The sequence below is a fragment of the Phragmites australis genome, chromosome 1 (genome assembly GCF_958298935.1).
Source record: "Phragmites australis chromosome 1, lpPhrAust1.1, whole genome shotgun sequence".
NCBI lineage: Eukaryota > Viridiplantae > Streptophyta > Magnoliopsida > Poales > Poaceae > Phragmites > Phragmites australis.
The window spans coordinates 298,809-359,756 of NC_084921.1; the positions used below are offsets into that span (position 1 = coordinate 298,809).

A 60,948-nucleotide genomic window follows, 5' to 3' on the forward strand; every position below is an offset into this window, starting at 1 on the left:
CGTAGACGGGCCCGCCGGAGACGGCGCGGGAGGCGGCGTGGAAGGAGGCGCAGGGGTGCGTGGACTGGAACATGTCCCAGTCCGGGTGGATGAAGTGTCCCATCCAGAGCGAGTTGTAGGCGCAGTGAACCATGTGGCAGCCCTGCAACCAGAAGGTGCCGTTGGGGTCGCCGGAGGGGTCCGTGCACCAGAAGTCGTCACCGACGCGGCCCAGCGCCACCGCCTCCGTGCCCAGCAGCATGAAGTCGTTGCAGTGCTCCATGCTCGCGATCACGCCGTTGCCGCCGAAGTGGCGGCGCACCGACGCCGTCAGACCGCTGAAATAGGCCTTGGCCAGCTCCACGCGCCCACCGTACTCCTCGCACAGCATCTCCAGCAACTGCACGAAGCACATAAGTGATCCACCGGTCACTCTTTTAATTACTGCACGTCATTACCGTAAAAAACATGTTTTTACTGCCCTTAAACTCGGTTAACATGGACCATTAGCGTTTCCCTGGTTCTAGTTGAGACTGACAAGCCGTCGAATGTCACAGAAGGCTGTACAGTTCAGAGGATTCCATGCAAACAAGGATACCGGCAGTCATACCGCGAATGGCCTCCAGAGTTTGTCAACTATCAACTGGATTGGCGTGAGCATCTCGTGTACAGTTAGACTATGGTTGTCAGATCTCAGCTCCCAAATCCATTTAAGATTTAGAGCTTAAAAGAATAAAATAAAGTACATAAATATCTATTTTCAACCTAAAATAAAAATAAAATATCTAAACCAAAGTTCCTTAATCTGCCTGTAGTTTTAGCTTCAAAACTTTCTAAAGATATAATGATTAGCTTCAAAACAAATTTAAAGTTAGAGCCCTGTTAAACAAAATCTTAATTGCAAGATTGAATGAAAACAAAATAAGCAAACCTTTTGCTATCCCATCCGTCCACAAATTGAAGACCTCGATGCGGCAGCTCAGCCACCATGAGCCACATAAAAACATGTTTTCTTTCATTGAGGTATGAGAAAAACATCTCCGAAATATTTAACGGTTAAGAAACTACCAACTTGACATCGGCGTATTCTGGCATACGTGGCGTCACCAAACTGATAGAATTTAGAAGGAAATAAAAAGAAGACTACTTTATGAGTGAAACTATTTCAACAATACTTTAGGACCATAAATTTTCCATCCCATGCTCCATGTGGCGTAGTACTCAGGAAGAGACATCTTATGATGTAATTATACATGTGATGTTGCTGCTGACAAGCAACGAAACCGATCCCGTACACCAGGCTCACTGATTACTATGATTATTCAAAATAATAAAGCAAACATTTTTTTTTCGTCTTCTACCTTATGGTGAGTTCCCAGCCTTCCGGGCGCATCCGGAAACCACGGGAACCCTTTCCCCCTTCACATGCACCGCCAGAGTTCCTCAACCAATTAACCAATGAAGACGAGCATTCTAGTACTAATGATTTACCACTAATCACCTAAGCATGTTATGGTAATCTAGATTACTGCAAATAACACGCTGTTAACATTTGACAAAAAGATTTAAATTTTCATAAGAGGAGATGGAGAAAAGCGAAGACTTACGTGAATGACGTCAACCTTGACGCCGTCGATGCCGGAGGCCTTGAGGTGGGAGTGCAGTCCCTCGTAGAGCTCGTGGGCGCTCTGGGGGTCGACGAGCCCGACGCCGTTGTTGACGATCTTGTCGACGGCGAGGTCCTCCATGGTGCGCTGCAGCCCGGGGGAGAGCTTGGGCGCCACGACCTTGACCTTGGCCGGCGGCAGGATGGAAGAGTTAGCGTTCGGGTAACGCCGAATCTCGAACAAAACCCGAGATACAATTTCCTCTTAGAGCGCTTGGCTCCAAAGCCGCGTCAAACACAAGACAATGGTACTATCCCTGTTTCAATAGGGTCTGCCATGCACCAGCAAAGGGTTGAGCCACTTCAACCCTCCCAAATCCTCGCTACCAAAGAAAATGAAAAGCCAGTAACGGAGGACAAACCTGCAATTGTCCCCGAGGAAACGACACCGCCATCTACTATTAAAGGGTCCAACCATCCTGTAGAACCAAGCTCAGATGCTTCGACAAACTATGATACTACGTCCGAGAGCTCTAAAAAGTCCAATGACGGAGACGTCATGATGTGCGGCACCATCGGGGTCTTGAACCCCGAAGAATCAGACTCCGACTGGGAACCCCTTCCTATCACACACGAGCTAGCATACTCCTCCGAGGAGGAAATTTTGCCAAACCCAAAGGCTTGCTTCGGCAGGTCCTCACAAACTGCTGCAAGACTACAGAAGGAGGCCATAGTCGCCCCTTGTTTCCCCGTGTCCGGGAAGTACAAATCATTTGAAGGAGGGTCTTCTTTGTATGACCACCCTGATACCTACAGAAGTATTTCTTCGCGTTTACCGCGAGATCAAGATCAGTTACACACGGTGGCTACGCGTCCTGGCCCCGACACACGCTTGAAGATGACTGCTAGACATCGAATAGAAAGTAGCCCCGTCACATCCGAGGATGAGGGACAATACAGTCCCGGAGCTCATACATCAGACTCGCTTGAAGCACGCTCTCAGTCGCCACATTACTCCCGGCTGGCACCTTCGGCATTGTCCGGAGACGAAAAAGATCCAGAAGGCCTAAACATTGCGCCTGTAAATATGGCCAACGAAAATGAAGGCATTCGCGAAGAACCACCCCCAGACGCGGGTACAATACCATCTACAGTACCCCGAGGGGGTACAGGCAGTCAACATCAGCAAGTACCTCTACCACATCCGGGCACTCAAAATGAGCATAATAGCGCTCTTGGAAGACAAGTAAGCGAGTTGTCCGCGAGAGTGGACCAGCTCTGCTCCATGATGCTACACTTTACATCAGGAGGTGCACCGCCACCACCACCTAACGTACTACAGATCCCTCAAGTTGATCCGCAGTTTACTGAGTTCGAAGCTGCGTCTCAGTTGCACAATCCTCCTCCGATAGGGGCAGGGGGCACGCATACTCATCAAATGGGCGCCACTCTTCCACATGTCATGGCCGTGCCGACAAATTCAGCCACACATGTTGCGCCGGCCGTGACGCTAAGAGACTACCACAGCATCGCAGAAGACGTAGTCAACAGAAGAATGCGTCAATTGGCGGCCGAGCAGGCTCCAAGACCATTAGAGAGTGAGCTCGACAAGCCATATGAAGCGTGGCACGATCGAGTCGCATTCCCTGCAGGTTGGCATCCGCCGAAGTTCCGTTTGTTTGACAGGACCGGTGATGCCACTGAATATCTTGTTTACTTTGAGTCAGTGTGTGGAGACACTGCAAATAACCCATCACTACTACTGCGCCAATTATCAGCTTCCTTGACGGGAGCTGCCTTCCACTGGTATAGCCGTCTGCCTGCGGGTTCGGTGCCCAGTTGGGTTGCTATGAAAGAGCTATTCAAGTCACATTTCATCACTATGAGAAAGGACATCTCGATTCTAGAGTTGTCCCAAATTAAACAAAGACGGGATGAGAGGATTGAAGATTACATCATCCGTTTTAGAAACAACTACGTTCGTCTAGCAAGAGAGATGCATCCAGAAGATGCCGTGCAAATGTGCATCCACGGCATGCTACAACACTGGTTGGTTGGAGTTTCACGACGTGATCCCAAGACATTCAGTTCACTTGGAGATGCCGTTGCGGCTACCAAGCTTGAGTTCGAGAAGGTACCACACATCATGGAGATGTACAAGAACGCAGGCTCCACCGACAACACTAGACGGTTCGGGTCTTCGAGTAAGCCGACCGGAAATGGCAACAAGGCGAAGGCATCCATTGAGGCAAACGCTACAAGTGCCGTTCCAGTCTTCGGCCCGAAGAATGAACGGCCAAGACCAACTGTGCGTCCTAATGTCCGGGAGATACTGAATAAGCAATATGTCTTCCGACGAGACCTCATCAAAAGTCTCTTCGAACAGATGAATGAGCAAAAGCTTGTGAATTTACCTACTCCGGCAAGACCTGAGCAGGTTGCCATGATTGAAAATCCTTTGTATTGCCCGTACCATCGGTACGTAGGGCATGTCATTGAAGATTGCATCGCTTTCAAAGAGTGGTTGCAAAGAGCGGTCAACGAGAAGAGGTTGGCCCTAAAGCCTGAAGCCATGAACCCAGATTACCATACCGCTAATGTGGTAACAGTGAGACATAATGGCCCATCACCTATTCATATAAATGAAGAAGAGGAGTATTGGGTGCCATTCGCCCAAGTAGAAGAGCAGTTCGAGAGGCTTCGGCTCACGCCCGTCACTCATTGTGTGAAGGAGCAACAGTGGCAGCAGGTACCGCAAAGGCATCCTCCAAGAGCTCGACAATCAAGCTATCAAGTTAATCCTCCTTCAGCGCTGGTGCAAATTGTACGGCGTGATCCAAGTCAACGACGTATGCCTCCCCGATTCATTCCTGAGTCAGAGGGAGATCAGGCTTTCCCGCGGAGAATCACCATGTTGCCTACACTAGGTCAATTCTTCCCTAGGACATGGGGGCAGCCAACGACGTCAAGAGATGAACATGTTCTTGACACTACTCTGTCCTCTGAGGTGGCGCGATGTAATGCCATCGCTGCAAGTGAAGATGAAGATGACTCAAATTCAGAAGTCGCTATTACTCCCGAGGAACGTAAAGCCCTCGAGGCAGAAGCTACATCCGCTGAGGAGGGAGAGATTGAAGAAGTAAATATGAATCTAAGAAATGGTAGAGAACTTCCCGAGCCAGTGAAGCCTCGACAGCCTCGCGCTGACAAAACCGATGGGTTACAACGCTCAAAGCTCCCCATTCAGGAATCCAAGCCATCATCGTCAAAGATGCAGGCTAAAGAAGACGACATAGAATATAACATCATTGCTCATTTAAAGCGCATTCCAGCGCTATTAAGCGTCTATGATGCATTGACGCTAATGCCAGACTTGCGAGAGGCCTTAATCAAGGCTCTACAGACTCCTCACATATACGAGACGGCTATGGCCAAACACCGGCTCCTTAGCACTCTTGCTGAAGCCAACGAAATTTCATTCTCCGAGGAAGACAAGATGGTTGAGACAAGTAATCATAATCGACCACTATACATTGAAGGCAACATTGGGTGCGCACATCTTCGTCGTGTGCTCATAGACCCTGGCTCGGCAGTCAACCTTCTACCTATTCGTAGTTTGACACGAGCCGGGTATACGATGGATGATCTCGAGCCAACCAGTGTGGTCATATGTGGCTATGACAGTAATGGGAGTAAGGCGTTGGGCTCCATCACTGTGAGGTTACAAATGTCCACCTTCAGCTTTAAGGTGAAGTTCTTTGTCATCGAGTTTGTGACATCATACTCGGCGCTATTGGGTAGACCTTGGATACACAAATACCAGGTTGTTCCCTCTACGTTGCACCAATGCTTCAAGTTCGTGGATAATAAAGGAGAACAACATCGAATCATCGGTAATTTGTCCCCATACACGGTGCAAGAAGTGCACCATGCAGATGCTAAGTACTTCTTCTCTAGCGCCGGTGGAGAAGAGCATTTAGGTCGCTCGACCCCAGCAGTAGATGTCATGATCACACCCGACCCAACATCCTCCAGTTCCGAGATGGAGTTCCTAATCACACCATGCTCAAGACAACGAGGCTCTTTCCCCCGCGTTCGTGGCAGTAGGGACCGAGGAAAGCCTCGATCGTGTGCTCCCGTGTCTCGACGACAACAAGGACCGGGGGCAATCAAAGAGGACAATTCAGGCACGTTCTGGAGTTGGAACTCCGCATCACCCACCTCCACGACGCCCTTAATTTTGGGGAACTTGGAGGCCTCTTCGTCAGCATCATCAATGACTACTACCTTGACAAGGTCAGAAGCAATGCCCTGGATAGAGGTGCCTTTCGTTAAAGTTGAAGGGAATACACCTTCCCCGATACTTTTCGAGTATAATGCTAATATAGAAAAACCTCTTATGACAGCGCATGAGGGCTCAATAGATGCCCCTCCAACCGCTGCGCAAACACTTCAGGTGACTAATAAAGCAGCCACCTCTACATCCCCTGAGCATAAAGAGGGGAGAGTGAAGAAGATAGTCGCTAAAATAGAGAAGGTGGCCTCGAGCTCCCCTCTTCTTCCGCTTCCATCACTTTACACTTCAGTTGCTACACCATTAGAAGTCTGGGCTGTTCCTGATCCTCAGGGATACACAAGCCCGACCCTTTTCTATAAGGTTCCACATACTCGGTGCTGTAACCTTGTGTTGAATTTTCCAGATACTGAATCGGATAAGGAGGAGATCATCGGGACTTTGACGGTGGAACCAAGCATGGTCCCCTTACTCGAGAGGTCCGGAATAAAGCTCCGAAGGAATCAGCGATTACCATCTCCGCCAAACGTGTGTGAAGAATGGTGGAGCCAGTCAGAACGACTCGTGAAAAAGGGTCGTCTCCCTCGTACTAGGTACGGACTCGGCTACCGTCCCTTCACCTCGTGTGAGAGCGACGAAGAGTATGAAGATGTTTCCGAATTTGTTATGTGTAATACTACTTGTGCAGGTGAAGACTGGGGGCATGAGGATGATGAAGAAATACCATCCGATGAAGAGGACTTGATCGAGATATATGAAGTTCCTCATCAGCCTCGATCATTCTGCGCTGCTGCGAATGCGCGACATGGCTTGAGAGATGAGCAATACCTCTTGGCCAAGATACATGAAGCGACGCCAATTCATCATGGAGAAATCCTTAATGCTGCCCCGGCTCCTTACCAGTTGGAGGACGGCGGGCAGCAAACTGTAGATGAGATTGTAGAGATTAATCTCGGGAGTGAGGATGATCCTCGCCCCACTTTTGTAAGTGCTACGCTCTCACCCAAAGAGCGTGAAGATTATAAGCAGTTTTTAATGAAATATCGAGACTGTTTCGCATGGTCGTATAAAGAAATGCCGGGTCTTGACCCGTGTGTTGCTACTCATAAACTAGCGATAGATCCGCAATTTCGTCCCATTAAACAGCATCCGCGGCGTTTCCGCCCGGAATTACAAGATGACATCATTGCCGAAGTCGATAAGTTGATTAAAGCAGGATTCATCAAAGAGGTGCAATATCCTCGATGGCTCGCTAATATCGTTCCGGTAATGAAGAAGAACGGGCAAGTCCGGGTTTGTGTAGACTTCCGTGACCTAAATCGCACTTGCCCGAAAGACGACTTCCCTATTCCGATCACCGAGTTAGTGATCGATTCTACTACAGGTTTTGGAGCCCTCTCTTTTATGGACGGGTTCTCTGGCTATAACCAAATCAAGATGGATCCACACGACGCCATCGACACAGCATTCAGGACCCCGAAGGGAAATTTTTACTATACAGTAATGCCCTTTGGTTTGAAAAATGCAGGTGCTACATACCAGCGCGCTATGACAGCCATCTTTGATGAACTCATCCACCAGTCCGTAGAATGCTACATCGATGACTTGGTGGTCAAGACCCGAGAGCGTGAGCGTCATCAAGAAGATTTGCGCGTCGTATTCGAGCGAATGCGTAAGTACCAACTCAAGATGAACCCGCTCAAATGTACCTTCGCCGTACAATCCGGCGTTTTCCTAGGCTTCATCGTCCGCTACCGAGGCATTGAAATCGAGCCTAAGAAGATAACGGCGATCCTCAAGATGCCTCCGCCAAAAAATTTAAAAGAACTCAAGTCCTTGCAAGGAAAACTAGCGTACATAAGACGCTTTATCTCTAATTTGTCCGGGCGAATTCAGCCCTTTTCCAAACTCATGAAGAAAGGTGCGCCGTTCATTTGGGACGAGCAATGCCAAAACGCCTTCGACAGCATTAAGCAATATTTGCTTCATCCACCGGTGCTGATGGCCCCCATCAAAGGGCGGCCTCTCATTTTATACATCGCAGCACAACATGCTTCCGTCGGTGCCCTTCTTGGGCAGATTAACGACGAAGGAAAAGAAGTTGCATGCTACTACTTGAGTAGAACCATGGTGGGAGCTGAATGTAATTACTCCTCCATTGAAAAACTTTGCTTAGCACTAATCTTTGCACTCAAGAAGCTACGGCATTACCTGCTAGCGCATGAGGTCCAGCTTATTGCGAGAGCGGACCCTGTGAGGTACATCCTCAGTCAACCCGCCTTTATAGGCAGGGTCAGAAAATGGGCATTATTGATGATGGAGTACGACATCACGTACGTTCCTCAGAAAGCCGTTAAAGGACAAGCTTTGGCTGACTTCCTAGCGGCGCATCCCGTTCCGGATGATTCGCCCTTAGTCACAGAATTGCCCGACGAGGAAGTATTCACAATTGACATGGAGGCTCCATGGGAACTCTACTTCGACGGCGCTTCACGCACGGAGTACGACCCCGACGGGACTCCTCGTAGGAGAGCCGGTGCAGGAATAGTGTTCAAAAGCCCCAAAGGAGAAACTTTATACCATTCTTTTTCCTTGCTTAAGGAGGAATGTTCCAATAATGAAGCCGAGTACGAGGCCCTCATCTTTGGGCTTCTTCTCGCATTATCCATGGAGATACATATTCTTCACGCGTACGGAGATTCTCAGCTCATTGTGAGACAGGTTAATGGAGTCTATGAAGTGCGCAAACCCGAGTTGGTCCCATATTGGGAAGCCACTCACAAACTCATGGAGAAATTTGAACTCATACAAATTAGACACGTCCCTCGAAGCAAGAACGCCTCAACGGACGCTCTTGCAAAGCTAGCCGCAGCCCTCGTATTACCTGATGGGCAAGCAAAAGTGAAAATTGAAGAAAGATGGCTTCTACCAGCCGTACTCGAACTCATTCCCGAAGACCACGAAGTGAACACCGTGGTAACTACCGAAGTTGATAAACAAGATTGGCGCAAGCCTTTCTTAGATTATTTTAAGCACGGCAGTCTGCCAAGTGACCCCGTCGCAAGACGTCAATTGCAAAGGCGACTCCCCTCATACATATACAAAGCGGGAGTCCTGTATCGACGCTCTTATTGGGCATGAGATGCCTCTTCGATGCCTGTCCCGAAGCGAGGCAGATAAAGCCCTGAAAGAGGTACACGCAGGTGTTTGTGGTGGACATCAAAGCGGGCCAAAGATGTACCATAGCCTAAAGCTTTCAGGAGGCTATTGGCCCGGTATGATGACCGATTGCATTCAAGTGGCACGATCTTGCTATGATTGCCAGATACACGGGGACTTCAAGCATCGTCCCCCAGTTCCGTTACACCCGACTATACCCTCTTGGCCTTTTGACGCTTGGGGTATCGACATAATTGGAAAAATTGAGCCGCCCTCTTCTAAAGGGCAGCAATTCATTCTTGCTGCCACTGATTACTTCTCCAGGTGGGCGGAAGCAGTTCCTTTGAGGGAGGTGAAATCCGACAACGTCATCAACTTTCTCGAGCGTAACATCATATACCGTTTCGGAGTTCCTCATCGCATCACCTCTGACAATGGACTGTCTTTCAAGTCAAGTAAGATCTATAAGTTTGCTGAAAAATACAAGATTCAATGGAACTATTCCACAGGGTATTACCCTCAGGCCAATGGCTTGGCTGAAGCTTTTAATATGACCCTCGTGGGCATTCTGAAAAAGACAGTCACAAAACACAAGAGGGATTGGCATGACCGTCTCTTCGAAGCATTATGGGCGTATCGGGTCACCGTTCGTACCCCCACACAATCGACGCCCTACTCACTTGTCTTTGGTACGGAGGCTGTTTTACCCCTAGAGCTGGAGCTTCCCGCGCTCTGGATTGCCATACACAATGAAATCACACAAGATGAAAGAATTCACCTTCGACTCCAAGAACTGGATGCCCTTGAAGAAGAGCGCCTCAACGCTCTCCAAAATTTACAATTCTATCGACAAAATATGATTCGAGCGTATGACAAGCTTGTCAGACCTCGCGTATTCAGGAAGGGAGAGCTAGTACTCGTTTTGAGGCGCCCGATTATACTCACCGGCAAAAGCAAAGGCAAATTTGAGCCAAAATGGGAAGGGCCTTATGTCGTAGAACAAGTCTACGACGGAGGTGCCTACCAACTCATCGACCAGGAGGGCGTTCGTCCAATGCCCCCTATTAATGGTCGCTTTCTTAAAAAGTATTTCGCTTAAAACCGTCCTCCATTCCCCTTGGATCAACATTGAAAAGGGAGAACTGCGAGGCTTGGTACAAGTCTTTCAAAATGAAGGGTGTTGATCCACCCAACAATAATCATTGCCTTTCTACCTGTCGCCGAGTTGCGATTTCAGGGTATGGCTACTTGCATGACTCGCCTCCAGAGATGTACGAAGTGTCATGGCAGTTTTAAGCTGAGATCATAAACACACACTGCACAAAAGACACATGTTCCTCTGCCTATGCTTGGGCGTCAAGGCTGACTCATTCTACCTCTGAAGCGACTAACCGTTGTTAATCCTGTACTCTTACACCCCAGCATAAGTTCACCCGGGGATGACTATAGGAAAAGAGCAAGAGAGGGCTACCTTCCCGACACAAGTCGTGGGTATGTGTGCAGCTTCTTGCCACCCCGGTGTGATCAAAACAAGGGGCCTTGTTACACCAAAAGTTGCCCGCGAGGTTTAGTACCACAGAGCGTGGATGGTGGAATCTCAAAGGCATTCGCATTCCCAAGATCAAGCTCAAGTTCAAGCAAATACAAAGACCCAATGAAGGTCAACCAATGATCAAAAGATCCAATCGCATGTATCATCCAGTCAAAGTCCTCCCAAATTTAAGGGAGAAGAAACATCAAAGTGCAAGAAAGTCACCATCAATGGGTGGCATGAAGACCGCGAATGCCGGCGAGTGACCATCATTCACCACCCTCGCAGAAAATGGAGGCAACAATGCCACATCTTGCTTTCTGCCCATCTTTGATCCATGCCATGCACAAATTCAGCCTCCAAGGAGTACAGGATCGTCAACTTGCTTTAGCCAACGAGGCAGTTTTGGGGAACCCCCATCATTTTCAGAAGCACTTTCAGACATGTGTGCTTCACACGTACACTGATGTGTCGTACAATTAAATGCAACTGTCACGACTCTTCGTCGTTTCTTGAGGAAGGAGTCTCTTGTGGCTGTATCTTGGGGTCACATCATAGCTCGGTGACACAAGAAAAGCTCATATTTCAAAACATCAAATGCATTAAACGGGACTGTTAGTATGCATTTTCTTTTTTTTTAATTATTATGATTTAGCCATGTTTTCATAGCTATTACAGCTTGATGAAGCAGAGAAGTACGCTAGTTTTGCATTTACGGATCTGCGAAGTCTTTATCTTCACTGGCTAGCACCTCCCACGGTCGCAGTGGAGTCTTTAATTATTTTATATCTTTACTGGCTGGCACCTCCCAAGGTCGCAGTGAAATTTTCAATCATGTTCTACAGTTTCACTGGCTGGCACCTCCCAAGGTCACAGTGGAATACACCTTCACTGGCTGGCACCTCCCAAGGTCGCAGTGGAGTCTTTATCTATTCTTCGACAACACTGGCTGGCACCTCCCAGGGTCGCAGTGGAATCGAGGATCCCCTCAGGAGTGGCGCTGAGTTCGCCGCAACTAAGGATTATCGTGAGCAATGAAGCGTGCCAGTGCGGTTCACGCGGAACTGTGAAACCCTTCAATCCTATTGGCTGACACCGTGGCTGCTACTTGGTCGCAATAGAGTTGATAAAATTTCCCTTGACAGGTTCTTCACTAGCTGGCACCTCCCAAGATCGCAGTGGAGTCTTTCGTCCTTCATGACAACGCTAGCTGGCACCTCCCAAGGTCGCAGCGGAGTCAAACTCTTGTCAACGATACTGGCTGGCGCCTCCCAAGGCCGCAGTAAAGTTGATGTAGTCTCTTTTGAGGAGTGGTGCGTCTGCCCGCCACAAGTCAACATGTTTATCACTGGCTGGCTCCGCAAACTGGACGCAGCGAAAGGCTTCGAGGTGATACTCGGCAGCCGTTCTCGCCTTCAAGTTTACAAGCACCAAGTCGAGCCTACGCTCCTTGCCCTCGCGCAAGCTCAACTTGGTGGGGGGCATTTGTATGATGCCATTTTGACGTACACTTGCACCCTCATACGAATATACATACTCATATACATAAAAAAAAGAAAAAAAGGAAAAAGAAAAAAAAGGGGAGAAAGCCTCGCCGGCCCCTTTTGTTTCGACCGGCCCGGCCTTTTTCTTCTCCTCCGGCCCGTCTTCTCCTCCCCTGCCCCTCTCCTTATCCACTCGGGCGAGCCAAGAGAGGGAGCCGCTCCCTTGCATCCGCCGCCACCCTCCTCGCACGCGCCGCCGCCTCCTCTTGCGCCGCGCTCCCGAGCAGCGCCGCCACACATGCGCCCGGCCACGCCGGCCCAGCCGCAACCTGCCCCCCTCTCCTTATCCTCTCCCGCACCGAGCTGTTGTGCCGCACCGCTTTGCCCCCTGGTCCACGGGCCGCGCCGCTGCTCTCTTCCTCGGCCATGCCCCTGGGCTCGAGCCCGCCCGAGCTGCGCTGCCCCTAAGCCAAGCCTCACCCTCTGATCCTCAACGGATTGAGGCGAGTTCGGTTGGACTCTATCTCTATCTCTTCCCCCGATTTCAAATCGGTTTGGGGATTGCTTCGGATGAGCTCGGCCGCCGCGATTTCTGCGAGTTTGGGCCAGCTACATGCTCTTATCTCCTCCCGTGGGAACCCCGGGCCACCTCTATAAAAGGCAGGGAGGGGGTGCCCGGGAAGGAGGATCAATTTTTGGAGTTCAGCGGAAGCCCTGCCGCGCCAAGGTTTTGCCGTCATTGGTGTTCGCCGAACCACCGTGCGAACTCATCGCCAGGGGTCGCCGTCGCCGGATTCGTGTTGCCGTCGCACTGGCCCATCGCTGCCACCGTCGAGTTCGGCATCATCGGCCTTCATCCTGCTCTCCATCAACCATGTCGACTGGCCGGAGGCCTGTGGCCGATGCCTCCCTCTCTGGTGAGCCTTAACCTCAATCCTCTCTTCAGTCCGTTTGCTTTGTGGTGCGCCGACTGGCCATCGTGCCGTCCTGATGAGCTTTCAGTTTATGCCGGATCCGTGTGCTTGTGCCATGCGCCGGACCGCGTTGCAGTCGTGCTTGCGCTTGTCCCCGGCCATCGTGCTGTGGTGCTACCGCCCGTCGCCGGCCGATTGCTGCACCATGCTTAGCCTGACCCCTTGTTTGCCCCTTGGGCAGTAAAGCAAAGTCGGGGAGCCTCTGACAGTGCTGCCATCGTGCCGCTATGATCATGATTTAGATTTGGACGCCGTTGTGCTCGTCCTGAAGCCCGGCCGCTGTGATTCTTTTCTCTGTTTTGGCCGTCGTGCCCCTCGCCGTGGTGTCCTGCTTATGCCCGGCCGGTTGACTCTCTGTGTGCTCAGCCTTCGTGCTGGTGCCTCACTTGTGCTCGCCGTATGTCTATGATTGTCGTTGGCCGATGAGGACAAGTCCGAGGCCCGAAGAGTGAGTTAGTGAGTCAAGCACAACGTCAGAGCTCCTGATTGTGGCCTCGCTGCTGCTTTCGGTCGAAGCTACGCGTCGTGCCGTGCTCCTAGCCCACCTCTTCATAAAAACACAATTCTGATGCCTATGTGGCCGATGATGACCCGGGATATATAAAACGGTCCAAAAAGCTCATGCTAGACTGTGATCCCGTTATTTACTGCTTTTGATTTCTAACGCTTACTTTGCTTGGTCTTTGTTGCGTGTGACTACAGCCTTGCAGACTCGGAGACGACCTCAGTATGATGACCGCCAGCGCACTTAATCGGAGGTAGCCCGAAGACGGGCGTAATTAACTGGAGAGCTTCACGAAGCCCCGGGAACCAAGACAAAGCAATCGCTAGATCGTGAAGATAGTCAGATAGCGTGTGCGTTGTGGAGTAAAAATGTATATGAGAAACTGTTCTTTATGATTTCGACATGAATGAATAAAGTTACATGTTTTCGATTATTACATTCTCCTGCCTTTTGTATACTCTGTATACTGGCACGCCCGCAATATTACATACACAGTTTCAAATACAAATTCAAACGCGAGACGTTTCGAATCCGCGAAACAACCGTCATTGGTATCGGCAAAAAGCCGAGCAAGGCTTTCGCCCAAAGCCCCCAACCCATCCACCAAGAAAGCGGCCGGCATCCCCACCAGCAAGCAAGCTGTCACCGCGTTGTCGAGCTCCCCACAGGCCGAATATAGGGGAAAGGAGACAGATTCGGTAAGAGGAGGAGCACAAGCAACGGTGAGAGGACCAGAGGCGAACACCGCGCGAAGGGGAGGACCGATAGCTGCAATCTCATGGACGCACCGGAGAGGAGCAGCAATAGGAGTGCAAGCCACACAACAATGTTAGCACGCAGAACACGGGTGGATGTGCGCAAGAGCAACCGTTGGACGTCGCGCAGACGTGAGCAACCGACAAACAGAGACGACCAGAGGGCGTCGCCTACGCAAAGTACCGGCCACCAGGCGCCGCTAGCGAAGAGGCCACGGGACATCGTTGGCCAATAGGTCCAGCCGGAGCGAAGAAGCGGCTACCATAACTGCCAAGCGCCACCACCACATAGAATTTAGAGCCACCGGGCACCGTCACTGGCTGCCATCCACCAACGCGCAGCCGGCCGCCAACGCAAAGACTCATCCTCAGGGCACCCCCAGCAAGAAGAGCTGGCCGCCGAGGGCCACTGCACATGGATCTAGCTATCGGACGCCACTGATGCACGTATCTAGCTGTTGGACATCGCTAGCAAGAGGATCGACCTATGGGCGTCACCCACGCAGACCGTCCATCGGGCATTGCCAGTGCGCAGATCCGACCATGTGCCGCCATCCACGCAATTGGATCTACGTGTCGCTGAAGAGGGAGACGACAGGAACATGCCATCCATATGAAGCCCGTCTACCGCACCAACTAGAGCCATGGCATGATGATGTGCACAGCTCTCTCCCTATGCAAGATCTGCAGCCGCGAGGTCCACACGCCTCAGCCATGAGCTCAGGAGCATCCAATGGAGCGACGCATGTGGCAAGGAACACAAGTCTGGGCAAGAGCAGATTCAGGTGCTCACACACCGCCAACCACCATTGCACCGTAGTTTTGAAAAGGGTTGACACGAAGCACCTATGAGCAGGGAAGAGGAGGGGGGCAGGAGGAAGCCACGACGGCCGCCGCTCGACGCTGCCATCGCCACCGACGGCGACCGTGCCAAGAGCCCTTTCGGTGGTGGAGGACCGGGGTGTCGAGGTCACCCCGAGTCGCCACAGAGGTGATGCGAGGGTCTGTTACTCGTGTCTCTCCAAACGCGTTTTGTTGGACTCAGAAATGTGTTGTAGCTTTGGGCTGCTTAGAGATCATCAACAATCTGAAGAAGGTGAACGGATGTGTCTGCTGTGTATTCTGAAGGAGATATGTTGCCGAGCAGGTTCGATCCCTGAGATGACTTCAAACACCAAAGGCAGGGGTTCTAATGAAGAAGCTTATCTTATAGCTAAGAATGCTTGTACTTTGGCTCTCGGGCTGTACTTGTGGCCTGTATGGCTCTTGGAGTCAGTCCATGCACCTCTAAGCATGATGAATGAATAAACACATGCCTTTGTCTTGGAGTGATCACCTTATCCTTGATGCTATGATCTATTATGGGATCATCATATGAATTTTAGTGTGGTGACACTATTACTCAACTTTATACTAATCGTGTGCTGGTGAGTAATGAGGTGGCAATGGATCAACCCATTTAGTTTCTCAAACTAAACAATAGAATTAGATTTGAAACTAGTATCCAATGATTCATCACCAACTCATTCCTCAAACTAAACACGCTGTTAACGTGCCCGAGGGCATATGGTGCCAACGATTTGATCAGTTGCGCTGCTCTGCCTGTACCTGTACGTAGGAACCAGTCAGGGTGGTCAGCTACTGAGATCATTGTTCCCAAAAGTCTGCTTCTGCACTTGCCGACGCGGATCTCTTTGGTTCATTCGGACATTCAGGGAAATTTTTCACTCTCTCGTGATGAATTCAAGAAATGGTGCTTGACGAATTCTCATCGAATTGCGAGCACACAGAACGATCCGCATAAACGACCAAGAATGCAGAACGAATCAGAAATTCAGAAGAAAGCACTCCATTAATTCACATTATAAATTCCTTACAAAAAAGGAAAACAAATTGGCATCATTAGAGCTGTATAACTTGCTAATTAAACTCTTCACACTTGATTATTGCAGCCTAAGCAAATAGTGCCGAGGCAGGAGCCGTCCGTGTCCGACTCAGTAGACATACTCGACGCGACACAAATTAGAGGATGACCCCGACCACGGCACGTCGACGATGACCATGCCATCCTTGTACGCGAACTCGACCTCCTCACCGTTCACCATGCAGGACTTGGGGCTCGCCGACGAGTACGCCACCATCTCCCCCGCGCCCTTCACGGCCACCTCTACCGTCACGGCGCCGGCCGCCCCTTTCTCGGTCTCGAAGGCCTGCACGGCACCGCCTGTGTTGAGCATGTTGGCGAGCCCGATGGGCGCGAACTTGATTGCCCGCTCGGGCGAGATGACGCGCACGGGGGCGACGACGAGGAGCTCGTGGGTGAAGGGTTCGAGCGTGAGCTCCACGCCCTCGTCGGGGCGCAGGAGCTGCAGCTTCTTGGCCTCGACCTTGTACACGGCGAACTGGGAGACGCCCTTCACGTTGACGCCCGGGCTCGTCCCGCTTTTCCACTCGACGTCCGCCGGCGAGGCGCGCGCCGTGACGGGCACGGAGGACTCCGAGGCGCACTTGTTCCGCCGCGCCTCGGGGCTCCACCCGCCGCCCTGGCAGTTGAACACGCCGACGACGCCGGCGAACCTGTTGACGTTCCAGATCTTGAGCATGGTCCGGCCATCGTGGAGCGGGTCCCTGAAGAGGCAGTCGCGTGTGGGCAGCGCGTAGCCCTCGCACCGGAGGATGGTGCCGTCGGGGAGCGCCAGGCGGCGGAGCAGCGCGAAGTTGTGCTGGCCCACGGCGTCGCTGACGTAGACGGGCCCGCCGGAGACGGCGCGGGAGGCGGCGTGGAAGGAGGCGCAGGGGTGCGTGGACTGGAACATGTCCCAGTCCGGGTGGATGAAGTGTCCCATCCAGAGCGAGTTGTAGGCGCAGTGAACCATGTGGCAGCCCTGCAACCAGAAGGTGCCGTTGGGGTCGCCGGAGGGGTCCGTGCACCAGAAGTCGTCACCGACGCGGCCCAGCGCCACCGCCTCCGTGCCCAGCAGCATGAAGTCGTTGCAGTGCTCCATGCTCGCGATCACGCCGTTGCCGCCGAAGTGGCGGCGCACCGACGCCGTCAGACCGCTGAAATAGGCCTTGGCCAGCTCCACGCGCCCACCGTACTCCTCGCACAGCATCTCCAGCAACTGCACGAAGCACATAAGTGATCCACCGGTCACTCTTTTAATTACTGCACGTCATTACCGTAAAAAACATGTTTTTACTGCCCTTAAACTCGGTTAACATGGACCATTAGCGTTTCCCTGGTTCTAGTTGAGACTGACAAGCCGTCGAATGTCACAGAAGGCTGTACAGTTCAGAGGATTCCATGCAAACAAGGATACCGGCAGTCATACCGCGAATGGCCTCCAGAGTTTGTCAACTATCAACTGGATTGGCGTGAGCATCTCGTGTACAGTTAGACTATGGTTGTCAGATCTCAGCTCCCAAATCCATTTAAGATTTAGAGCTTAAAAGAATAAAATAAAGTACATAAATATCTATTTTCAACCTAAAATAAAAATAAAATATCTAAACCAAAGTTCCTTAATCTGCCTGTAGTTTTAGCTTCAAAACTTTCTAAAGATATAATGATTAGCTTCAAAACAAATTTAAAGTTAGAGCCCTGTTAAACAAAATCTTAATTGCAAGATTGAATGAAAACAAAATAAGCAAACCTTTTGCTATCCCATCCGTCCACAAATTGAAGACCTCGATGCGGCAGCTCAGCCACCATGAGCCACATAAAAACATGTTTTCTTTCATTGAGGTATGAGAAAAACATCTCCGAAATATTTAACGGTTAAGAAACTACCAACTTGACATCGGCGTATTCTGGCATACGTGGCGTCACCAAACTGATAGAATTTAGAAGGAAATAAAAAGAAGACTACTTTATGAGTGAAACTATTTCAACAATACTTTAGGACCATAAATTTTCCATCCCATGCTCCATGTGGCGTAGTACTCAGGAAGAGACATCTTATGATGTAATTATACATGTGATGTTGCTGCTGACAAGCAACGAAACCGATCCCGTACACCAGGCTCACTGATTACTATGATTATTCAAAATAATAAAGCAAACATTTTTTTTTCGTCTTCTACCTTATGGTGAGTTCCCAGCCTTCCGGGCGCATCCGGAAACCACGGGAACCCTTTCCCCCTTCACATGCACCGCCAGAGTTCCTCAACCAATTAACCAATGAAGACGAGCATTCTAGTACTAATGATTTACCACTAATCACCTAAGCATGTTATGGTAATCTAGATTACTGCAAATAACACGCTGTTAACATTTGACAAAAAGATTTAAATTTTCATAAGAGGAGATGGAGAAAAGCGAAGACTTACGTGAATGACGTCAACCTTGACGCCGTCGATGCCGGAGGCCTTGAGGTGGGAGTGCAGTCCCTCGTAGAGCTCGTGGGCGCTCTGGGGGTCGACGAGCCCGACGCCGTTGTTGACGATCTTGTCGACGGCGAGGTCCTCCATGGTGCGCTGCAGCCCGGGGGAGAGCTTGGGCGCCACGACCTTGGCCGGCGGCAGGCCCGGCGCGCCGGGACGGAGGCCGCCCCAGTACCCGCACAGCGCGTGCCACACGTACACCTGCTCCACTGTCGGGAACGTGGCCTTCATCTCCCGCACGAACTCTCCCATGCCGCCCTGCTTGTAGCCCCTGAACTTGTGGTTCTCCTGGAACTTTATCAGCCGGCACGGCATCTGCTCGCCGGCCGACGTGCGGTTCATGCCCTCTGCGCCGCTGTTCGGGTCGTCCTCGTCGTGGCAGATGGACTGCCACCCGTCGTCGATGAGCACTAGTCCCGGCGGGCACCCGCCCTCAGCCAGGCGCCGCACGCCCTCCCACACGCCCTCCGGGTGCACCTTCAGGTAGAAGGCGTCCCACGTGCACCATCCGAACTTGTCCACGATTGGCGGAGGCGTCTTCTCCTCCATCATCCGGAACGTCCCCAGGTGGGCGCGTACCACCTTCACGGCCTCCTTCACCAGCTCGAACGGGTCGTCGCCGGCGTGCAGGTACAGGGCGCTCCGGAACACGGAGCCCGTCACCATGGACGACCCGCTCTCCACGCACAAGTCCACGTAGTCCTCCACCTTCCCGGACTCGAGGCAGGCCCGGAAGGAGCCCTCGATGATGGGGAGGAGGAGCACGTATGGTCGGCCGGCCGACTCCGAGCGGTCGAGCACCATCATCTGCGTCTCGTTCTCGACGTCCCTGCCGTTGTCGCCCACCCAGTGGGTCGTCCACCACACCTTGAAACGGAAAATGCTCATGAACCGTATGTCGCGGAGCTTACCGACGGGCACCACGTGCCGGCTCTTGGCCGCAGGCACGTCGAAGCCTAGGAAGCTGCCTCCGCCCGCGGCGTCGGCGGCGGACACGAGGGCTGACGCCGGGGTGAGGTGGATGTTGGCGGGCGCGTCGAGCAGGAAAGGGTGTCCGTCCACGGCGAGGTTCTTGCCCTTGAGGGTGAAGCGCGACGGCTTGACGCCCTCGACGGCGACCGCGTCTGCGAGGTGGCCGTGGTCGGCCGTGGCCTTGCTGAGGTTGGGAGCCATGGCGACGATGGTGGCTGGCTTTCTTGGCTCGGTTGAAGTTGAACTGGAGGCTTCGAGAGAAGAGTCGAGTTTTCTTGGCTCGGTTTGGACCCGAGGCTTTGCTTGCCTGATGCTACGCTTGCTGCTTTGTGGTGTGGAAGAAAATGCCGGCCAGTAGGCACTCAGTTTATAGAGGCTTCGTGTGTGGTCCACAAGGAAGGTTTACTCGAGGGATTTCAATATCGTTTTATAAAACAAAAATCATTGGTGAAAAAACTGAAATTTTGATTATTTTTTGTCATCTGCTCTAAGGGTTCTAGGTGCTAGTGAAAGAAAATTGTGAAATTCGAGATTTTATTCCATCCGAAATTTTAATCTCTGGATTTTTTTTGGCAATTTTGTTTTGCTTCTTGTGATGTCTACATGGAAACGGTAACTTTCACCAATCCAATTGCGCATGACGAAGCTTCGCGGGTTAATCAATTCGCCCCTTTTCATGGGCTATTTTTGGTGGGGCCATCGCGCTGCCGATTTGTGACCCTAATTAGCTCGATATTGTTCTATCCTTACTGCTATTTGTTCGTAATTAGCTCGATATTGTTTTATCCTTACTGCTATTTGTTCGGGTGCTGATGCGCTAATTATTCGCTTAAGATCTTATATGCAATCGACAGCCGATAGCGTTGCCTCGTAATTACTGAGATTTTTGTAACCAGGAACGGTACTTCCTCCTGTAATTTTTTTACTAAATCGTTTTAAGCTATGATCACAAGAATTCAGGAGGTGGGTGGAACGACCATATTACTACTATCAGTTATTCTCGTGTAACAATTAATGTTGTAAATGAGCACTGACCGGAGAACTTCTTCTGAGATTTTATTAAAAGAATACCGAGTCTTGAATCTGAGCCGACTCAATAAAACTGTATTCGACTAACTATTAGCATCGTAAAAGACTTAGCTGCAATTAATATTATGAAAACACTTTTCTCTTTTTTTTCTTCTATGCACCACACCAGTAGGGAAATAGTATTAATAGATGACTGTGAGGTTATCATGAAAATAGCTTAGTCAACTATGAAAGTAATGAGAGGTAAAATTAGAACACACGAAGAAAATTTACTTTAAAATTATAAAACGACATAAATTTAGTAAATATTTAAGAGAAAATGATGTATATTTATGATCGGAGAGAATATCTGCCATGATAAATTGGTAGTTACCCGATTTTTGTCATGTGAATACGACATGGAATCCCATGCCTTCATATTACCATTTTTTTAATTCAAGCTCGCTTGTATTTATTGAACATTTGAACCTAAGGTTGAGCCAGATCGCAAACCACCAAAACGTTCAGAGTCAGGTAGGGACTCCAATTTGAACAAGAGCGACCTAGTGTGAGCGCAAAGTTTCCATTTTCCTCCAGGTGCATGGATTAAACTATCAATTGGTACAAAGATTAGGTTTATTTATCTTTGATTCCCTGAACAAGACAGCAGCAGGCAGGTACAAGGTCGAAGATCGGGACGTGTAATCCAAAGGCTTGTATCGCCTTCATTACAAGGTGTTAGTCATGTCAACGTGGCATCCGCTGGTCTCGGTAAATCCCCCAAGATCGCACCACCAAACCCCGGTTCGATGCATTTCCAGAAGATAGGCAAATTTCTATTTTCTCCTCTTTTTCTTCCTTTTCCCCTCCCTGTCAGGATGGTTTCTGCTTTTTTTTTTAGTTGCCAGCTAGGTGGTGGCACTGTAGATGAGCACTTCACCTGCTCATAAAATATGTTACCGATGTATTGCACAAATTTCAGGATCACATTCACGAAATTAATGGATAAAATAATACTGAATGTTATGGGTAACCACACTTTTAGGAAAGGTGAACCACCAGTACCAGCATGAGAAGTAAGCATGGGCTTGGATGATTAATGAAGTTTATTGTACCTTAGCCTATTAAGAATCAAACTATATATTTGCTCCTTGTGTCTCAAAAAAATAAATTTTATTTTAATAGTAGATGATATATATGTCGACAGTGAGATATATGTAATGACTTTGTCAATCTTTAAATTTTGTATCTTTGATCTTCAGTACATGATGTGTAAATACGTATGTGCAATAATGTGAGTATGCGTATATATCTATGAGTTGTATTGATATTTTTAAAAAGACACCGGTAACAACAAAGGAGCATTGGTATTTTGCATTCTTGACTGAGTAATGGCTAGATATCTAGCGTGCTTACACATTGAGAATCTAGATTTGGCCGGCCATGCGGGCGAGAGAAGCCTCGTGGACGAACAGAGAGGGTGACATGCATGCGGTGCATCCCGCGAGCGAAGCTGGTAGTTGGCCGTTGACAACTGCCACTGCAGAGCAGGCACGCACGGGAACTTTTCGACGAACGGCAACGTGGCAGGGATCCGGCCATCGGCTCGGCGGATCAACGTGCAGGCAGCCTGCCCCCGAGGCAACGTAAACACGCAACGGACTCACCGAACCCATGCGGGCCCATCGCATCACGACACTTGACTTGAGCTGCAGGACTGGTTCCGATCGTGGTCGGTGCAACTCACACTAGACGACGAGATCGTAAAGTAAAACCGTGCACGTTTCAGCGGGTGGTCGGTGGATGGGTTACCGGAAAAGGGGAAACGACCCGAGCTTAGACTGTCGCGTTGACTATTTCGGGTCCCGAAGCCCTGGTCCGTGGCCGGTGCACCGGTTTCATGGGGGCGTGGGGGGGCGAAGCTTCGGTTCTCGCTCGGGTTCGGGGCCGGTGGTGACGCGACGTGGCATACATGCGATGCGCGCGGCGCCGCGTAGGACATCTGGGCGTTTGCGGAGTCGCCACGTCGCGTCGGTCCAAGTGTCTAGCTACAGCTGCTGCTTGGGCGGTGGCACCAACGTCAGCTACAGCTGCTGCTCGGCTGGGTTCACCGGAGAGGAGTCTTCCAGGTGTTCATGTCACCATTCTATTCTACTCGTCCCTATCGATCGGGAGAGGATAGAGTTAGGGGGAGATTGGTTGCTCACGGAGTTGATCTTAATGGACTGGATAGCAGGTTAAGAAAAAATAATTTAAGTATAATCATATTTATTAGAAAGATATAAATTTGATTAGTTATATCTGTCTAAGATAGACCTATCAATCAAATCTGAGGTTATATGAATAGATAAAAAAAATTATGATCGTAATTGATTACCTACGATTACCCACATAAAAACGATTTCGTATTCGTAACACTGATAAGTATGTCTAACTATATGAGCGAATGTAGAAGTCTGTATTCGTTAAGTCAGGCTGTAGAGTGAAGCTTGATTCGAGCATTCCATCTAAGTCATATTACCCATATATATTTATATCTGTCGAGTTAGACTATAACATTACATATAAAAAATTTAAATATATATTTTTTCTAAAATTATAGGCATACACCGAACCAAAATTCTCTCATACAGACTCGTCAGTATTTCTGGACCCTGCGCGCAGGGTTGGCCTACTTATTTCGCGTGGGTCTCTGAGTTGGGCTGGGCCAAGATAAAGTTCAATTGGATCGACATACGAATCTTTTTGCTTTCGTTAAACTCTCTGTGTACTGAACCCTGGTTTCTAATAATACATATCGGAGGGAGAAACCCCTGCTGTGTCTTAAAAAAACCAGCACATTAATCTCTTGCCAACAAAAGAATTCCGAGTAGCAAGTTGGATTAGATGTGTTACTGTATTTGTCACCACTATGTGAATCAACCTTGGTGCTGCTGTTTTACGGTACTTCCTCCGATAAAAAATACATATTATTTAAGGGTTTGTTTATTTCAGTTTCGGATCGTAGCTTTCAGTTTTTACAATCTAAAGCTGAAACAAATAGACAGTTTTTTTATAGCTTTTTAAAATTTGCTGATTGGATTGTAGGAATATGAGAAACTGAATTTTCTCAGCTTTTGATAGATTGTGAAAGTCTATTTTACTAAATTATCCATCAAATTTTTTTAATCTACAATCTAAAAGTTTTTCACAATCCAGCTTTTTACAATCCAGCTTCTACAAACTATTTTTCAGAATCTACAGCTGAAACAAACAGACACTAAGACATTGATATAGTCTACAGTTGACATTATAACTAGTAATTTTAAAAAGTAATTATACATTATGAGAGTACTTTTCGTTGAATCTAGTAGCACAAATCTTACAGTGTAAAACTATATAACTTTTTTACATATTGATGATCAAAATTAAAAAGTTTGACCAATAGAAATAAAAAAATAACATACATTTCTGATCGAAGAATTTCTGACCGGCAGAAAGCCAAGATGCATGCACCTACCGGCGGCGGCGAGCCATCGTAAAATCACATTCTGCTCTACGTGATCAAATCGACACCCTCTTCGGAAGGCACCTTGATGTAAGAAACGGGTCGACTTGTAAACTTTGACTTTTGCATTTCATATGAGGGCATTTCGTGGTCGCAGGTGTTTGAGTTTCTCAGTGGGAATTACGGCAGCTCTTTGAGTCTGCCTGAACATTTTATTGCGTAGATACAAAGTTTACATATGAATAGATTACAAAGAGAGGGAGAAGAGAGATGAAGAGTAAAACAACTGAGCTAAATGGAGAACCTAGCACCCCACACAAGCATGAGGGAGCGATCTACTGGACTGTTGCATCAGTGTTATCAAAGCACAAGTTCCTCGTGACAGCGCTGAAGGACAACCGAGTTAGTTTCATTGTCATGCCGAAAGACTGGCATTCCTACACTTCTAAATATTCCCAAGAACAGAAATAATAGCAGAGCTACATATCTTTGCTTTAGTAGGCTGGAGTTCTTGCAATCCGTCCCATAATTGTTCTATGTGTACAGCATCAAAGCAGAGAAAGGAAAACCGAGTCTCTGCCAAATACTAATCGCCCTAGGGCATTGTAGAAGCAGATGCTTGATATCTTCGCACGCCGAGCAGAAAGGACATTGATTAGGACTACCCATTTTATGTCTGAACAAACGATCTTTGGTACTCAGTCTCTGCCGGTGGGTAAGTCAAACGAAGGATTTACATTTGGAAGGAGTCACTAAGTCAAAATAGTTTTTTTTTTAAAGTGACGGGTGATAATCCTTACGAGTAATGGGTAGAATTCTCGGTATTCCGAACACGTCACTAATATGAATATATTAGTGTATATCAGTGACAGATCTATATCTAAACTCGTCACCAATGACATATATTAGATACATTTCTATATTTAAACCCGTCACTAATGACCCTATATCAGTGATGAATCTGGATCCCGATCCATCAATAATGACCTTATATCACTGATGGATCTAGATCCCAACTCATCACTAATGATTACACAACAGTGACAGGTTGGATCTAATGGCTACACAATAGTGATCTGTCACTAATAAGTATACAACAGTGACACATCACTAGTGAAGTTTTTCTAAATATTGCAAGTGAAAATATCAGTTGGTTCTTGTTGGAAGGTGAGATAGTACCGGAAAAAGATAACTCCACAAAAGGGTGTGGCCAAACAGGCTATTTCTAACATCTTCCACCTAATACTTATCTCTCCATTAATTTTCTCACATATTCTTTTAATACAGATCTCAATATAAATAGAAGATACTAATAAGTCATGTGTCCGTATAGCTGAGTGAAAATTTTCCTTCGGATAGTACAGCTGTGAGGAGATCAGGATCATACGATTTGTACGCAGGGCACGTTCATTATGGATTTCAGAATGAAGTTCAACTGATTGCATAAGGGCCTGTAATTCTTGTAGTTCAGTTTCAGCAACATGCGTTAGACAGGGTTGAAGCGCAAGTTCAAGAGAGAAACATTGGGCCATGGATCAACCCAAAACGCAGCCATGAATCCGTTCCCAATGAAGACTTTTGTAGCTTGATGGAACACAGGTAAAGTGGCATAGATATCTTTCCGAGCTGGGGTTGCATCCAGGAGATCATCACCAAAAACATGATCGCTGTTCGACCCAGAATTAGTTCGGACCCAAGCTAGCCAAGGGGTGTTCTCAGAGCTGTGAAATCGAACAAGAAACTTTTGGATGAGGCATTTATTTTGGCGAGCAAGATCTTTAACCCCCAATCCACCATTCTCTTATCAGCAGCTTCCATGTACTGGTGGTCCACATCGGATTTTCTTTTACATGGTTTCCCATGCATCCAGATTATAATTCTAGCATTCCTTTGGTTTGGGAATCTGATCGGTCGAGTTCCATATATTCAGTGGAATGTAAAAGCACGGTGGATTGGTGGTTGAACAAAATGTTTTACCCTCACGACTAAATTAAACATCGTTCCTGCTAACTTTTCTGGGATAAGTGTGCCAAATTAACATAATCCTGAACCTTCAAACTGCACATCCACCTTGCATAAAAAAACACGATCAACTTAAGAGGAACTAAGTGATGTTACATTTAGAAATACAAACACCTAATTTTGAGTCGAAGAGGACTCGAGCCTGAGCATTACGGGTATACACATCCCACCATAAATAGAGAATTAACCTCAATAATCTCAGCAACGTTAGCACATGTGCTTCATAAGATTGAGTTACTCATTCTTCTGATCATCTTACCGATTGCCAGTTTACCAAACTCTAGTCTTCTTTAATGGAGTAATAAATAAATAAATCTCTATTATATAAAATACGAGTTGTTTCTCACATCACCTCTTTCCCTACTTCTCTTCTATATAATAAAAACTCTTAAAATTCAAATAATTTACCTATTTTTACCATTCATCCTATTTCTCTAGCCTTCCCGCCTCCTACCGGCTACAAATATGAGACATAATTTATTAATAAAATAAATATAGAATTAGGAGAGAAATTAGCGGATAATCTCTTCCTGGTTTTCGGATCCCATCTGAAATCAAACTACGGCATCGCTCCCGATATATTCGTTTGGCGGCGCTCACATGTCACATCTACATTTTCATACATTGAAGAGAGCCAGTCTGTGACCCACTCAGTCCTTAGCCGTGGTGAGGCTCTAGAGGCAGGGACATCTAGAGCCCAACGGCGGTTGCCGGAGGTGAAACCGATGGCTAGGCCGAGTGAGGCAATCTGCGACCCCTTCGGTCCTTAGTCGTGGCGAGGCTCTGGAGACAGTGCCATCTAGAGCCCAACGGCTTTCATCGGAGGTAAAACCGATGGCTAGGCCGAGGGAGGCAGTCCGTAACCTTTTTGGTACTCGCCCAGCACCTTCGAGTTGCCAGAGGGTTCCGTGCATTTATGACATTGTTGTTACGCCTTCAACTTTGCCAGAGGGTTTTCCATACCTCTGCGACATCGGAGGCTTACGCTTTTGACCTGCTGGAGGGTTTCTTTGTATCTCTACCACATCGGGGCTTACACATACGATCTATCGGAGGGTTTCTTTGTACCTCTGCAATATCGGGGCTTACGCATATGACCTGTCAGAGGGTTTTAAGTACCTCTACGGCATTAGAGCTTTTGCCTACGACCTGCCAGCGGGTTTCTTTGCACCTCTATGATATCGGGGCTTACGTCTATGACTTGTCGGAGGGTTTCAAGATTTTTAAGGTATCTTCGCTACCGAGGCCATGCCATTGATGGGGGACTTTTTAAGATGTCCCCATCGCCAAGGTTAAGCCATCAGTGTGGAGGGTTTCCTTTTAACTTCGTCACCGAGGCTTGGCCATTGGTGGAAAGGTTTTTAAAGATGTCTCTGCCACCAAGGCTAAGCTATCAGTGGGGAGGTCTTTTAATCTCTATGCCTTATTTTAGAAAAGGTATAACTTAAGTTTTGATTGTAGATATAACTTAGTTTTTACTGTTTCTTGTTTGAACAGTGATATAACTTAAGTCTTACGGTATCCTGTTGCTACCTAGTAGCTATTTGTCATGGAGACTTTCAATCAGATAAGCTAGCTACTTTTAGAGTACGCTAACTTTGTTGTATAAATACTAACTAGCTAGGTAAGGTATTGCTAGGTGGCCATAAGCAAGTGCACCTTTGCCGAAATGAGGCCTCCATAGTAAGGTCGAAGGTCAGGAAGAACTCCGCAGCCTTAAGGTGGTGGAAGGGTCAGCTTCTCCGGCCTGAGCTGCTTACCGAAGGGTCTGGGCTGCGTAGGCATCCGAAGGACTCGGAGCCCTCTTGCCGAAGCTCTGCACCTCTTCGCCATGGCCAATCTCACCAGTGTAAAACCCGACGGGGAAGGCACGTCATGGGCCCTAATCGCTCTAGAAGCTTAGGCATGGCCCCTTATGTTGGAGGCTTGCTGGACACTATTTATGCTAGGGTCTTTTCGTGACTCAGTCCTCATAATGGGTCGAGGGAGGCTTGGTAAGGACTAGTCACCCACCCGGTGACCCGCTGCAGGCTTGGGATCCCTAGGTCGCTTGTCGTCGGCTTTTTTTCCCTTACCGGGTGTCCCGTCTATCTCTTGAGGTAATCCTTCTAGAAAGCTACGAGGGTTCCATAACCGTCTGTGTTGTGGCCACGTCCGGGTCCATGCAGGATACACCAGTACCCTTCTGGTGGTTACAGGGCTTGTGGTCACCCGGAGCCTGTTTCCTCGCGAGGAAGCCATTGGGGCTGCTGAGTGACCAGGCTCTCAGAGGACACTGGCTCAACGAAGGTACCGGTGTCATTACAGGAGGCATCTAGGGGACGAGCCCATGCATGAGTGCCCCTGGGCTCAAGCGCCTAGAACCATTGGAGGTAGCCTGTCTGGCTGCGGCCTCGGTCGTAACCTCCTAGGGTGCGATGGGGTTCTCACTGTGTCACTGTTGGAACGTCCCTGCACTGGCTTGGGCCTCCATGCCAGCCCAAGCTGTTGGGTCGACGATGGCCGAATGGTCACCGTTTCGCCTAGCTTTAGGGCTGGTGGGTGCACATGGTGTGCTCGGTCGTGGCTGCCATGCATACGTTTGCATGGGTACGGCGATGGAATCAACTGCTTAGGGTAGCGTCTTGGTGGTCTTTGGTGGTGTTTCTATCTCCTCTTGTACTTCTATGTTCAGCTCCCTACAAACAGTCGAATCGCACAACATAGGTCTAGATAGGATGCGTATTACCCATAATCAGAAGATATTATCTACTATGGTAATATAGTGGTGCAATTGGTCCTAAGGGCGTGGTACTCAACTGGTTGCCTATTGCGGCGTTGCACTATCCAAGGTATCAATCCGGCTCCCACTTGCGCTGGAATGTCAGAGTGGCCACCACTTGCACCGGTATTAACTGTCGGTCACTTCGTGTCAAGCCAGTTGCCTTTGGTGTTCTCCTTTTGCTGATATTCCTTCTGGAGGTCAACTTCTTCCCCTGTCTCAAGAGGTGTGGCCAAAGGGGTTCACGGCCTCCGGAAGCCTTAGCTTCTGCAGGGAGTCCGAAGCCCAAGAGCTCTGAAGAAGATCTTGACAATATCCCCTTAGTATTATCTGTGGGCTGAGATATTTCCTCCAACAGACATTCAACACACTAGAGCACTAGACACTAGACACACAAACAAAATCATCATTCATTCAGGAGCTATTGCTTGTTATAAGAATAAGATCACTAGATCAGACAGGAGCTATTGCATATACAAATAAGAGCAGGCATGAGCTATTGCATATACAAATAAGACGAAGGAGGAGAGGAACTCAACAGATCTAGGCAAGTGGAGCCGTGGAGGGCATCGTCGGTTCACCACCGGCATGTGGTGGAGTCCTGGAGGGTGAAGCCGTGCAGGCAAGGAGAGGCGACTGGTGGAGTCCTGCTGTCTGCGGAGGCGCAAGCGAGGCGTGCCGTGTGTGGGCCAGGCGACGGCTGAGAGGGCGTCGCCGTCGCCGCCACCGATAGATAGTGGAGGGCGTCGGTGTCGCCGCCACCGGTAGGTGGTGGAGGCGTCACTGCTAGCGTGGTGGCGACCGGCGAGAAGGAGCAGGGAGGCGTGTGGGCGGCGGATGTGGTGTTGTGTCAAGACAGAGGTAGAGGGAAGCGGTGTGGTGCTGTGTTTAGGTTAGCTATTGAGCCGGGCTGTATCCCTTAGGTATCCAATAAGTATCCACAAGATATCCGTATTTTAGTGATTTTATTAGATACTCACCGGATACTTATCTAAGGTGTATCGGTATCGGATACGGATACACTGTCATATTGGAGTATCGGTGTTTCATAGTTGACCATGATACCTTTTTTTTTTTTGAGAAAATCACATTCTTTGCTTGTATATTGTTATCATAACTCATTACATAGACCATAAGCATCATGAGTCATGACTGTGTCTTAAAATCAACATAGAACAGTAGTTGTGCTTCATAAAAATGCTGCCCTTGCCCCAGCATTAAGTTTCACTAAGATTAGTCATTCTGCACTTCTTGCAGCGAGTCTCTTTCAGCGCAATAGAAGTATAATGAAAAGTAAAGCTGTCTTTCTCGGGAGTGATTAACAATAAAAAAAAGAGGGGAAGCATGATGGAACTGCTGACTGTGAGCAAGTAAGGTATATATACTGCTGCATATGATAAAAGGTGATGCCAAAGAAAGGGAGGGAAGAGAGTGGTTAGGAGTATTATTATATTAATACTTTTGGCCTAATTGCTTTTAGGCCGGAAAGGAATCAAAGGGCTCAATTCCACCACCCTCAAAACCCGGTAACTGCTCCCAAATCCCGATTTGCTTCTGTAGATAACAATATCTTGATCTACTAGTAACCACTGAATATGAATTTGGGTTCAGCTGCACAACATTGACCCTCCGCCAACTTTATATTCCGTATTGAATTCATAATAGTGGCCTTTTGCACTTGCAGGCGCCAGCGTAAATTGGAAAGCCATAGGAGCCAGGTATGTTCCCTCCAGAATTAACTTACCATCGTCAGCTCTCTGACCGTCGTTTACCTCCAGAATTGACGGCAATGAGCGTAAATTAGGCTGTTTTTTTTTTCCCAAGACTCAAGTTACATGTATAGTTCCTTTCACTGCTTTTTCAAGTTTTCTGTCATGCTGGGACCTAATTGACGGCAATGAGCATCCTTCCTTTCATCTTGTAGGCCACTGGATGGTGCTGTGGATTGATTGAAGCCAAAGACTTACCTGCCATTCCAAGACTCAAGATTGATTGTACCTCATGTTACTCGGTATAGAACAACCTTTTCTTATAGGCAAAATTTTCTTTCGCCATTGTTTCAATCCTGATCCTTCCTCTGCCATCCAAAGTTTTACTTCGTTCTTTTGCCATCCACGATCCGATCAATGCTTGTTAACTGTCAAATTTGCCTCGAAAGTACCATTGTGCCCCCATAAACTTTGAAAAATACTTTAAAAGAAAATATCAGAAAATCTGAAGAATTGCTTGAACAAGAGCTTTAAATTTCGCTAACATTTTATAATGGGGAAACTTTTCGGATGTTACATAAAAGATGAGGAAGATTGCAAAGTACATGTTCAGAATGTGGTTTTGTGTTACTTGTAAAAGATTTACCTGGTGCATAGAAGCACCTGTGTGAAGAAGGCTATTCAGTGCACTTTTAAACATTAGGTGTGGAACTGGAGTAACAAGCAGCACTATTAGATGTCCTGAGGCTGAGTTTGACTCTCTCCAGGTCCCACACGCATGCATGAAATCCTGGAATCTGACCGGAGCGTACACTGCAACACGGCCCAGATTAACCCTGTTGGTTCCATGGGGAACTTGCCATCCAGTCGTGTCAAATCACCGGCACTGTTTCGTCAGGGAAAGATGCGTCACGGTTTGATCTTCTGAACAATCTCGGTCGTGAAACGACGACAGCTTGTTCGTGTCCTTGCAGAAAAGAAAGCCTTCCGATCTCTCAGGTCGAGGAGGCGCAAGTACCAATCCAACACAAGTAATTGGCGTCGAGTTGTTGTGCCCTGCAAGGGAGAAAACCAGTAAAGAGCTTGTGATCTAGGGCCCTAAAACCCCATCTTGGTGCAAGCCATTCGCCAGTGCTGCTCTGTTGCTTTGAGCCTTTTGGAGAATTGGAGTTGAAGTTCTTCTATTCTTTTCATGTGTGTGGTTTTTTTTTTGTCTGCATAGATGCCTTGGCTTCACCATCAGCTGTGAGCAAACAGTAGTTGCACAGCAGGTAGTAGCCGCCCCACTCTAAGCTCCTTTTGTTGCTTGCTCATAATTGATCAGAGCACTGATGATGCTTGCTTATGGCTAATCCGCTAATGCATGCTCACCCTGGCTCTTAATTGCCTGGGGCTAAAACAAATGAACACCCAGTAGTGCTAGTGATAGTATTAGCAGCACCATCTCCCTGTCACATGGTCCCTTTCTCTGTCCTTGTGAAACTTGTATTCTTCTGGTCTTTAGCCCCATCCATGTGCCCCTACCACCCCCACCCCCTCATGCCCTAGATTCTCTCCTTGCCCCTATCTCTCTCACTGCTTCAGTCTCTTACCGACACCAATCTAACAATGCAATCTTTGCTCCTATAATTGGGAATCGGATCCACTAACTTCACCGGTGGGTGAAGTCAGGTGACTTCGAACATCTGTAGACCGTTGGATCACAGATGGATGGATCAGATGCACTGCTACAGTATAACGAGACAGTAAAATATGTACAGTAATTTAATGGAACTGTTGCTACAGTATTTATGCTACAGTAAATCGACGTCTCTACTCACGAATTACTGTTCACACGTGACTTCATTCCGCTGAAGTCAGGGGATCCGGATCCCTATAATTGTTGCTTGCTAGTTTCCTCCAACATTGCCATTATTTTAAATTCCTTTACTCCTTTTGTAGCTTGTATATCTGCCGTCAGTCTGACATATTGGCTCCTAAATTGCACCTTATGTCTGTGAAATGCTTGCTAATCACTGTTTGTTAGAGTTTTGTAAATGAATTTGCTCAGACTAGGAGGACTACTAACCATCGCCTGTAAACTATTTTTTTCTATGTAAAGAAAACACCTTTTCTTTTCAAATCATGTAGATACCTTTGGAGAATTAGTGCCACAATTTCCTGGGATTATCTTCATTTGTTCTTGGTGCTGCATCGTATAATTAATGCATGTTTATCTGAACTCCAGATTTTGTAGGACTGCATGCAATTGTCTAATTTAAGGCCAAGTACACGTCAACCCATATCTTCAGTTTTTTCTGCTCCAGTTGTACTTAAAAAGGTTCCAAGCATCATACGTACCAACTCCACAAGTTTTTACAAACAAATGGATTGGCTATAATGGAATGGAAAACTGTTGTGTTGATGTTGTCACGCGGGAAGCAACTCAAGAGTCCACTGCCGGACCCAGGGCGCCTGCTTGGGCTCCTGTACAATAGCGGCAAGAGGCTAGCCGATGCGGTGATGCTTGCCGGAGATAGATAAACCGAATAGCCTATAACTTTATCTAAGCTCTGTCGAATCGCCACTGGCCTCACGTGATGATCCATTGATCACTTTTGCTCTCCCTTGTTATCCATTTTTCTAAGAAGAAATATCGTATTACGATTCCTTTCATCAAAGATGATATCAGAGTCTGCAGACTAACTTGTTTTAAAATTACCGCTCTTAATTACAACTGCTAGTTGCATGCCAAGCTTCAAATCTGGGCATTTGGTCAAAAGTATGCATGTTCTATATGCTATGCAGAAAAAGTAGAAGTAGATTAACTGATGGTATGCAGAACCTGATAGTCTAGTAGATCTAGAGCATGATGCAGTGAAAACTTTGACAGCTACTGTGCATGGGTAAATCATTAGTCCCTTAACTTGTTGTGATAGCACATAGCCATACTACTCTACCGCTATCTTGCTTTCTTTCTCTGTTCCCTTTCATCATCCATGTAAAAACTGACCAGCTTTTCACACCAGATGCCAGCTTTGAGCCTCCCTGCATGCTGATGTATCATTGCTCAACACATTTGCTCTACCAACATACTTGTGAATTAAGCTTACTCATGGAAGTATATTTTGTGCAGCAGAAGTTTTTACAGCTTCGCCAGTAAAGTTATCTGAACCTTGCACCACCCCCCCCCCCTTCCCCCAGCCAGCATGTATAGTAGCAGTGGTAACTCTGTTGTTCCCTGTAAGAGAAGAACAGAAAAGTGTGCTGTTTTTAATGGGGTGAAACAATACAATGCATGCCATTGTTGCCTGTCCCAAACAGAAGCCCTAGTTCCGATGTAAATACTCTGCAAGTTCTACTCATTGGAATTACCATCTTCTACGGGATTAGAGGTGCTGCGTCCTGGTTAATCAGGACTGCTCTTTTACCAATGGGAATTTGGAGTGGGGGTAGATCTAGATCTCTGAGCCTGCAATTTTTTCAGTATCGCTAGTGATTTTTTAACCGATGCTAATGGCGGCTTCCTCGCGATTAACACGAATTACAAGAAAGGCAGGGTAACACGATTAGTTTATTACTGCTAGTGCTAGGTGGTGGTAATAGCAGTAGATCTCATCTAACCACGGGCATGTGCTGCCTTCCATCAAGGGGTGTAGATCTAATCCTTTTGTTTAACCTGCACAGCAGAGCAAGAGAGAGCTATGATTGTTAATTGTTACTGCATGGAGCTGCTCTAAGTGTATGTGTTACCACTTAACCCACCAAGGGGCCAGCTGTGATGCCTCCTTTTACTTTGTTTTCTTTACCCCTTTTCACCTTTCATCTCAACTCTTAAGATTCTTGCTTTCAGCTGTTTAAAATGGCATGTTTGCCTTATTATCCTCTTAGTGGAATAAAAAAAAATTGAAATGACTTGTTTGCCTTCTACTACTATGCTATTGCTGGAGTAAAAAAAATGGCTTATCTATTCCTGAGTGATACAAGAGCATCAACAGAATATAAGAGGAACAAAAAATAGGCTCGAAACTAAAGAGGGAAGAGCTGAGACGCCTAAAATTGTAGGCAATTGGAGGGAGTAGTATCTTGCCATGTGTTCATGCCCATCTAGTTCTACACGAGCTGCTACGTTCCCAAGATATTCCTTGCCCGCTTCACCGGCTTAGCCGTTGCAGTTGCAACGCTGCATCTGCATGCATGATGAAAGGTTTGCACCGCCAATTGTAAAAATTGTTTTCGTCCTCAGCAAGGGGTGATAAATCTGTTACTGCCATGGTGGGTTTCGAATGGAGATGAACCAATTTTCTCTTGCACATTCGTTGCACGTTATTTTTATCGTATCACAGCCTTTCCATGAAGTTACCTGACCTCCTGATCGGATGCAACAACTAGAGTGACTTTGATTCACCATCTTTCCCTGGGGAGCAAAGCTGTTGCAGCTGCTAAAATAAGATCGACCAACACCTCTAGCCTCTTTCTTGAACTCCAAATTCGTCGGAGCAAAAACACATTTATTAAGGCCAGTTGGTTTTAATTTTAGATGGTGAGAGTACAGTCTATTATGTAGAATTCGTAAAAGCTTATTCTCACTAGATCGTAGATTGTAGGATTTTATAGATAACTTGAATTGTGTATTATGATAATTAATTTTTATATTATGACTGTTTGTTTTTGCTTTTGCTTTTGGACTATAATCTATAATCAAAATAAGAAAACAATAGGGCCTTAGTCGTTGGCGACCCTATCTGAAATTTGAAACCAAATCAAGCCTCCGACCCTATTACAAACCACAGATATAATAGTGCAATTAATTGGAAGTGCAGTTGCTAATTGCTTGTACAACGGACTGATGGAGCGGCATAAACAAGAAGAGGGAGAGGTCAGGGCCTCAGGGGTGTCCTGACCCAACCGGTGGCCTCGGATCCGGAGATTCTGCAGACACACATGAGGGGCACACCCTCTCACTCCTACTTTACAATGTCAGCAACTGAAACCCCTGTGCTTGCTTAATTAAGCTCAACCCCAGTTCAGTTCTGCTTGCTGCCACCAAGCAAGCTCAAGCCACTTTCCTGCAGTGCTTAGAACACAAGCAAGAACATAGATTTGCAAGTGACACCAGCAGCAGCTAATTCTACAGCATCAGCTCACCTCATCTCTTCATTAATGTGTTGTTGAATACGTTGCACACCCAAGTACAGTTTGAACTGTGGTGCCAGCAAGCAGAGATGCCTCCTGGTACGAGCAGTAGTAGTAGAAGCAGGTGGAGGAGGGCGTGCGTGGCGCCGCTTCTGCGGTGCGCGCTCGTCATGGCGTGCATGGGCTGCGCCCTCTCCGTGGACGCGCAGGGCGCGGCGCTGCTCGCGTGGAAGCGCACGCTGCGCGGCGGCGAGGAGGCCCTGGGGGACTGGAAGGAGTCCGACGCGTCGCCGTGCCGGTGGACGGGCCTGTCGTGCAATGCCGCGGGGCGGGTCACGGAGCTGAGCCTGCAGTTCGTCGGCCTGCACGGCGGCGTGCCGGCCGACCTGTCCGCCGTGGGCGCCACGCTCGCGCGGCTGGTGCTCACGGGCACCAACCTGTCGGGCCCGATCCCGCCGCAGCTCGGGGACCTACCGGCGCTGACGCACCTCGACCTCAGCAACAATGCGCTCACGGGCCCGATCCCGGCGAGCCTGTGCCGGCCAGGGAGCAAGCTGGAGAGCCTGTATGTTAACTCAAACCGCCTCGAGGGCGCCATCCCGGACGTCATCGGCAACCTCACGGCGCTAAGCGAGCTCATCATCTACGACAACCAGCTCGAGGGCACCATCCCGGCGTCCATCGGGCAGATGGCCAGCCTCGAGGTGCTCCGCGGCGGCGGCAACAAGAACCTCCAGGGCGCGGTCCCGCCGGAGATCGGCAACTGCACCAAGCTCACCATGCTCGGCCTCGCCGAGACCAGCATCTCCGGTCCGCTCCCGGCGAGCCTCGGCCAGCTCAAGAGCCTCGACACGCTGGCCATCTACACCGCGCTGCTCTCTGGCCCAATACCGCCCGAGCTCGGTCAATGCAGCAGCTTGGAGAACATCTACCTGTACGAGAACGCGCTCTCCGGGTCGATCCCGCCGCAGCTCGGCAAGCTCAGCAATCTCAAGAACCTGCTGCTTTGGCAGAACAACCTCGTCGGCGTCATCCCGCCGGAACTAGGGGCGTGCGCGGGGCTCACCGTGTTGGACCTGTCCATGAACGGTCTTACCGGCCATATCCCGGCGTCGCTCGGGAACCTGACGTCTCTGCAGGAGCTGCAGCTCAGCGTGAACAAAGTGTCCGGCCCAATTCCGGCAGAGCTCGCGCGGTGCACCAACCTCACCGACCTCGAGCTCGACAACAACCAGATATCCGGCGGCATCCCGGCCGAGATCGGCAAGCTCGCGGCGCTGCGTATGCTCTACCTCTGGGCCAATCAGCTCACGGGGAGCATCCCGCCGGAGATCGGCTCCTGCGCGAGCCTCGAGTCGCTCGACGTGTCGCAGAACGCGCTCACCGGTCCCATCCCGCGGTCCCTGTTCCGGCTGCCGCGACTGTCCAAGCTGCTGCTCATCGACAACACCCTCTCCGGCGAGATACCGCCGGAGATCGGCAACTGCACGTCGCTCGTCCGGTTCCGGGCGAGCGGTAACCACCTTGCCGGCGCAATTCCCCCCGAGGTTGGTAAGCTTGGCAACCTCAGCTTTTTGGACCTCAGCTCGAACAGGTTGTCCGGCGCCATGCCGGCAGAGATTGCAGGCTGCCGGAACCTCACGTTCGTCGACCTCCACGGCAATGCCATCACCGGCGTGATGCCGCCGGGGCTGTTTCACGACATGCCCTCTCTGCAGTACCTGGACCTCTCGTACAACGCCATCGGCGGCGCGATCCCGTCGGACATCGGCAAGCTCGGTTCGCTCACGAAGCTCGTTCTTGGCGGGAACCGCCTCTCCGGTCAGATACCGCTGGAGATTGGCTCGTGCTCACGGCTCCAGCTCCTGGACCTCGGCGGCAACTCTCTGTCCGGCGCGATACCGGCGAGCATCGGCAAGATTCCGGGGTTGGAGATTGCTCTTAACCTGAGCTGCAACGGCTTGTCCGGCATAATACCCAAGGAGTTCGCCGGGCTCGTACGGCTCGGTGTGCTCGACGTGTCGCACAACCAGCTATCCGGCGATCTCCAACCGCTGTCCGCGCTCCAGAACCTTGTCGCCCTCAACATCTCTGTCAACAACTTCGCCGGCCGCGCACCGGAGACGGCGTTCTTCGCGAAGCTGCCCACGAGCGACGTGGAGGGCAACCCAGCGCTGTGCCTCTCGCGGTGCCCCGGTGACGCCAGTGACCGCGAGCGCGCCGCACGGCGCGCCGCACGTGTCGCCACCGCCGTCCTGCTCTCCGCTCTCGTCGTCCTCCTCGCTGCCACGGCGTTCGTCCTCCTCAGCCGGCGCAAACTCCCCGTGTTCGGCGGCGCGCGCCACGACGAGGACAAGAACGCCGAGATGTCGCCGCCTTGGGACGTCACGCTGTACCAGAAGCTGGAGATTAGCGTGGGCGACGTGGCTCGCAGCCTCACGCCGGCGAACGTCATCGGGCAGGGCTGGTCCGGATTGGTGTATCGCGCGAGCGTCCCTTCCACCGGCGTCACCATCGCCGTCAAGAAGTTCCGGTCGTGCGACGAGGCGTCGGCCGAGGCCTTCGCCTGCGAGATCGGCGTGCTGCCCCGGGTGCGCCACCGCAACATCGTGCGGCTCCTGGGGTGGGCGGCCAACCGCCGGACGCGCATCCTCTTCTACGACTACCTCCCGAATGGCACCGTCGGTGGCCTGCTGCACAGCGGAGGCTCGACTGGCGCCGCCGTGGTGGAGTGGGAGGTGCGGCTCTCGATTGCCGTCGGAGTGGCCGAGGGCCTCGCGTACCTTCACCACGACTGCGTGCCGGTGATCCTCCACCGCGATGTCAAGGCCGACAACATTCTCCTCGGCGAGCGCTACGAGGCGTGCCTTGCCGACTTCGGCCTCGCCAGGGTCGCAGAGGACGGCGCCAACTCATCTCCTCCGCCGTTCGCCGGATCGTACGGATACATCGCTCCCGGTAAGGCGTTTGCTTCCGTACAGTTCCAACTTCTAGTTAAGTTCATTGCAGGTGGCGTCATCCTCCTCCATTGCATAGTAAACTGATCGTTGTGATTTTATCCCGATCTGCGCAGAGTACGGGTGCATGACCAAGATCACAACCAAGAGCGACGTGTACAGCTTCGGGGTGGTGCTGCTTGAGATAATCACCGGGCGGCGCCCGGTGGAGCCGGCGTTCGGAGAGGGGCGAAGCGTGGTGCAGTGGGTGCGCGAGCACCTCCGCCAGAAGCGTGATCCGGCGGACGTGATCGACCCACGGTTACAAGGCCGGCCAGACACGCAGGTGCAGGAGATGCTACAGGCCCTCGGGATTGCCCTGCTATGCGCCAGCACGCGCCCCGAGGACCGGCCGACCATGAAGGACGTGGCGGCGCTGCTGCGTGGCCTCCGAAGCGACGACGGCGCTGATGAGACATGGAAGGTCGGAGGCGGGTCTGGGGCCAGATCGGACTCGGTCTCGCCGGCCAAACCGACACCCCTACCCCGCCTGGCCCAGTCCCACTCCCACTCCAGCTCAATGGCCTACTCAGCACAGGGAGTCTAGCCTAGCCGAAAGAGGAACAGACGGCGCCAAGCATGCCACTGCAAGGTGTGCGACGACTGACATGGCTAATGTTGGCCGAAGGTCGTCGAGCCTGTGAACCACCAAAGTGTCGCCGGATCGCTGCCAAGGCGAGGGAGAAGGAGCGGACGCGGACAAGTCTGCACCAATCGATCGCGACCATGCCGGCCGGAGGAGGCGCGGTGGGGAAGAAGGCGCGGCGCCACCATGAATCAAGCAGCGAGCCTGAGCCAGCAATTCCTTCTCCTCGTATACCATACACATAGCTGTAACGCAATTCATCTTGTACCTAAGTTACCCAATCTATCGGTAATCTGATGGCATGATTGTGTCGTATTGTCGCGTCCCGTCCGTTCTGGCCATGCAAAATGTTATCCGCTGCTCTCTGTTGGGCCCGTCGAATTGGGCGAGGAACTGACGGTCGACTGCGGCTACGATCATAACCGTCAAACTCGCAGAATCAAGGGCTCGATCGGGTGGACGTTTCATGAGAAGAAGACTGCTCGGATGCTATTGATTTTGCCCGCCATGTGGTAACTGATTTCCAATTGGAGAACAGACCAGGCAGGCAGAGCCAGTTGCCGATGCTGTTCCAAGGTGGGTCTTGTGCACCTATGGGATATAAATACTATTCATTTGTGTTGAAATTCAGATAGGAACGGTAGATGAAAAAAAATTTAAAGTAGATAAGAAAATCAACAGATAAATAGATATTAGGTGGGGGGATGGACGGATATAATCTGGATGTCCACGTCTGTATAGAGTTGCCTTTCTCACATCACTGAAAATTTGCCCGGACTGAAAAGGACGCGCCAGCGACTGCCGGCCGAGAGAGTGAAAGGCTCTTTTCACTGCAGCAGCTTAGCCTGAAAAAACTCTACTGAATGTCTGCTTGCCCCAGTCTGAGAAAAAAAAAATCGGAGATCCTTTTGGCCAAGGAGGAGTGCAGCTGTCTGGGCCAGAGAATGCTCAGCATACTGCTAGCTAAGGTTCATGAATGAATTACTTATGTGCTTGCAGTTGCAGATGAGAGCAAGGAATGATTAGTACGAGCAAAGAGTGGATAGGCGGCAGCAGCAAGCAGGTAGGCTGGGCCACTTGGGGCAGCCTGGAGGACTGATGATTGGTACTTGAATCCGGAGGTCCAGTGTTCATCTTTCTACCTCCTCGAGTGGACGTCAGTCCATTCTGATGACTATTTCACTGTGCGTGTTCGTCTTCTTCCTGGCTTGGCTATGTATCTCTGGTTCTTCCCCACCGCGCACGCGTTTGATCGAGTGATCCACCACGTCGGTCGGGATCCACTGCCCCGGCCGGCCACCCGGGAAGGGAGCATGCCAGTGGACTGACAGCCACACCGCGGCGCTTTGTCTCGTCCTTTCCATCGTCTTCCCCCCTGGCTTCTGCATGCGCTGTTTGATGGCTTTGCTCTTGCCGACGAATCGTCGGAGCCATGGCCAGTCACCTCACCTGTACGTGCACCGGACACGGGGAAATTTCCAAGAGCGGGCCGGGGCTACTTGGACGTGCATGTTTACTGTTGCAAGCTACTAGTCCTGAAACAGCGAATGCCATCTTGCCACGACACTGATGAATGAGGGTGCTAGCTAGAGTTGTCTAGGCCAGGCTACGTGCATGCTAGTTATATTCTAGTTATGCAAACGAGGGTTAATAAATCTCTTTTTATTAAGAAAAAAGATAGATGTTAAATTTTAGATGATTGAAATTGAAAAAAAAAATCAGACTATGGTTGTGAGCCATTGCCTGATCTATCCGTCTTTAACCTCCTTGCGTTGCTCCGTCTTGCTGCGCTACGTAGCTCCCCCACCTCCCGCCTGCTATCCTCATCACGCTAACCCAACAGATTTGTGCCACAGTGTCCGGCCCCCGCCATCCTACCACCTATACCCGTATCTACCTTCTTCGTCAGGTCAACCTACCTATTTTAGAGTTTTCTCTAAAATCGGCGATGAAGGAAACCGAATCAATCCTCGGCTCGGAACCCTCACGGGCGCGTGTTCACATGGAACGTCTGAAATCTTTCATGCGTTGTAGGAAGTGTGTAAAAAAAAGAATTGTCTAGGTCTAATGTCGAGACATGGAGTACATGCTGGTGGGCGAATCGGGCCGGGCGTGCATGGCTTCATCCATAATTCCATGGATGAATGATGGTACCGTACTTGCGACGAGGGAGCAACAAAATGGTAGCACAGGCTAGTAGCTGAGTTTGGCCACGCTGGACAATCCAGATGGACGAATGATACTGGTACGATATGATCCGACAGACAGGTGATGTGCATTGCAAGAAGACAAGAGTCTACTAAACCATGATTGAATTGACACGTTGGCTAAATGTAGTGACAAGCCACGAGCATATCATATGCATGCAATTTGGGGGAGAGAGAGAGGGGAGAGCACACTCAGCACAGTGCATTGCACCTGTTAACGGGATCCCAAGTGGGTCGGCCCTTTGCATCTGGGCCACTTAATGGGCTTTGCAAGACAGACTTGGTTCAATATTTTTTAAACTTACGAAGGCCCAGTTTCTGACCTCGTATATCAAGGCCCATAAAGTTGTTCCGTTTTTGGGTATGGACGTCCCAACACCAAGGTTTCAACTGGGTTGAAGGTTCCATCAAAATGGTCTAAAACAATTGGCATCTACTAGGTAGCACGCCGAAAAGAACTTCGAGGTAGTTTATTGTTTGAGATTCGTGCAGCTGTTATATGTACTAGTTCAAAATTTTGTGTAAATGTTGAACCTATTTCTCCAAAATATTGAACTTGGTTTTGCAAAATGTTGAACTAAATCTTTTAAAATGTTGAAAAGCATATTGTAAACCTAGTACATGGTGACAATAAGTTTTGAACTTGTTTTTTTTTCTTTCCAAATGTTGAACTAGGTTTAAAAAAATATCAAACCAAGTCTTTTAAAATTTTGAAAGGTATCAAATTGTAAACCTAGTGCTGGTGATTAATCACCTGATTTGAAGAAAAAAAGGTACAAAAAAAAAGATTTTAAAAAAAGACAAACCTGGGCTGACCTATCTCAGTCCGTGGGCCTACTTGGACCTATTTGGCTGGACTGGTAGACTACGCCACTTGAAAGATCTTTTTTAAGTCACCCTAGCTACATGAGTCCCAGAACAATTTCTGCAGCTGTTGAGTACCATCATGTGCACATATGCAAGCTGCATGTTCCATCAAATTCAAAGTACGATCGAGTGTGAGGAGTTTTAAAAAAGAAAACAACTAAGCACATCATGCCGTGTGCTTGAAATCTCAATAATCCTTTGAGTTTGAGATTGCTAATCCTATGTCCACAGGCAATGTGGTATTGCTACTAACTTCTTTTTTAGGAAAGTGCTAGTACTACTGACTGAAAAGGCAGTCTAATTTTCGAGGGCACTACCATTCTGGACCACCTTTCGGCCTACGCCCAGAAGCAGTTCCAAGATCGAGTCGAACAGCCCAGCGTGACAGCGCCCTACGAACATACACGTGCATGGCTAACCTTACTGATTAAGGCCCAATTTCCAACCTCGTGTACTAAGGCCCGTAAATTTGCTCCGATTTTGGTTATGGACGTCCCAACACCCAGGTTTCAACGGGGCTCCATCAAAATGCTCTAAAATGATTTCTCCAGCAATGATACTATTTTAATGATTGATGTCGGATCCCCTTTTTGGGTTTTCCCGTGCCTACTGTATCGATCACTAAATCAGTAGCTAATACACATAGATTATAATAGAACAATATCATAGCTATACTTTGAATAAAGTATATTACTTGATTAAAGCCATCCATACACCGGTCTTGTGGCTTAAGATTCCTTACGATGGCCGACCATTCAATCGAAGGAGATCTCAACAGTGGAAAACATGTTAAGCCAAAGCCGCAAGCAATTTGGGTGTGAACATAGCCTTAATCTTTTACGATCCCCCTTCATACTCGTGCTTCAAGGAGTACTCACTATAAAACTAATCATTAAGACCGAAACTATAGCGGTGTCCTTGACCATGAACATGGCTATTCAGATAAGTTTACACTCTGTAGAGATTGTATACTTTACCCATATAATATGCTTCGTATATAGCCACACACTAATGATGAGTGAGCATAACGAGGTCTCGGGACGAGATTTCACATAGATTGTCTGAGTCTTTTCTTAGCTCTCCTTGCCACTACTAGTCTCCGAGTGGATATCGAGTTCAACTAGTTGGGTGTGAAGCCAAGCCCTGTCATATACAAAGCATGTGGTTGTACAATAGTCGCTAGTTGGGATATCACAATGAACCGGTCTTTATACGACCGAGGCAAGTGTATCTCAGTATGAACATCACAAATGTGAACTTACCCTAAGATAGCCCTATCTCTGTGGGATACTCACCCCTGCCAAAACAACCCACCTCCATACACACATGTTCCATTAACACCAACCCATCTATTTTTACTCACACACACTATCACCACAATACCACACACACATTTTGTAAAAGCATATATCACGATCGATTGATTATCACATATCTGAAGAGATTAAGTAACAATCCTAAGCATACTAGTATCAAGACAGCATCCATTATTATTACAACAAATAATTGAAGTATCCTAAGTTTAATCATGGCATAAGGTATTTTGTGGACAAGATGTGGCTTAATCAAAATAGGTCATAACTATCGCAATGGCTTAAATTAATCAACATAACATGAAAGCTTAATAATCAAGTTTAATGAACATAACATAGGTTAAACATGATCGGGAGTTATAACTTGTTTTTATTGAGGATATCTCTCCACAAATGTGAACTTGCCCTAAGATAGCCCTATCTCCGTGGGATACTCACCCCTGCCAAAATAGCCCCGCCCCCCTCAACACACACATGTTCCATTAACACCAACCCATCTATTTTTACTGACACACACACCACCACCAATCACCACAATACTATACACACATTTTGTAAAAGCATATATCACGATTGATTGATTATCACACATTTGAAGAGATTAAGTAACAATCCTAAGCATACTAGTATCAAGGCAGCATCCATCATTATTATAGCAAATAATGAAGTATCCTAAGTTTAGTAATGGCATAAGGTATTTTACGGACAAGACGTGGCTTAATCAAAATAGTTCATAACTATCACAATGATTTAAATTAATGAACATAGCATGAAAGCTTAATAATCAAGTTTAATGAACATAACATAGTTTAAACATGATCAAGGAGTTATAACTTGCTTTTATTGAGGACATCTCTCCATCTTTCCTTGTAATCCGGGTCTTCTGGGTTCCTCTCAAACAGGCCCTTCATCGCCTTCCTTGTCTTCTTGCTCGTATTCTTGTATTTCTAACTTACGCGGTTTAATGTCGATAAGTGCTCAATCGATTAAACCCAAGTTCAAACTTAAGAGCAAATCCAAATGAACTCCAAAGCAAAGGAAAAACATCGAGAAAAATGGTTCTGGTTGTTCTAAACGGATAGAACCTCCCGTTATCTACTACTATGTGAACCTGAAGTAAAAAGACTAAGTGTGGTTATCTAATTTTCCTATAATGTGAATATGAGAGAAATCTGATCAAATTATTATAACTATCTTGATGTGATTCTATTAGTTAACTAGCTATGAAAAAGGCTACCATGGTTCCTTATATGACAGCCATTCCGATTATATACTACTATGTGAATTTGGAGTATGATGACTAGGTGTTGTTATCTCTTGAAAACCATACTAAGTTATTATTCTATACTATTATGTGAACCTCTGAGTACGTGTATGCTGTTGTGTGCATGTGTATTACTTACGTGTATATGTATATGAGCATGTGTACATATATGCGCAAGTATACATATATATGAATATGCTATATGTGCCATAGTTACTCTTCCTAGTTTATGATTATCTAGCATTTATACTTAATCAATAGCCATTTATCTATTAACTACACTAATTAAGCTACTATTTATTCCTACCAAATTTACATTTAAGCCTAGGACATGATTATTTATATTTATCTACCCTTAAAACTATTTAAGTATAAACTAAAAGATCATTTATAACTTTATGAAAAAAACCAACTTACATTTAAATATATTTAAATAAACTCTAAAAATTATGAATTTGGCATGGTTGGATAGATCTTGAATTTATATGAATTTAAGTGAAAGAATCAACCAAATCGGAGTAATAAAGCAGAAATGACTCTTAGAAGATCTTTTGAAAGATTAATTATAGAAAAAGAAGGGGAGGGAATATCTCTATAATATTCCCTGAAATTTTGGAAAAGGAATTTTTTAATTTATCTATATTTTTGGAAAATCAGAAAAAGAAAAACACATTGACAAATGGGGCCCATGTCAGAGTCCCTGGTCCATGTTGACTTGGTCAACAGTTTACTGGGTGGTGCACTGTTCTGTGGACTAGGTCTATAGGGTTGTGGGCTGAGGAGGTTCAGAGAGAGAGGGGTCTACGGTGAACCATAGCCAGTGGACCTACAACTAACTTAGCGTGTAATTGGGAAGAAAAGTGCGTGTCACGTTAGCGGAGTTGCTGATGTGGACAACACGTGGCTGGCCAGAGGGAAAGTTTAGGTGCTGGGATGAGGAGGGAAGTAGGGTCCAACAGTAGTGCTTCATCGGGATGGTCATTGGCAACGGCTAAATGGCGCCGGACCTCGGCAACAAGCATGGGCCAGTGACCTACGCACAATGGTGGAGATGAAGGTAGGGTTCACCTCACCGATGGATCATCGGAGTAGTGTCAGAATGCCACCGCAGATGGCCGTGTTGGTTGTGAGATGCGGGATTGCGTGTGTGATGAGGTTCTACAGCAATGCACTATACTGGGAGCTTGCACGCGATGCAATAAAGCTCACCACGCACTTGCCTTGGCTGGTAGGTCACTGACGGCGACCGGCAATGAGGATAGAGAGGTGTGCCGCTACGGTTGAGGGAGCGAGGAAGAGAGAGGGGGGGGGGGGAGATAAAGCAGGGAACCCGGATACAGGGTCCAACAATTGGGCACCACCATGATCTCTCTTTTTTTTAACGATTGAGCACCATCATGATCACATATGCGAGGTTCCACGTTTCATCAAACTCAAAGTACGAGCTAAGTTAAACCCCCCCTCAAAATACGAACTAATTCCAAAAGATACTAAGAAGCACTACATGGATGAAGATGAATTAATGCACACAAACCAAAACACTATGGATGCATGGATCTAACTATACATATGGTGATCAAAACACTCTCTGTGTGGATTCTTCATGTATACATGACTCAAGAAAAAAAAAACAGGCCGAACGAAGAAGCCTCACATATATCAAACCGAAACCTTTTTGGTTGATCATCAGTGAACTCCGGCGGCATGCGCACGGCGATCCGTTGTGTGTGTACCTGTGTATCTTTCTTCTTGATCGGGGCGGGCTAGGGGCAGTGCACGTTCCTGCCGGGTCCGCCGTAGTAGAAGTAGTTCCCCCAGGCGCGGTTGTAGCCGCCCTGGATGTCGTAGCACCCCGGGTGGTCGGCGACGAGCCGGAGCGCGGCGGCGGGGACGAGGCTGTTGTCCCAGTCCACCACCTGCACGTTGCGGAAGTAGGCGGCGCGGTTGAACCCCTCGCGGGGGAAGTGGCCGCTCCCCATCTGCGTGGGCGTGTGCGACCCGGACGGGCGCGAGTTCACCACCTCGCCGCCGAACTGCACCATGTTGGCGTGCCCGCCCAGGTGCGTGAACAGGAACGACGGCCAGTACCCCACCAGCGGGCCCGACCCCAGCTGCAGCCACCAGTGCCCGCGCCGTGGGTCCTGCATCCAACGTGCATGCGATCGCTTAGTCTTGCGCCGTCCTCCGTGGCTTTTAAAAGCGCTATATTTTTCTGACACATCTAAAAACTGTATGCGATATGCACACCTTTTTTTTTTAATCTGAATATAAACATTTTGTTCTATTTTTAGATTTTTTTTATATCTGAACTTGCAACACTTATCTATGATCTACTTCAATACATAGCAAAAATAGATAAGTATTTCATAGATAATCTATTTGTTCGTCCGGATCTTAAATGCAATTATGTAAGCAAATTAGAATGAATCTGTGAGCAATTTAAGAAATAAGTTAAGATAATTTAAATCGGGTGTTTAACGAATTTTGTGAATAAACTAAAACCATTCAAAGATAATATCATATCTAACTGCCATATATTTTCAATAAAAAATAAGAACAATTTGTGAAAAAATCTGTTGCAAGCAAATTTTAGAAAAGCAAATTGATTCAGACTCACAAGCAATTTGGTATATTTTCAAGAACAAAATAGGTATGCACGTCATAAGACGAAGGTGAGTGTATATACGAAACCTGCAGGAACTGAAGTTGCGGTGCATGTACGTACCTTCCATATGAGGAGGCTGATGTCAAACTGCCGGCCGTTGTAAACCGAGGTCGGCGAGATGGCGGCTCCGATGGCGATCCGGTTGTTGGTCTGGACGAAGCCGGAGCAGTAGAGGTTGTAGCACCCGGTCTCCTGGTAGGCGTCGCTCTACCCGGCAATGTCGCAACAGTTAGTTCACTCGCTCCAAGTATATATATACACTTGGACTATTTCATTCGATGACACTCAAGAGGAGATGTTCATCAGTGCTGACATTTTCGTTACTCCTACTAATCTGTAGTTCTTTACTAGCGATAGATAGCGATATCACCGCTGTGCAGAGAGAATGATATGTGGGTCCTATGTTATCCTTACAACCGATGATATTTTCTAATATAAACACTTTTACGATGATATTCACTTAATTTTGTCTTAAAAAATCAACTGAAAGAACGCACTGGTGGCGTTTGATCAGATGAAACAACAACAACAACAATACTTGTTTGTACTTGGATTTTGATGTTACACTAGTTGCAACCATTCATGTTGGTTTGCAGGTTTTCAATGACAAAATCCACATGTTCGCAAGAAAATTTGCCAGTTGGCACTGATGGAAGATGCATGCTATGCAGTATTTGTTTAGACTTGAACTTACCGTCCAGTATGTGAAGAACCTCGGGTTGTTATCTCCATACAGCTCAGGGCTCACCTGAGTAGGCAATGCATGAAAGAGTGCAGATGGTTAGCACTGTCTCCAGGCTCCAGCAGAATCAAATTTGACTCACTCAATAACCACCAGCACAAGAACTAATCCAGTCAATGGACACAAATTTCGAATCGAGATCGCAGTGATTGAATCTAAAAATGTGCACCAGTTCTACCTCTCCTTATTATACAACCAAGTCAACATGCAACCACATGCTACAGAGAAAGGATCCAAATATGCTGTTTACCATTCCATCTTGACTAGAGCCTCCAGATAAGAAAATCACTACTACTCTAGCTACCAAGGACCAATTTAGAAGATTAGGAGCTTGTAATGTGAACCTATCATCTGAAGGACATAAAGGAGGCATGTCATCCGCTCAACTGTGGAAATTTTTCAAGCGCTACAATCCTCATCTCTCAAATAGTTGTTGATTTTCTGAACTTGTGTAGCCAAACTTTAAAAACTTTTGACCCCCTAATGTTCACAAAAGCATTAAAATTCATCGCATAAATTAAAATGGTATTGCAATTACATTCTTAGGCTCTAGCACACGATAAGTTATCACCTAAATGCCATGCTGGTGGCTACGAGTAAGTGGTTAATTTCCAATTTCATCAGGATACAAAAAATTTAGTTGCCGTGCAGTACAAATTCTTTTGTGCAGTGATACTACGATGAATGGTCAAGCATCCAAGCAAAGACAGATCTTTCGCATCTGCCTGACTGATCGCCCACATTTACTCGTGTCACCAACCGGGCAGCCTGAAAAACTACTGCGAGTCAGGCTCCCATTAACCAGATGCATGGCTTTTTCAGTTTCAGGGACTGATACGAAAGCATTGCAGGAACGAGCGAAGCTTTATAGGACTAGCACCGCTGTAGTTCTCTGTCAGGAAAAGACAATCCGGACGCGCCACTGACCAGTCCAAAGGAAACTAAGCTCTGTAGCTGTACAGGCAGCTAGCGGCTCCTTAATTTCTTCTTCAATTTCCAACATATCCATCTACTGCTGCTCTAGTACTGCCGAGCTGAAGACATGCATGTCTGCACATTTCTATGGCCACGTTTTCAGAACGGAAAATACGCAGAAATTTGATACTAGCAGTTCTCATCTGTCAATAATGCGCATGCTGCGAACAAATTAACACGGCATGCGTATATGCAAGGAGCTCGTAGACATGAGGTTGGTAGGGCGCATATGTACTTGATGAAGGTTGTTGGTGAGTTTTGTTACCTGCCATCCTGCCTCGATGGTGTTGAGGTCGTTGCCGAAGGAGCCGGAGATGACCCAGATCTGGGAGAGGCTAAACTCCGCCGCCGACGCCACCTTGGCCGACCACACGTTCAGGCTCGCCTTCGCGCCGTAGAACTGGTCCCCTGTCACGTACCCCACCGCGTGCTGCAATGCACTCGCGCACTCATCAGAGGCCATAGCTATTGCTTGCTGCACACACTGCCATTGCTATTGCTATTGCTGCCTCCAGTACAATCAATGTACTGTGCTCTACTGCACCAGCTTAGCTGCGGCATGTGTACGGGCTAGTGCACCAGTAGTGTGGTGTATATGTGTACCAACCGCTCGATTAATGAGGCAGGATTATATTTGGTTGCAATTACTCCTACTAATACTTGTGTTTCTCCCAACTAAATCAGCTTGACTACAGTGTATTCTAGAAAAGCTTGGTTACTGCAGTGCTGATGAGAGAGCTCTTCTGAAGTTGTGGACGCGTTCTGCAATGCTAATGCGCATCAGCCGTTGCCGCACTGACCTCGTGGCCGCTGCTGGTGGAGTCGCGCCGCACGTTGCTGGCGCGGGGCTTCATCCCGAACCGCCGGGCTGAGCTGCACCTCAGCACGTCGCGCTCCGTCGTGCGCCGCACCGGCACCGTCCCCTCGGGGCACGACTCACCCCCGTCGCTCCACGCCTGCGGGAAGAAGACGGCCTCCTCCTGATCTTGCGCGGCGGCGGCGGCGGAGCCCCTGGGCCTCTCCGCAGGCTCATCCTGCAATCACCAAGGCACATGCACGCTGCAGAAATCTATAGTAACAACTCGCCAAGGACAGAAACAGAAACTGAAAGATGGAGCAGAAACAGAAATGGCGATGTACAAAATTCAGGCCGAGCAAGATGGATCACCTCGGGTTTCTGCCCTCTGAGCTTCGGGTGGTCGAACGCCGGCTGCAGGTGCGACGGCACGCAGTCGATGGCATCGCCGTCGTCGGGGCTCTGCATGCAGAACAAGCCAAGAAACGATCCTCAGATACTCAGATTTGTTCGCTTGGCACCGGTAGTATCTTTGGACATCACAAAGACAAAGGAGCAGGTAGTTATGAGACAGAAATAGCATAGAAAAGATTGCCTGGATTGTCTTGACCGAAGCCATCTTCATCCTGGCCGCTCGCGCCATGACCCTCCTGTACGCGCGCAGCTCATCCCTGGCACCGAAGAGCGCCTGCGTCCGCGTGCCGTTGCCGCCGTGCGTCGCGGAGACCAAGGAGAAAGACACAAGGAGGAGCAGGAAGGGGACAACGGAGGCAATGATTGGGACTCTGGGCTTCTTCTTGCCGCAGCTAGAGGCCATCAACGTAGGATTCTTGTAGTGGTAGTCGTCGTCGTCGTTCTCCTCGTTGTCTGTATTCTACTACTTCTTCTTCTTCCTCTGGAGCTGTCCGTATGGTCGCACATTGGCGTGCTTGTCCTCTTCCCCTCTCGCCTCTCCTTCTCCACTCCGCTCCCTGAGGAGAAGCGCTATAAATACAGCCGCGTGGAGTGGAGCTGGTTGGCTGGGGGAGCTGAATGGCTGAATTCCGACCCGGAATTCAGCAGTTGAGCTCACTTGCTGCCTGCGCTTTTCCTTAACCATCCTCTACCGATTCCTATCGGGAACTATAGGCCCCTTTGTAGAGCTCTGGGAGCTGATTTCGTTCCGGAATCACTCTCAGCGCTGCCAAACGTGTTGGTCGAGGAGTGATTCTGCTCGGGAATCACTTCCTGTTTTGTATGATGAGGTGGGAGTTGAAAAAACTAGTTTTCACTGATTCCCGACCGATTCTTCTCGATTTCAACACAATATCCTCTCAGAAATCACTTCCACTACTAGCATACCAAACGATTTTACAAACAGAATCACTTTCACCACAGAATCACTTCCACCCTACTTCCACCACAGAATCAGAACTCTACCAAACGGCCCCATAGTCTCTACTGATTCCTATTGGGAACTGAGTCTTTTCGTAAAAAGATTTTCATTTCGTTTAGTGTTCAAATAGTTTATTTTTACGAAATTTTTTCTAAATTTATATTTTTTTTCACGAATCCATTCAAAATAAAATTATTAAAATTAAGAGAAAATAAAAAAAATAAGAATGAAGAAAGAAATAAAAAGCGAAGAAAATACAGTTAGAATGATCTTTCAACCCGGTCCATGCCGTACATGTCATCTCTCTGTATCATCATGAATAGGGTGCTGGACCGGCTGGTGACAGTGGGCTGAAATGCTGAATAGAGTGGCACGCTATGTAGTAGCAGAATAAATAAAAGAACTGGATGAGAGAGACCGACAGAGATAATCGAGTGCGCATTGCACCGAGGAAGGAGAGGGCGTGCCTTTCTTTTCCTTGCTTTGCTTTTGCTCCAGAGGAGAGGAGAGGAGAGGAGAGGAGAGGAGTCAGAGGGCAGTGTGCCCGCCATGTGCCAGGGGAGGGAATTTTAAAGGCACAACAGTGGTGTTCAGCTGGTGCAATCATGCCAAAAATCGCTTCCTTGTAGCTTCCTCCCTGGAGCAACTCTTGGCCTCGGCTCACACTGTGCATCTGTGCGTTCTTGGCCTCTTCCCTTCTCTCGCAGCAGGAGCAGGACATGGCAGCAATGGAGGAGATGAAGTGACAGTTGTGGGGAAAGTGAGGTGCGATGAGATCACAAATGAATGCTTCCTTTGCTTGTACTAGCATCGAACTGGCTTTCTTGGCCACATTAAAGCGGTTGGTTCCTTTCTTTTCGTTTGCTCAAAGAAAAACAGTGTCAAGCAGCAAACTAGACTAGCTCTGAATTACTCCTTGTTGAATGCAGAACTGGGAAGCAAAGTATCGTCCCAGGTGGGATCTAGGCATCCAGCGAATTTTAGGCCGCAGGGTGTTACGCATGGATACGAAGCTTGGGTGTGTTCACCACTACTTGACGTTACCGCGTTACCTGGCAGTAAACTTACATCGTATCCTGCAGTCTGTTGAGCTGGTATACACTACTACTGGCCTCTTGAAGATGTAGATGTAAGGTACCTTGTACGTACCTAGTACAATCTGCACATGCTGGCCGAGCTTTTTTGGCCTTCTTTGAATCTCGCTTTTCCCTCCTTTTCTTAAGGAATGCAACCACGCCATTATGAAATGCAATGGCAATCACAACAAACAATCCTTCGTCTCCCATTGTTGTTGGCTCATTGGCTGAATGTCCTGCTCTCAGTACTGCTACAAGGGTCATAAGCTCTATTGATTTCAGGTTATTCAGGTTATTGTTGACTTCTGCTTTTCAAAACTAAAAGTTGAAACAAACAAACTAGTTATTGTTGGTTTTGAAAACTTGATTTATGATGAAATGAGCTAAAAGCTCATAAGCTGACTAAGAGTGACTTTTTGGCTTTTGATGTGCTTAGAATCTAAAAATTTCTCGTAAAAGCCAACAGTCAAAAGACAAAAATCAAAAGCCATTGTTAGTTGAGATAGTTTGAACAGATTAGATCATGACGTTGTATAATATCTGTAGATTGTTGAAATCCTAGCTAAGTCTCCCTAATTATCTTCTATAATTTAGGATCTATAACAGTGCTCCAGCACGACTTATAAAGGCAGAGATATCCCGTAGCATTCTAAGCTGTGCGAGTCCAATTCTTGTTGTGTTGGCTCTCTTTTATGATAACATAGCCTTACTAGATCCATTCATGTCTTCTGCCACCAACTCATCTTCCACCTTGGGCTCAGCGATGTCCACAACTATCTTGTCCACCATGTCAACTTTACTGTGTCACCCCTGAGCCACTTTGTGAGCATCAAGCTGACCAGAGAGAATTATCTCTTTTTGAAGGCACAACTGTTGCCGTTCTTGAGGAGTCAACGTCTTCTTGGTTTCGTTGACGGCATTGAAGTCAGTTCGGATGAGTTCCTAACGATGACGACCGAATAAGGAGTGATGCAAGTGCCCAATCTGACTTATTTGCAGTGGCTGCAGCAGGACCAGTATGTCCTTGGGGCACTGCTATCGACTCTCTCCAATGACGTGCTCGGGTAGGTTATTTTTCTTCCCACTGCTAGGGAAGTTTGGACCACCCTTGAGTGTCTCTACTTAGCCCAATCCAGCGCAAGGGTCATGCAAATCTGAATGCAGATGGTGAACCTGAAGAAGGGTGACATGTCTGCGACGGAGTACTACATCAAGGTCAAGGGGCTGGCTGTCACATCCCAAAATCCGTAATTGCGTAATTAAGCATAAATATGCTTCTTAAGCATATGTTTAATTTTGTGTGATTTGCGAAGTAACGATAAAGCAATTCGTTTAAAAATTATTTGGATGAGAGAAAGAAAATTAGGAGAGAAAAGAATAAAAATTGCATTGGAAATACCCCTTTTCTCTAACATGTGGGTCCCCACCCTCCCAACCACCAAAAGGGGCAGAACCACCTGCTCTCTCTCTCTCTCTCCTCCCTCACTCCCCAAGCCACACCTTGCAGTTGCAGAGCGAAAAGAATAAAAATTACATTGAAAATACCCCTTTTCTCTAACATGTGAGCCCCACAAGTGGCCCCACCCTCCCAACCACCAAAATGGGGTAGAACCACTTGCTCTCTTTCTCTCCTCCCTCACTCCCCAAGCCCCACCTTGCAGCTGCAGCTGCAGCTCACCCCCTCCCTCTCACTCCCCTCTCAAGCTCTCTCACTCTCCCTTGGATTTCTCTCTCTAGGAGCAAGGCCAAGGTATGCATGTGGTACCATTGCATTCTCTAGCTCATAAGCTGCTCATCTATCCAATTCATTTTCATTTTTCATGGAAGAATCGAGTAATTCTTGAAGTTCCTGGCGTTCTTGAGCTTTTTGAGCAAAAATGGAGTTTTGGACGAATATGAGCTCTAGAGTTGTATTGCTAGTTGATGAGTAAGTTCCAAGACCCTCGGACTATCCCTAACATGTTCTCTTTAGGCTTGAAAAAGATCGCAACTCGAATCGACCCAAAAATCTACTCAAGAGCAGTTTTCTGGGCTAACCCGGATATTCTGGTCTCACCCGGATACTCCGAGTTCAGCTAAAATCATCCATCGAATTATGTTCAAAATTGGTTAGGGTTTAGAGTGCAAGATGGGTTTAGAATCCTTTGGATAGGGCATGTATACGTTTGTGTAGCACAGATTTATAAAGTGAGTCTAATCATCCGAGGAGAAAAGTTGTGGAAGAACCCAAGTCTGTATCACCCGGATAATCCGGGTAAGCCCGGAGACTCTAGGCAGCTACGTTAACGAATAACCGAGAGCCTCTCCCTGAGCCTCACTCGGAGTGTTCGGCACATCCCGGATAGTCCGGACTAGCCCGGAGGTTCCAGGTTAAGTTAGAATAGTGGCTAACCAAGAGCCATCACCGGAGGATGGCCCGGAGGCTCCAGAACCTGGATATTTTGGATTCCCCCGGATACTCCGAGTCAGACAAGTAAAAGGCAGTAACCGAGCATCTCTTCCAGAGGTTCACCCGGAGGGTCCGAACCTGGATACTCCAAACCAATCTGGATACTCCGGATGACTGTTATTTTCTGTATTTCGTTTAGATCGTTTAGTATTGCATTGATTCGCATATATTATACTTCTAGCATGTTGTTGAGCATTGTGGCATACCTTATTGCATTCATTCAGGCTCATCATTGCACGCGTTCTTGTTTAGCGAACAAGGAGCTAGAGCGGGACACGATCGTGGTCGAAGATGACTCCAATCTTCCGGATTTCTGTGAGTGTTGCGTGGGTAACTTTAGGCAGCCACCTGAGCAACAAGGCAAGCAACTAAGAATATTGCAACCTTGTTCAATTGAATGAAGTTTACAATTGATAAATTATGCTTATGTATGTTTGCATGTGTCGAGTCAAGATTAAGTACGAATGGGTACATCCTATATTGAATGCATTATTTCTATCTTGAATTGTTGTTCATCCTTTCCTTGTCGCCTTGAGTATGTTGTTGATGTATAGATTACAAGTTAAATCGAAGTGCTTAGCAATGCATAAGTCATTTGGTAGAAGTCGAGCGGTGAATTGTTTCATCGTTCGCGAGCTTAGGCGTTATTTACTTTCATAATGATCACAATGTTGGATATGGGTTGATGATGGTTCGATGAATGATGAGTATGAGATGAGTTGTGGACGGTTTTAGGGGCGTTATTTGCTCTGGAGGAAAGTCTTGGGGGCAGGCTGAGAGAGGATCCCAGACACCGTAGATCGCTTACGTCGTTTAAGCACCGATCGTCGGTGTAGTTGACTTTAGCACTTACCTTACTCACCACATGCCGATCTAATGGTAAGGCGAGCCGAATATCTCTGTAGCTGTGATCATTTGGGTCTGAATATCGATCGTATGAGCGGACGGGCTACTAAGAGGTGATAGTTTGCTCCGGGAGTAGTTCTAGTACCTCCACGTCGAGCGATGCATGATCCAAATGGTTGGACTTATTGGGAAAGGTTGACATAAGTGCCCCTTTGTATGGATCTGTGTGGTCATGCAAGTCGTATGGTCCTTAAGTCGTGTGTGGTCATGCAAGTCGTATGGTCCTTAAGTCGTGTGGGTCCAGAAGTATCCCCCTGCAAGGTGTAAAAATATTTCGAAATACCACGCTCTCGGTTATGAACATTCTTCTATCCATCTGCATCGGTCGTAGAGTTTTCGCTTGTGGTTGATGGTTGGATATGTGGGATGGTCTTTGTTACATGTATGTTCATAATGGTTCCAGTTATTTATGTTCAGTTGGTTATGACAAGGTAGAGTTATGTTGTTGTTGGTTAAGTTAGTTGTTCACACATATATGTCTAGGTTGCTTACTGCTTATGTTTAACTTAACTATATGGCTTTTCCTTGCTAATGGCTCAATGCACAATCCTTGGAGTCGAGCTATGTATATGTGCTTTATATGGTTTAAGTCTTGCGAGTACCTTCGTACTCATGCCCGTGTTTTCAGTGCTGCTGGTGAGGAAGAGTCGGTGTTTGGCTACTTCGTGCTTGCCGATCAGGGTGGCGGGTAAGAGTAGTGCATCCTACTCTCGAAGGTCGTACTTTTGGGGTGGAGCCTAAGTGCATGTGGCTCCACTATCTTTGTTGAATAGGTTTATATTTCCGCTGCATAGTTGTTGTTATCTTTTGATGTAAATTGTTGAAATGGTTGCATGTTAAAAACTTGTAATATAAATGTTAATTACTTGCTCTTTCTTAAGCTATGTTGTGATGCTAAATGTTGGAAGATATGTGTTCCGGTCTTGGGCACAAAATACGTGCCGGGACTATCGGGATGATATTCTGCTTAATTATCGAGGTTGTGATTATGAATAATGATCCTCCTGGTGATTAATTAAAATATTATTTGGACGGTTTCCCACAACTGATGTGCTAGTTTTTGCCGGTGCTCCACTCCGTGATGATGAGATCATCACCTATCTTCCCACTAGCCCAAGTGAGGAGTACGACCCGCTGGTGACCTCTGTCACCACCAGAGCAGATCTGATGTCGCTAAGTGAGGTGTATTACCATCTGTAGCGAAAATGGTCCTATTAAGCTATGATTGATTTTGGTGATTAATAACAACATAGTCATTGGGACTAACATGTTTTCAAAAATACATGTTATTAGGTCTAATGGATGCAATACTTCAAGAAGTCACCGCAGCCGGGATAAAGTTTGATTGAATTGGAAAAAGTCCTAGAGAAATTGTTCTCACCAGAAGGTCCAACGCTCGAAGAATTGCACTCATCGGAGCATTATGTCCAGAGGTAGTTTGCCTCACCTGATGATCCGGTGATAAGGAATATACACATCGGAACAATTCTGTCAGAAGGGGTCAGAGTGGATTGCACTCACCGGAAGGTCCGGTGATAAAGACAGTGTACACTAGAGGATTTACCGGAGCATTTAACAGAGTGTGTGGAAAACCCAGAAAAGAAGAAGTTCTACGCACCGGAAGGTCTGGTGATGAAGACAGTGCACACTGGAGTCTTCACTGGAGCATTTAATAGAGTGTGTAGAAAACCCAGAAAAGAAGAAGTTCTACACACGGGAAGGTCCGGTGATGAAGACAGTGCACACCGGAGTATTTTGTGAAGAGAAGAAGTTTGGCATGATCTGGCTCAAGATAACTCACCGGATAGTCCAGTGATGAAGAGGATGTATACACCGGACAATCCGGTGTTCAGAAGAACTCTGAGTGGAGTTCCAACGGCTAGTTTCTGAGAATGTACACACCGAATGGTCCGGTGCTTGTGCCTCTGTTAACGCGTAATCATCCGGTGTTCACAGAATCTGAGAGCTGTTGGGATAACAACTAGTCCGCAGGTTGAGGCTATAAATACCCCTCCAATCATTCATTTGGAGCAGCTGGAGTCCAGAGAAACTCTTGTACACCTAAGAAGACATACAAGCCACCCAAGAGCATAAAATGTTTATCCAAGGCGATTAAGCACACTATTAGTAAGTGATTAGTGCTTATAGACCTAGAGAGAAGAGTTGCTAAGTGCTGCAACTTAGAGTGTGGATCAAGAAGTGATCCAAGCTTGTACCGAGAGGTGCGCCGGTAACTTATTGACCCTCCGACTTGATGTGGAGCGGTGATAAGAGAATTGTGCAGGGACGCGGAGGCTCTTGTCTTTGTAACTAAAGCTCTGAAGTGAAGATGACATATAAGTGACCGGAAGAGAGGTTAGTGGTGAGACCTTGTCTTGATGGCTTGGTGGCTCATCGTGCTTGAGGCCTTGTCTTGGTGATTTGGTATCTCAAGAGCCGTGATCGGAAGAGACTTAATGATCGGGAGTATATCTTTTGTGGAGCTCTAACGTGAATTAGGGGTGGCTTGGGTGCCATCGATACCACAGGATAAAAATCCCTCGTGCCGAGTTTGTCTCTCTACCTCACTTATATTTTCGCATTTACTTACTTGCAATTTACCTTGCAATTCTCTTAAGAGGTAGAGTAGACACACTAGATAAGCTTAGAGCACATTTAGATAGAAATTGAGATGTGCTAATCTTGTGAAAATTTTGGAGCCAATAGTTTTTAAGTGTCCTAATTCACACCCCGCTCTTAGGACGTCATCAATTCCCTTCACCATCTCCTCAGTTTTGAGATGTGAATTGATGGCCGTAATGGACCGCACCATGAGAGTGGGTCATCAGCTAATTTCGCATCCAAGGGCGGTCGTGGCGATGGTCGTGTTGGAAATTGCGGTCGAGGAGGAAATCGTGGTGGTCGCAAAGGGTGGTAGCAATTCTTCATCGCACGACAGGAACAACAACGGTGGCAACAATGCTAGCTCCGACAGGCCAATTTGTCAACTCTGCAACAAAGAGGAACATGAGGCATGGAAGTGTTATAAGAGATTTGATCACTCCTTCAATGTCAACAATAGTCGTGCCGCGGCTTTTGCGTCCACACCGTCATACACCATCGACAACAATTGGTACTCGGACACAGGAGCGATAGACCATATCATTAGTGATCTAGATCGTCTCACCGTGCTTGATCAGTATGCTAGAAAGGATCAGATCCAAATTACGGATGGTGCTGGTATGTCCATTGTCCATGCTAGTCATTCTCTTATTCACACTCCATATAAATCCTTGAAACTTTCAAACATTCTTCATACTCCCACTGCATCCAAACATCTTCTCTGTTCATCGATTTTCTCATGACAATAATGTTTTCTTTGAGTTTCATCCTAATTTTTTTTTATTGTCAAGGACAAAGTCATGAGGAAAACTATGCTACACGGTAGATGCGACGGTGGACTTTGTCCTCTTGCATCATCTAGTGGCACTTCATCGAGGGAAGCTTTACTTGTTGTTAAACCAACTGCAGAGACATGGCATTGTCGTTTGGGGCATCCTGGACCTGTTGTTGTTCAGCAAGTTCTTAGTCAGAATAGTTTGTTAGTTTCGCAAATAAGAGTGTTGCTAATGTTTGCAATGCATGTAAAATGGCTAAAAGCCATCAACTTTCCTTTTCTAATTCTAATAAAGTCTCTGCATTCCCTCTGGATTTGATTCATTCTGATGTTTGGAGACCGGCCATATGTTCTTCCAGTGGCTATCGATACTATGTTAGCTTTATCGATGATCATAGTAAATTCACCTGGATCTACCTTCTGAAACATAAATCAGAGGTTGAAAAGGTTTTCATTCAGTTTCAGTCGCATGTAGAACTTCTTCTAAACAAAAAAAATTGTGTTCAAAGTGATTGGGGTGGTGAATATCAATGATTGCATTCTCTTCACACGCATGGGCATTCAGAACCGTGTGTCTTGTCCTCACACGCATCAACAAAATGGTGATGCTGAGCATAAACATCGACACATTGTTGAGTTGGGCCTGTCTCTTCTAGCTCATGCCTCTCTGCCACTTCACTTTTGGGATGAAACATTCATAACTGCTTGCTATCTGATCAACAGACTACCTAGTCGAGTGATCAGTGACAATACTCCTTTTGCTCGCTTTCTTGGCAAGAAACCTAGTTACACAATGCTTAAAACCTTTGGATGTGCATGCTGGACGAATTTAAGACCATATAATGCTCACAAATTATCCTTTCGATCCAAAATTTGTGTGTTCTTATGTTATAGTTCCCTTCACAAGGGCTATAAATGCCCAGATTGATCGACAGGTCGAGTCTATATTTCACAACATGTTGTGTTTGATGAGCATGTGTTTCCTTTTGCTGAAACCAGTCAAAAACAATCTCTAAAAAAGCCATCGCAATCCTTCTCTGAAAATACCTTGTTAGCAGTTATCACTCCTTCATCGAAACTTGATCCTAGCATAAATGACCAACTGGATTATGGTACATATCACAACATTATGCTTTTTGGAACTAATTCTACATCTGGAGACTCTGTCAATCGTGTGTAGGAACAGGTACATGAAGGTGAATTGATACAACAACAGGAGCATTCTGTATTACTGAATGGTGCATTATCACTAGTCTCTGCTAAACCACAAGCTAAGCTTGATGCCCACCAAGTTGAGTCTATTCACGGCATCTCTGCACCACCAGTTGAACCATCCAGGCCCCAGACAAAACTGCAGAGCAACATTACCAAGCCGAAAATTTTCAGTGATGCAAGATGAGTATTGTGCCCTCATTCAGAATCACACCTAGCATCTAGTCCCTCCATGGGAGGGACTGAATGTTGTTGATTGTCAATGGGTGTTCAGGATCAAACGCAAGGCATATGGTTCTGTGGAACAGTTCAAGGCGCGTCTAGTGGCCAAGGGTTTTCGTCAGAGACATGGAATCGATTACGAGGACACTTTCAGTCTTGTAGTTAAACCCATCACTG

General features: G+C 47.7%; 4 protein-coding genes and 1 long non-coding RNA gene across 5 annotated transcripts in view; 2 read left to right on the forward strand and 3 right to left on the reverse strand.

Annotated features, from left to right (window-relative positions):
• Positions 1–2,317, reverse strand: part of LOC133920461 (galactinol--sucrose galactosyltransferase-like) — a 3,227-nt gene extending 910 nt beyond the window's left edge. The window contains exons 1-3 of the mRNA XM_062365083.1: positions 2,159–2,317; positions 1,587–1,820; positions 1–379 (exon numbers count right to left, since the gene is read on the reverse strand). The exon at positions 1–379 is cut by the window's left edge and continues 910 nt beyond it. Coding sequence (XP_062221067.1) covers positions 1–379; positions 1,587–1,820; positions 2,159–2,317 — 772 coding nt within the window. The remainder of the gene's footprint in view (positions 380–1,586; positions 1,821–2,158) is intronic.
• Positions 2,318–16,120: 13,803 nt separating this feature from the next.
• On the reverse strand, positions 16,121–20,003 carry LOC133912192 (galactinol--sucrose galactosyltransferase-like). The gene is made up of 2 exons (XM_062355188.1): positions 18,617–20,003; positions 16,121–17,409 (listed from the first exon to the last, which is right to left on the reverse strand). The coding sequence occupies exons 1-2, from the start codon at positions 19,841–19,843 to the stop codon at positions 16,282–16,284; spliced, it is 2,355 nt and encodes a 784-aa protein (XP_062211172.1). The 5' UTR covers positions 19,844–20,003; the 3' UTR covers positions 16,121–16,281.
• Positions 20,004–30,535: 10,532 nt separating this feature from the next.
• Positions 30,536–31,719, forward strand: LOC133886645 (uncharacterized). The gene is made up of 3 exons (XR_009903399.1): positions 30,536–30,638; positions 30,845–30,931; positions 31,397–31,719. It is a non-coding gene; the product is annotated as an uncharacterized LOC133886645 (long non-coding RNA).
• Positions 31,720–35,398: 3,679 nt separating this feature from the next.
• LOC133912954 (leucine-rich repeat receptor-like serine/threonine-protein kinase RGI4) lies at positions 35,399–39,641 on the forward strand. The gene is made up of 2 exons (XM_062356314.1): positions 35,399–38,702; positions 38,818–39,641. Exons 1-2 carry the CDS (start codon positions 35,834–35,836, stop codon positions 39,285–39,287), a joined length of 3,339 nt encoding a protein of 1,112 aa, XP_062212298.1. The 5' UTR covers positions 35,399–35,833; the 3' UTR covers positions 39,288–39,641.
• A 6,855-nt stretch (positions 39,642–46,496) lies between these two features.
• Positions 46,497–51,244, reverse strand: LOC133913795 (protein neprosin-like). The gene is made up of 7 exons (XM_062357299.1): positions 50,751–51,244; positions 50,528–50,617; positions 50,160–50,393; positions 49,625–49,789; positions 48,337–48,390; positions 47,703–47,849; positions 46,497–47,118 (listed from the first exon to the last, which is right to left on the reverse strand). Exons 1-7 carry the CDS (start codon positions 50,970–50,972, stop codon positions 46,741–46,743), a joined length of 1,290 nt encoding a protein of 429 aa, XP_062213283.1. The 5' UTR covers positions 50,973–51,244; the 3' UTR covers positions 46,497–46,740.
• Between the last annotated feature and the right edge of the window lie 9,704 nt (positions 51,245–60,948).

Excerpts from the sequence above, each read along its gene's own strand:
- LOC133913795 (XM_062357299.1), bottom strand. The coding sequence starts at position 50,972 with ATGGCCTCTAGCTGCGGCAAGAAGAAGCCCAGAGTCCCAATCATTGCC. Across the intron at positions 50,394-50,527 it reads TCAGAGGGCAGAAACCCGAG|GATGAGCCTGCGGAGAGGCC; the intron begins GTGATCCATCTT and ends TGGTGATTGCAG. Across the intron at positions 47,850-48,336 it reads GGTTCTTCACATACTGGACG|AGCGACGCCTACCAGGAGAC; the intron begins GTAAGTTCAAGT and ends ATTGCCGGGTAG.
- LOC133912954 (XM_062356314.1), top strand. The coding sequence starts at position 35,834 with ATGCCTCCTGGTACGAGCAGTAGTAGTAGAAGCAGGTGGAGGAGGGCG. Across the intron at positions 38,703-38,817 it reads GTACGGATACATCGCTCCCG|AGTACGGGTGCATGACCAAG; the intron begins GTAAGGCGTTTG and ends CGATCTGCGCAG.
- LOC133912192 (XM_062355188.1), bottom strand. The coding sequence starts at position 19,843 with ATGGCTCCCAACCTCAGCAAGGCCACGGCCGACCACGGCCACCTCGCA. Across the intron at positions 17,410-18,616 it reads TCAAGGTTGACGTCATTCAC|TTGCTGGAGATGCTGTGCGA; the intron begins GTAAGTCTTCGC and ends TGCTTCGTGCAG.